Source organism: Lissotriton helveticus, chromosome 12 (assembly GCF_964261635.1).
Source record: "Lissotriton helveticus chromosome 12, aLisHel1.1, whole genome shotgun sequence".
Taxonomy (NCBI): domain Eukaryota; kingdom Metazoa; phylum Chordata; class Amphibia; order Caudata; family Salamandridae; genus Lissotriton; species Lissotriton helveticus.
In genome coordinates, this window is record NC_136073.1 from 111,432,825 (window position 1) to 111,504,913 (window position 72,089).

Sequence of the window (72,089 nt, forward strand, 5' to 3'; positions counted from 1 at the left end):
CGACCTGTCAAGCCAGCGGGAAGAGCGGGGGAAAAGTCAAGGCCCCGCTCCAACCCTTTCCCGTGGTGACAACCCCCTTCGAGCGAGTGGGGATCGATATCGTGGGGCCCCTGGACCCCCGCACCTCACAGGGACACCGCTTCATCCTCGTCCTGGTGGACCACGCCACCCGCTACCCAGAAGCCATCCCCCTCCGGACCATAACGGCCCCGGTGGTGGGCCGAGTGCTAATGGGGATCTTCTCCAGAGTCGGCTTCCCCCGAGAAGTCGTGAGTGATCGGGGCACAAACTTTATATCAAAATATATGAGGTCCCTGTGGCAACAATGCGGGGTCACATATAAGTTCACCACCCCGTATCACCCCCAAGGGAATGGACTTGTGGAGCGGTTTAACAGAACACTCAATGGGATGATCAAAGGCCTGGAAGAACCCCTCCGCCGCAAATGGGACATCCTGCTGCCATGCTTCCTGTTCGCCTATCGGGAGGTACCTCAGAAGTCCCTGGGGTTCAGCCCCTTCGAACTATTGTATGGACACCCTGTCCGAGGTCCCCTCAGCCTAGTCAAAGAAGTCTGGGAGAATACAGTCCGAGATGCCCCCCCAGATGTCTACCGGTACCTCCTGACCCTCCGGAACCAGACTCGGAAATTCCGGGAACTTGCTGAGGCCAATCTGGAGGTCAGTCAGGAGGAGATGAAATGCTGGTATGACCAGAACGCCTCGTCCATCGAGTTCGAGCCGGGCCAACAAGTCTGGGTCATGTCCCCGGTCGAACCCTGTGCCCTCCAGGACAAATGGACGGGGCCCTTCAAAGTGGTGGAGTGCAAGAGCCCCGTCACCTATCTGGTGGACATGGAGTCCCCCAGGAACCCCGTCCGGGTCCTGCACGCCAACCGGCTCAAGCCTCACTTTGCCCGCACGGACCTGAGCCTGCTGCTAGCTACGGATGACGGGGCCGAAGACGACTCCGAGCCCCTGCCCAACCTCCTGAAGTACTCTGAAAAAGATGGCTCCGTCGAGGGAGTCCCCCTCTCCTCCGCCCTGACCCCCGAACAGTGCCAGGACTGCCAAGAGCTGTTGGGGCAGTTTGCGGACCTGTTTTCCCTCACTCCCGGGGTCACGCAGTGGTGTGTCCACGATGTCGACAACGGGGACAGCCCGCCCGTGCGACACCGGGTCTACCGAGTTCCCGACCGAGTCCAGGCCTGCATCCAGTCTGAAGTTGCCAAGATGCTAGCCCTGGGAGTGGTCGAGCCCTCAGACAGTCCCTGGCCTAGTCCAGCCGACCTGGTCCCGAAAGCCACCAACCCCGGCGCCCCTCCAGAGCTCCGGTTTTGTGTCGACTACCGGGGACTGAATGCCGTTACCAGGACCGACGCCCATCCCATCCTCCGGGCGGATGAACTGATCGATCGCCTGGGGGCCGCCCGATACCTCAGCACCTTCGACCTCACGGCCGGATACTGGCAGATCGGCCTCACCCCTGGTGCCCAAGAATGATCCGCCTTCTTGACCCCCGATGGCCACTTCCAATTCAAGGTGATGCCCTTCGGCATGAAAAACGCCCCGCTACCTTCCAGAGACTGGTGAATAGGGTGCTAGCGGGGTTAGAAGAGTTCAGTGCCGCATACCTGGATGATATTGCGGTGTACAGCCTCCACTGGAACAAACACTTGAGACACCTGTGGGAGGTCCTGACGGCCCTCCGACGGGCCAGGCTAACAGTGAAAGCAAGCAAGTGCCAGATAGGCCAAGGGTCCGTGACCTACCTGGGGAACCAAGTGGGGAGCGGCCAGGTGGCTCCTCTCCAACCCAAGATTGATGCCATCGTGGCCTGGGAGCCCCCGGTCACCCAGACAGCAGTCCGAGCCTTCCTAGGGCTCACGGGATATTATCGGCGCTTTATAAAGGACTACGGGAGCCTGGTGGGGCCCCTCACTGAACTGACCTCCAAAAGGCAACCACAGAAAGTACATTGGACCCCCGAGTGTCAGACGGCCTTCGAGACTCTAAAGGTTGCCATGTGCACCGCCCCTGTGCTCCAGGCCCCTGACTACAGCCGAGAGTTTGTGGTCCAAACCGACGCCTCGGAGCACGGCATCGGGGCGGTCCTGTCGCAAGTTAACCCCGAGGGGGTTGACCAACCGGTGGCCTTCATCAACCGACGGCTGCTGGCGCGAGAACAACGGTGGAGCACCATCGAAAGAGAAGCCTTCACCGTCGTGTGGACCTTAAAGAAACTCCGGCCCTACCTCTTCGGCACCCACTTCCGGGTACAGACCGACCACCGGCCCCTGCGGTGGCTGATGCAGATGCGTGGCGAGAACCCGAAGCTGCTGCGATGGTCCATCTCCCTGCAAGGGATGGACTTCACTGTGGAACATCGCCCTGGCAACGACCACGCCAACGCTGACGGCCTGTCCCGCTTCTTCCGCCTCGACGAGGAGAATCCCCAAGAAGATGGGTGACTCTCCCCGCCTTCAGCTGGAGGGGACGTGTGTTGGACCCTGCCTCGTGGCGTTGTTCTACCCCTCCCGCATGGCGGGCCCAGGACGACATCGGCCCTCCATCGACCCGCTGTCGACCCCCTGAACACTACCCTGAACGAACTATCAACGAGAGCAGCCCCTGGCAACCCACGGCTCTCCCCCCCTGGGAACCGGCGACTCTGCTCGCCCCAACCCGACAGGTCCGACTACCAGCCCGAGCCACCATTTCAGGCCCAACTCCATCTTGGGCCCATCGCGTCTCGGCCCGACCCCGGACGCGGCCCCAGCGAAGCCCCGACATCATGGCACCAAGAACAACCCAAGTGGTAAAGTGGCCACTTGGCGGATCCCGGAGGAGAGGGCTTTCGATGGCCCTCCAGCCGTCCCCGGACGCCTGGTATCGATCGCCCCCCCTGCCTCCCTGGGCGCTGGCTCCACCCCCGTGCTGAGTGTCTGGACACCTTCATCCCGGCCCCTCTGCCCCCAAGCGCGAGCGTCCGGACATCAAAGGACTCCAGTCCTATATCTGGGCCAGCCCTGGGTCAGGAAGGCAGTTGTATCTGGGAGTCGAAGCCCCTCTGACCTCGTCGCGGCTGATCCTGATAAGAACTCTTGAACCTGGAACCTGGAACCTCTGAGCCCTGCTGACGCTGTCGCGGCTCTACCAAGTTGAACCATCCGCCGAGCCCTGCTGACGCTTTCGCGGCTCTACCAAGCTGAACCATCCGCCGAGCCCTGCTGACGCTGTCGCGGCTCTACCAAGCTGAACCATCCGCCGAGCCCTGCTGAGGCTGTCGCGGCTCTACCAAGCTGAACCATCCACCGAGCCCTGCTGACGCTGTCGCGGCTCTACCAAGCTGAACCATCCGCCGAGCTCTGCTGACGCTGTCGCGGCTCTACCAAGCTGAACCATCCGCCGAACCCTGCTGACGCTGTCGCGGCTCTATCAAAGCTGAACCATCCGCCGAGCCCTGCTGATGCTGTCGCGGCTCCACTAAGCTGAACCAACCTCCGAGCCCTGCTGACGCTGTCGCGGCTCCCCCAAGCTGAACCATCTCCGGAGCCCTGCTGACGCTGTCGCGGCTCCCGGCACCCCCTCAGCTCAAGGATTGAGAGCTGTGCGTAGGGTCTCCTACTACCAGCTGGTACCAAGACTGTCCCGCTACCCCCTTCCCCGGACATTGAGTGTTGGACTCGACCTCACGGCGTGGTCCTACCCCTCCCGCATGGAGGGCCCAGGATGACATCGGCCCTCCATCGAGCCACGGTCACTTCCTTGGCACGACCCTACCCGAACTACCGACGAGAGCAACCACCCTGGCAAACCACGGCTCTTCCCCCTGGAACACGGCGAACCCTGCACGCCCCAACGCTGCCGGTCTGGCTACCACTCCGGACCACCCTTCAGGCCCGACTCCATCTTGGGCCCATCACGTTACGAGCACAAGGCCTCGCCCGACTCCATCTTGGGTCCATCACGTCCCGAGCACGTGGCCTCGGCCCCGGCCAAGGCCCCAGCGAAGCCCCGACATCGAGGCACCAAGATCCCCCCGGGTGGCAGAGTGGCCACTCAACGGATCCAAGAGGAGGGAAGTTTCGATGGCCCTCCAGCCGTCCCCGGACACCTGGTATCGATCACCCCCCGGCCTCCCTGGGCGCTGGCTCCACCCCCCTGCGGGGTGTCTGGACACCACCATCCCGGCCCCTCTGACCCCCAGGCGCGAGGGTCTGGACATCAAAGGACTCCAGTCCTATATCTGGGCCAGCCCTGGAGTAGGACGGCAGTTGTATCCTGGAGTCGAGAGCCCTGCTGACGTTGTCGCCGCTGACCCCGAGACAAACTCATTTCCCCAAATCCTGGAACCATCTTTGGAGTCTGCTGGCGCTGCCGCGGTCCATCTTCGCTGAAACCATCTTTGGAGCCTGCTGGCGCTGCCGCGGTCCATCTTCACTGAACCATCTTTGGAGCCTGCTGGCGCTGCCACGGTCCTTCTTCACTGAACCATCTTTGGAGCCTGCTGGCGCTGCCGCGGTCCATCTTCACTGAACCATCTTTGGAGCCTGCTGGCGCTGCCGCGGTCCATCTTCGCTAAACCATCCTTGGAGCCTGCTGGCGCTGCCGCGGCCCATCCTCGCGGAACCACCTGTCGAGCCCTGCTGGCGCTGCCGCGGCTCGACCTCTCGGAACCCCCCCGGCTCGAGGATTGAGAGCTGAGCGCAGGGTATCCCTTCCTGCATTAAGACTGTCCCGCTACCCTACTCCCCAGATACGAGACATTCCAGATCCCTCGATCTGCCTGTATATATTGCTGAAGACTAAGTAACCTTCATTCTTGATAAAGTCTAAGAACTTATCTACTTGTGTGGTGTCCATTTGTAGTGGTGGTATTACTCTACTGTATGATCCTAGGAGAGGCCCTCACTTCGGAGGCCTCTCGATCACGCTCAGCTACTTCTCAACGGAGGGGGGGACCTAGGGGTGGTCAGTCAGACATCTTCTGCCTCCCCCGGGACCGCCTTTCTAACATTGGTGGGAGGCGGTGCGATCCGAGCCAACGCAAAATCGTACAGAGAGTGACTCAACCACTACCAAGAAAAACACACCGCGACCATGACGACGCAAGAAACCAGACCAACTGCAGAATTCCAGAAAGAGAAAATGGAAGATTACAGTCATAAGGAGTTGAAACAGTTCTGCAAAGACCTGGGCATCGCTACCACGGGTCTAAGCACCAAGGAAGACTTTAAATTGGCCCTGCAAACATGGGTGGAATCCGGAGACGCACCAACCCAGAATGAAGATAACCCGGGCCCGAACGGACTCCCGGAGACCGACGTAACTCCAGTGGGGGAAAGACCCGTGAACCTAGACACGGGCCTCTCCCACGCAGACGCCCGAGAACGAGAGAGGAACCGGCTCCACGAATTGGAGCTCGCCCGACTCCGGCTAGACGGAGAACTACAGCTGGCAGAAAAGAAATTAGCCCTCGAGCAACTCCGACTGGAAGGAGACCTGGAGGAAAAACGAAGACAAAGAGACCTCGAAGAAAAGAAACTCACGTTCAAGCATGAGCGTGGCTTAAAGGAACTGGAAATCAAGGCCAAAACAGGAGAGGCCATTGCCTCTGGGGGCAAGACCTCGCCCCCGCCTGTGGACACGAAGGTGCACATACCCAAGGATGTCGTCAAAGAATACCATAAGAACGACGACATCCAACAATGGTTCAAAGCCTATGAAGTAGCCATGACCGCCCATCGAGTACCCCTCAAGGACTGGGGCACCGGTCTATGGGGGAAGTTCATCAACGAGGGGAGAGCTGCCCTGCTAGAGCTCCCCGAGGCCGAGATGACCTCCTACGAACACATGAAAGCTGCCCTCCTCACGCGCTACGGACTCACCCCCGAAATGTACCGGCATCGATTCAGAGACTGTAAAAAAATCCCCGGTACCACCTGGGTGGAGTACGTAAACTTTTTTAGCCGAGCCTTCGAGGGGTGGATCAAAGGCAGTCGGGTCACCACCTACCAGCAGCTGGTCGACCTCATTATATGGGAACACCTTTCCAATAACTGCTTCATCGAACTCCGGCAGCACCTCCTCGACAGCAAACTGACAGAGCCCCGAAAACTCGCTGTTGAGGCTGATAGGTGGATGAGCACCCGAGTCCCCCGGAGCCCGATGGGAGACTACGGCCGGGGGTCCCCGGGGAACCACCGACCACGGGGCGGCGGAGGAGGCCAGGGCAGGGGCCGAGACACCCCCACAGGGTCCTCCCCTACCGCCACTTCGCCATCCCTGACCAGAAGGGGGGCCCCCCCAGCACGACCGGGGCCCCGCCCAAACGTTACCTGCCACAGATGCCAGCGACCCGGTCATTATGCTAATGACCCCCTCTGCCCGATGAACCAGCGACCCGGCACCACCGGCCCTCCAAACCGCCAGATCGTGGCCGCCGCCCTGGGTGAAGAAAGAGGCGAGGAAGAAGACGACGACCCCGAGCCGGCCGAGTGGGAGCCCGCCGCTATGTCCTTGGTGTGCCTGGGCGAAAGGGACATGATCCCTCGAACCCCGATCCCAGGCAACACACAGAAGTACCGCCAATGGGTCACCATCAACGGACACCGGGCCGAAGCCCTCCGTGACACTGGAGCCAGCGTGACGGCGTTCCGCTGCCATTTGGTGACCCCTGAACAAATCCTACCCAACGTCCTGTGCCCCGTACGGTCGGCAGATAACTCCGAAAGCTTGTGCCAGATGGCACATATCCCCTTCGAGTGGGGAGGGGTGTCGGGCATGCTAAAGGTGACAGTCCGGGACGATGCCCCCGTGGACTGCCTCCTCGGGAATGACCTGGAAAGTTCACCCTGGGACCACGTTGAACGGAGAGAGCATCTGGGGATGCTAGGCCTTTCTGAGTGGGTCTGTGCGACCACTCGATCCATGACCGCCCGGGCCTCTGCCCCGAACGAAGACAACCCGCCTGAAGAACTGGAGTGGCCCGCACTTCCGCCGCCCGCCGTCCCCGAGGGCGCTGACCCTGAACCCGGACCCCAGGGGCCCAATCCCGAAGAACTCACCGAGCTCTGCCACCTTCCCGAACTAGCTCAATGGCGCCAGGAAGGTGGCCCCATCTGCGAACAGTTCCGGCAGGAACAGAAAACCTGTCCCTCCCTCGAGGGGCTCCGGCAACAAGCCGCCACTCAAGCCGCCAGAGATTCCTCAGGGTCCCACTGGGTCTATTGGGAACACGACCTCCTCTACAGCGAGCAGAAGATTGCCGAGCTGGGAGCCAGCCGGGTGTTGGTCGTCCCCCTCCGATTCAGAGACTTCCTCTTGAACTTGGCACATGACGTGCCACTCGCCAGGCACCTTGGGCAGGACAAAACCTACAGCCGCCTGGTGACCCATTTTTACTGGCCAAGAATGCGCAACGATGTAAGCAACCACTGCCGGACCTGCCCGACGTGCCAAGCCAGTGGGAAGAGCGGGGGGAAAACCAAAGCCTCCACCAACCTTTCCCCGTGGTAACCACCCCCTTCGAGCGAGTGGGGATGGACATCGTGGGGCCCTTGGACCCGCGCACCTCTCAGGGACACCGCTTCATCCTCGTTCTGGTGGACCATGCCAACCGCTATCCAGAAGCCATCCCCGTCCGAACCATCACGGCCCCCGTGGTGGGTCGAGCGCTAATGGGGATCTTCTCCAGAGTCTGCTTCCCCCGATAGGTCGTGAGTGATCGGGGCACAAACTTTATCTCAAAATATATGCGGTCCCTGTGGCAACAATGCGGGGTCACATATAAGTTCACCACCCCGTATCACCCCCAAGGAAATGGACTTGTAGAGCGGTTTAACCGGACACTGAAGGGGATGATCAAGGGCCTCGAAGAGCCTCTCCGACGCAAATGGGATGTCCTGCTGCCCTGCCTCCTGTTCGTCTATCGAGAGGTGCCCCAGAAGTCCCTGGGGTTCAGCCCCTTCGAACTATTATATGGGCATCCTGTCCGAGGTCCCCTCAGCCTGGTCAAGGAGGGCTGGGAGACGGCTGCCCGAGATGCGCCACCGGATGTCTACCGGTACCTCCTGACCCTCCGCAACCAAACTCGGAAGTTCCGGGAACTTGCCGAGGCCAACCTCGAGGCCAGCCAGGAGGAGATGAAACGCTGGTATGACCAAAACGCCTCGTCCATCGAGTTTGAGCGGGCCAGCAGGTCTGGGTCATGTCCCCGGTCGAACCTTGTGCCCTCCAGGACAAATGGACGGGGCCCTTCAAAGTGATAGAGGGCAAGAGCCCCGTCACTTACTTGGTGGACATGGAGTCCCCCTGGAACCCCCTCCGGGTTCTACACACTAATCGGCTCAAGCCGCACTTTGCCCGCACTGAACTGAGCCTGCTGCTAGCTACCGACGACGGAGCTGAAGACGACTCTGAGCCTCTACCAGATCTCCTGAGCACCACCGAGAGGGACGGCTCCGTCGACGGAGTCACGCTCTCCTCTACCCTGACCCCAGAACAGCACCAAGACTGCCGGAAGCTGCTGGGGTAATTTGCAGACCTATTTTCCCTCACTCCCGGGGTCACCCGGTGGTGTGTACACTATGTGGACACCGGGGATAGCCCGCCTGTACGACACCGGGCTTTTCGAGTTCCTGACCGAGTTCGGGCCTGCATTCAATCCGAAGTGGCCAAGATGCTAGCTCTGGGGGTAGTCGAACCCTCCAACAGCCCCTGGGCCAGTCCTGTTGTCCTGGTCCCTAAAGCCGCCGCCCCCGGCACACCCCCGGCACACCCCCGGAGCTCCGATTCTGTGTCGACTACCGGGGACTGAATGCCGTCACCAGGACCGACGCCCACCCCATCCCCCGGGCGGATGAATTGGTCGATCGCCTGGGAGCCGCCACGTATCTCAGCACCTTCGACCTCACGGCCGGGTATTGGCAGATCGGCCTCACCCCTGGCGCACAAGAACGATCTGCCTTCTCAACCCCCGACGGCCACTTCCACTTCAAGGTGATGCCCTTTGGCATGAAAAACTCCCCGGCCACCTTCCAGAGACTGGTGAATAAAGTGCTGGCGGGGCTAGAAGAGTTCAGTGCCGCCTATCTGGACGATATTGCGGTATACAGCCGCCACTGGGACGAGCACCTGACCCACCTCCGGGAGGTTTTGACGGCACTCCGACGGGCCGGACTGACAATAAAAGCCAGCAAGTGCCAGGTGGGCCAAGGGTCCGTGACCTATCTGGGGCACCAAGTAGGAAGCGGCCAGGTGGCTCCCCTCCAACCAAAGATTGACGCCATCCGGGCCTGGGAGCCCCCGGTCACCCAGACCGCAGTCCGAGCCTTCTTGGGGCTCACGGGATATTACCGGCGCTTTATAAAAAACTATGGGAGCATTGTGGGGCCCCTCACAGAATCGACCTCAAAAAAACTACCGCAGAAGGTACACTGGACCCCCGAGTGCCAAGCTGCCTTCGAGACACTAAAGACTGCCATGTGCACCGCCCCTGTGCTCCAAGCCCCCGACTACAGCCGAGAGTTTGTGGTCCAGACAGACGCCTCGGAGCACGGCATTGGGGCAGTCCTATCCCAAGTAACCGCAGAGGGAGTGGACCTTCCCGTGGCCTTCATCAGCCGGCGACTGCTGGCTAGGGAGCAACGATGGAGCACCATCGAGAGGGAAGCCTTTGCCGTCGTGTGGGCCCTCAAGAAACTCAGGCCCTACCTCTTCGGCACCCACTTCCGGGTACAGACCGACCACCGGCCCCTGCCGTGGCTGATGCAGATGCGGGGAGAGAACCCGAAGCTACTGCGATGGTCCATCTCCCTCCAAGGGATGGACTTCACTGTGGAGCATCGCCCTGGCAACGACCACGCCAACGCTGATGGCCTGTCCAGGTTCTTCCGCCTCGGCGAGGAGAACCCCCAAGAAGATGGGTGACTCTCCCCTGCCTTCAGCTGGAGGGGACGTGTGTTGGACCCGGCCTCATGGCGTGGTCCTACCCCTCCCGCATGGAGGGCCCAGGACGACATCGGCCCTCCATCGAGCCACGGTCACCCCCTTGGCACGACCCTACCCGAACTACCGACGAGAGCAACCACCCTGGCAAATTACGGCTCTTCCCCCTGGAACATGGCGAACCCTGCACGCCCCAACCCTGCCGGGCCAGCTACCACTCCGGACCACCCCTTCAGGCCCGACTCCATCTTGGGCCCATCACGTTACGAGCACGAGGCCTCGTCCGACTCCATCTTGGGTCCATCACGTCCCGAGCACGTGGCCTCGGCCCCGGCCAAGGCCCCAGCGAAGCCCCGACATCGACGCACCAAGATCCCCCCGGGTGGTAGAGTGGCCACTCAACGGATCCAAGAGGAGGGAAGTTTCGATGGCCCTCCAGCCGTCCCCGGACGCCTGGTATCGATCTCCCCCCGGCCTCCCTGGGCACTGGCTCTACCCCCCTGCGGGGTGTCTGGACACCACCATCCCGGCCCCTCTGACCCCCAGGCGCGAGGGTCCGGACATCAATGGACTCCAGTCCTATATCTGGGCCAGCCCTGGAGTAGGACGGCAGTTGTATCCTGGAGTCGAGAGCCCTGCTGACGCTGTCGCGGCTGACCCCGAGACGAACTCATTTCCCCGAATCCTGGAACCATCTTTGGAGCCTGCTGGCGCTGCCGCGGTCCATCTTCGCTGAAACCATCTTTGGAGCCTGCTGGCGCTGCCGCGGTCCATCTTCACTGAACCATCTTTGGAGCCTGCTGGCGCTGCCGCTGTCCATCTTCACTGAACCATCTTTGGAGCCTGCTGGCGCTGCCGCGGTCCATCTTCACTGAACCATCTTTGGAGCCTGCTGGCGCTGCCGCGGTCCATCTTCGCTAAACCATCCTTGGAGCCTGCTGGCGCTGCCGCGGCCCATCCTCGCGGAACCACCTGTCGAGCCCTGCTGGCGCTGCCGCGGCTCGACCTCTCGGAACCCCCCCGGCTCGAGGATTGAGAGCTGAGCGCAGGGTATCCCTTCCTGCATTAAGACTGCCCCGCTACCCTACTCCCCAGATACGAGACATTCCAGATCCCTCGATCTGCCTGTATATATTGCTGAAGACTAAGTAACCTTCATTCTTGATAAAGCCTAAGAACTTATCTACTTGTGTGGTGTCCATTTGTAGTGGTGGGATTACTCTACTCTACGATCCTAGGAGAGGCCCTCACTTCGGAGGCCTCTCGATCACGCTCGGCTACTTCTCAACGGAGGGGGGGGGGGCTAGGGGTGGTCAGTCAGACATCTTCTGCCTCCCCTGGGACCGCCTTTCTAACATTGAGACTTTGCTGGGATCTCACGATCCCCCTGTACATAGTGCTGCGGAACCTTGCCTTTATTCTCTATATAAAGACTCTTAAATCTACTCTCGTGTGGTGTCTCTCTGTGGTAGTGTGATTGCTCGGCTGTTACGATAGTAGGAGAGGAGCCTCGCCCAAGAGGCCTCTCGACGGTGCTCGGCCAATTCCATACGGAGAGGTGGGTTTCGGGGGGAAGTCAGACATCTTCTGTCTCCCCTGGAATCGCCTTTCTAACAACCACACACACAACCACACACACACACAACCACACACACAACCACAAACACACCACACACACAACCACACACACAACCACACACACACAAACACACATACAACCACACACACAACCCCACACACACACAACCACACCCAACAACACACGCAACCACACGCACACATAACCACACCCAAGCAGACATGCAAGCACACACACAACCATACCCACACGCTCAACCACAAACACAACACACACAACCACATACACAACCACATACACACAACCACACAAACAACCACACGCACACACAACCACACACACAACTACGCACACAACCACACACACACACAACCACACACACAACCACACAAGCACAACCACACACAACCACACACATACACACAACCACACACACAACTACACACACACAACCACACATGCACACAACCACACACACACACACAAACACACACACAACCTCAACCAGCCACAACCATGCACACCACCACACACAACACCATACACACCACTACATATACAACCACACACACAACCACACACACAACCACACACACAGCCCCACACACACAGCCCCCCACACTGAACCACATACAAACAATCACATACACACAACCACACACAAACCACACACCCACACCCACAACTGCACCCACACACAACCACAACCACACACACACAGAACCACACACACAGAACCACACACAGAACCACACACAGAACCACACACAGCACCACACACACAACCACACATACACCCACACACAACCACACAGAAAACAACCCAACCACACACACAACCACACATACAACCACAGACACACAGCCACAAACACAGCCACACACAGCCACACACACACACACAGCCACACACACACAGCCACACACACACAGCCACACACACAACCACACACACAACCACACACACAACCGCACACAACCACACACACAGCCACACACACACAACCACACACATACAACCACATACAAACAGCCACACACACAACCACAACCACACACACAACCACAACCACACAAAAGTAAAGTAAAGTCCACATTTGTAAAGCGCACAATCACCCGTAAGGGTCTCTAGGCGCTGGGGGCCGTCGGGAAGATTAAGCGAGCTATTGCCCAGAGTCACATGGTGCTGGGCTAACCTGCCGCCGGAGCCGGGGATCGAACCGTGGTCCCCAGATTCCAGCGTCAGTCGCCCTGGCCGCGGCGCCACACCTCTCCACACAACACAACCACAACCACACACAACCACAACCACACACACTACCACACATATACCCATATACACAACCACACACACTACCACACACACAACTACACAAACACAAGCACACACACACAACCACACACAACCACACATACAACTACACACCCACATAACCACAACCACTCGCATAACACATACGACCACACACACAGCCCCACACACACAGCCCCCCACACACAACCACATACAAAAAATCACATCCACACATCCACACACAAACCACACCCACAACTGCACCCACACAACCACAACCACACACACACATAACCACACACACAGAAACACACACACAACCACACACACAACCACACATACAACCACACCCCCACACAACCACACACAAAACAACCCAACCACACATACAACCATGCACACAACAACACACACACACAACCACACACAACCACACACAACCACACACAACCACACACAACCACACACACAACCACACACACAACCACACACACAACCACAACCACACACACAACCACACACAACCACACACACTACCACACATACACCCACACACACTACCACACATACACCCACACACCCAACCACACATACAACCACACACACAACTACACAAACACAAGCACCCACACACAACACCATATACACAACCATACACACAACCATACACACAACCACACACACAACCACACACAACCACACACAACCACACACACACAACCACACACACACAACCACACACACAACCACCACCATACACACAACAACCACACACACAATCCCCCACACACACAACCACACACACACACAAACACACACTCAACCACACACACAACCACACACAACCATGCACACAACCACACACACAACCACACGCACAACCACACACAACAATCACACCCAACCACACACTCTCAACCGCACCTGCCCCCACAACCACAACCACACCCACACACAACCACATCCACACATAACCACACAAACACAACACAAACAACCACATCCACAACCACGTACACACAACCACACAAACAACCACACACACACACAACCACACGTAACCACACACACAACTATGCACTCAACCACACACACACACACAACCACACACACAACCACACACACCCACACATATACACACAACCACACACACCCACACACATACACACAACCACACACAACCACACCCACACACATACACACAACCACACACACAACCACACACACAACCACACATACAACCACATACACAACTACACACACAACCACACACGCACACAACCACACACACACAAAAGCACACACACAACCTCAACCAGCCACAACCACACACACCACCACACACAACACCATACACACCACTACACATACAACCACACACACAGACCCACACGCACAGCCCCCCAAACACAACCACATACAATCATATACACACAACCATACACAAACCACCCACCCGCACCCACAACTGCACCCACCCACAACCACACACACAGAACCACACACAGAACCACACACACAACCACACATACAACCACACCCACACACAACCACACACAAAACAACCCAACCACACACACAACCACACATACAACCACACACACAACAACACACACACACAACCACACACAACCACACACACAACCACACACACAACCACACGCACAACCACACGCACAACCACACACACAACCACACGCACAACCACACGCACAACCACACGCACAACCACACGCACAACCACACGCACAACCACACACACAACCACACACACACAACCACAACCACACACGCTACCACACATACACCCACACACACAACCACACAAACACAAGCACACACAAGCACACAACCACACATACAACTACACACCCACATAACCACAACCACTCGCATAACCCATACAACCACGTACACCACACACACAACCATCCACACAACCATACACACAACCATACACACAATCCCCCACATGCACACAACCACACACACACACACACAACCACACACTCAACCACACACCCACCCACATGCACAACCACACACAACAATCGCACCCAACCACACACGCTCAACTGCACCTGCACCCACAACTACACCCACACCCACACACAACCACATCCACACATAACCACACAAACACAACACAAAAAACAACATCCACAACCACATAAACAACCAAACACACACACACAACCACACATAACCACACACACAACTACGCACACAACCACACACACACACAACCACACACAAGCACAACCACACACAACCACACACATACACACAACCACACACAACCACACTCACAACTACACACACAACCACACACGCACACAACCACACACACACACAAAAACACACACACAACCTCAACCAGCCACAACCACACACACCACCACACACAACACTATACACACCACTACACATACAACCACACACAGCCCCACACACACAGCCCCCCACACACAACCACATACAAACAATCACATACACACAACCACACACAAACCACACACCCACACCCACAACTGCACCCACACACAACCACACACAACCACACACAACCACACACACAACCACACATACAACCACACCCACACACAACCACACACAAAAAGAAACAACCACACACACAACCACACATACAACCACACGTACAACCACACACACAACCACACGTACAACCACACACACAACCACACACACAGCCACACACACACAACCACACACAACCACACACAACCACACACATACAATGACATACAAACAACCACACACACAACCACAACTACACACACACACACAAACCACACACACACAACCACAACCACACACAACCACAACCACACACACAACCACAACCACACACAACCACAACCACACACACACAACCACAACCACACACACTACCACACATACACAACCACACATACAACCACACACACAATTACACAAACACAAGCACACACTCAACCACACACACAACCACACACAACCACACACATACAACGACATACAAACAACCACACACACAACCACAACCACACACACACACAACCACACACACACAACCACAACCACACACAACCACAACCACACACACAACCACAACCACACACAACCACAACCACACACACACAACCACACACACTACCACACATACACAACCACACATACAACCACACACACAACTACACAAACACAAGCACACACACAACCACACACACAACCACACACAACCACACATACAACTACATGCCCTCATAACCACAAGCACTCACATAACACATACAACCACACACACAACACCATACACACAACCACACACACAACCACACACGACACACACATGACCACACACACACAACCACACACACACACACACACAACCACCACCATACACACAACCACAACCACACACACATTCCCCCCATACACACAACCACACCCAACCACGCACACAAGCACACACACATCCACACGCACAACCACACACAACAATCACACCCAACCACACACCCTCAACCGCACCTGCACCCACAACCGCACCCACACACAACCACATCCACACATAACCACACAATCACACACAACCACACACACAACCACACTCACACACAACCACACACACACATAACCCTACACACAACCACACACAACCACACACAACCACACACAACCACACACAACCACACACACAACCACACTCAACCACACCAAGCATTGGCATAGCCAATAGGTCTCGCCTTTGGGACCTTATAAGTGTTTAGCCACGCAACAGTTGATGTGGTTGCACCAAGGATATTGTGCTGCATAACTAAATACTTAGAAGGTCCCAAAAGCGAGACATATTGGCAATGCCAATGCTTGTTTTGAGTTATAGTTAGGACCTATTTTCCATAGGAAATCTTAAACAATCTATTTGGAATAACTTTGGCGCCGGTTGATGAATCTTCGCAAAATTTTCCAAACTAATTATCAGCTCTGGTCCGCTCCTATCCTGAAAGTTTTGGGATGATTTGTGTAGCAGGGGCCGAGAAAAAAGGGGGGTTCCAAAACGTGTTTTCCCCATGCAGTTTTCCATAGGACCTTGTCACGTAGCTACAGCCCGAACTGCTGAACGGATTTACACCAAATTTGGCTAAGAGGTAGTCCTCTGTTCAGACTCGTGCCTTTTGCCCAAATGGTGTCAATCTGTTCAGTAGTTCCTGAGAAAATGACAGTTAAAATCATTTAAATATCTATGGCCGCGGTGGATCCGCGCACCCTGAGCGAACCATGAGCGCACCCTTCCAATCACACGATAAATGCTAATTGGCTGTCAAGTGGTTGTCAACATTCGAAATCAGGAACTGTTGGCAGCCATTTTGTGCCTCCGTAGAAGCGAGGCTGAAGAAGTCAATGGAACAAGTGTGCAAAACGTATAAAGGGGCAGGGTAGAAATATCCTGATTCTCTAGACCTGTTTAGGGGATCCCCAGGGCACAATTTTTTTTTATACCCGGCAAGTGAGCGCAGGGTGCGCAGATCCTGCCGTAAAAAAATAAATATATATATATATATAAAGGGGCATTTTTTATAAATAGCCCCCAGGGGGGCAAATCCTGGGACGCCACCACCCGGGGCTATAAAATAAATGGTTGGGGGGGCTCCAAGGCCCCCTTGCAAAATACGTGGTGGGGGGTCTCAATGACCCCCCATGCTCTGGGGACCAACACCCCATGTGGCTTTCTTCCTCCTGGAGCCCTCAAGTCCCATGGGGACCCCCACCCCTCAGGGCTGGCTCCTGCAGTGTCCCGGGGTACCTACCCCCGGGACACTGCTGTTTGCTATGAGAAGGCGGGAGTCTCGCGACTCTCCTCCTCCCATAGCAAACTTCGTTTGGATTTTGAAAGAGAGAGCAGGGAAATCTGTTCTCTCTTTCAAAATCCAAACCATATTGCTTTTTCACATGGTGAGATGCATGTTAGCAGCTCCCCATGTGGAAAAGCAATGCCGGCTCTCAAACGCGTAGAAGTTGTGCGCCAAACGCGCTGGAGTCACGCACCCTACAGATTATGAGTCATGCCTCCAATACGTGCACACCAGGGGGCCGCACTGAGCGCCGTTCTGTTGTGCGCGACTACTAATTTTACCATAAAAAAGCCACTATCATTAATTTCTAATATCCCCGGGGATCCCATCCCCCGGGGCTTATAAAAAACGTTGGGGACCATGGGGGGAGCCCCAATGCCCCCACGTCCTTTGGGAGCCGGGCATTGCTTTTCCACATGAGGAGCTGCTAACATGCATGTGGTAAGCAATCTGGTTTGGATTTTGAAAGGGAGAACAGATTTCCCTGCTCTCTCTTTCAAAATCCAAACCAAGTTTGCTATGGGAGGGCGGGAGTAGTGAGACTCCCGCCCTCTCATATCAAACTGAAAAACCAAAAACAAGCACCAGTATTGCCACTTATTTTTAAAGGGGGTTGGAAATCACCACTCGGTCTACTGAATTTAAACAGTACACCTCAGGATACTTTTTGTATCCAGAATGAATAAATTTTAATTCACAAAATTCAATGAACATATATTTCAACACGTTTTATAAAATACAAAAATATTGCCTAAATCACTCTGAACTCTCTCATACAACACCACAGTCATTCACTACAACATACTATCTAAGACACAACCAACAAACATGAAAAAAGCTGTACATTAGTTCATACAAAATATTTACAATTCACAATTTGCAAAAATAAACAGCAAAGGAATGAATTTAGGAGAATTTTTCTTTTTTCTAAATAGAAATCCTAATACTGTAGAACAAAGGTCTACGCGTTTCGATGACCCATGGTTTAAGGGAAATCTCGTCAGGACCACGTAGCTGCGAATGCAAAAGGAGAGGAGTGAGTCACTCTGCTAGAAGACCCTCCCTCTAACTCTTCTCATATTGAAAAAGGGTTTAGCTCCTACCTCAAAGATGCTCGTTTTTCTTGGGGATTGGAATCTGAAACCAGAACAATAACAAACTCTACTTAGTCTCTATAGCAACCTAAGCAAACATCTAGTAAAGACCCACTGAAATGAAAAAAATACACTGAAATGAAAAAATACTCACAGGCTTCTCATTCAACTCAGCCTATTTATCGAGGAGAGAGAAAAAATCTGTGGGGGGGGAATAATTAATGTGTGTCAGAATCCCATAGTCGTATTTTTGGAAAAAAGACGTATGAACGGAACTAGAACAGAATTGTTCTTACTTGTGAGGACAGCGGAATCCACAACCTGGGGTTTTGGTTGTTTAAGGCGCGCGTGGGTAACGCCTGTCAGGGATAAAGAGAGACAAGGTCAGTCAGCCATCCCCGCGGGCTCAGCGTCTGACGCTGCTATTTTGTGCTCAATATCCGAGCTTACCTGACTTGCCCGATCAATGCAGCAGAACGGAGGACACCGCCATCTATCTCGATCTCATGTTGGTCGAGACTGCTTGCCGCCACGCTTGGCTGTCAATTTGACGTTGTGCGTGTCCTGCCGCTTCCTGGTTGCAGGGAGTTGTGGGATTCGTATTTGTTAGACTTCCTTCCCCTCTGTGAAAATTCTAGATTCGTTTTTTTGGGGGGGGGGGGTTTGGGATTTGAAGTTTTTTGTTTTGTGAAAACTAAATTAGTCATGTCCTTTCGGAAGAAGATGCTCATTGAAGTTTGCCTCGATCGGAATTTCATAAAAGGATAGATAAGTGCCGCCGTTTGTGATTACGTATTCCATGAATTCTCATGGAACACCTCTCCAATTTAGAAGCCGCACTTTTCTTATAGCCGGTAGATTTCTGACATTTCGTTTAATCCGTCAATGGCTGTATTGAATTTTAAAATTAGTAGAGCCTCATGCCGTGCCAATTTTTCTTCAATGTCGCCACCACGTTGGTCTTTCTCAATTTTAGCTATGACTGTCCATTTTAATTCGTCTATCGTGTGATTGTTAGACATCCAATGGTTTACCAATGGCGCAGTATTTACATTATTTTTAATACGTGATTTATGTTGACTTATTCTGCTACGGATCTCTTGGCTTGTTTTACCAATATGTAATTTATTGCAAGGACATTTTATCCCATACACAACAAAACGTGTTTTACAATTGGTAAATTTTTCATGTTTCCAGGGGATCGAATTATGTGAGAAGAGGGTCCCCTCTTCTGTGCTTGCACAACAAGTACAGGTGCCGCATTTGTGATGTCCTTGTACAGGTGGTAATCCTAAGAGGGAGCAGACTGTTGGTTGTTCTTTTTTCTTCATGGCTGCTCTCACTAGATGATTTGCCACGCTTTGGTCTTTCTTAAAGGCGAATAAGGGCTTCTCTTTTAGAGAGTCATCAACATTTTCCACCAAATGCCAATTTTGAAGTATCGTTTTTTTTAATTGGTTGGAGTTTGCACAAAATGTTGAGACGCAGACTATTCTTTCAAGTGCAGGTTTTTCTCTTTTTTCCAAGAGAGTATCTCTTGGTACCCACCATGCCCTTTTCATCGTTCTTTTAAGGAGCTTTTTGGGATAGCCCCTTGCTGCTAGGTTATCAGTGAGGTTGTTTGCGTGGAACAAATATTCATCCTTGAAATGACAATTCCGTTTGATCCGAAGATATTGTCCGAATGGCAGATTTTCTTTTAAATTGCGAGGGTGATTACTTTTAAAATGTAGTCCCTTGTTGCGATCTGTTTTCTTTTTGTATAATGTAGTCACTAGCCCTTCTTCTGTTGGATAAACCTCGACGTCGAGGAAAGCCATTTTAATTTTAGAGTAACTGAGACTAAATTTGATTTCTTGAGTTCTTGAATTTAACCATTCATGGAATTGTTTAAGATCCTCTATGTTTCCTTTCCATGTCATGAAGATATCGTCGATATATCGACTCCAGCTAGTGATCTGTTCCGAGTACGGGTTGTTTTGGTAAATGAATTGCTCTTCATATAGTGCCATAAATAGAACAGCCAGTTCTGGAGCAAATGGGCAGCCCATGGCTACTCCACTTGTTTGGTAGAAAAACTCGCCATTGAAATTAAAATAATTTTTCTTTAATGCAAAACTTGCTAGTTGCATTATAAATTCAGTGGGTACCCTAGTTGGTTTTTCTCTTTCTTCCAAAAAGTATTGTATGGCATCTAGTCCATCATTTTGAGGAATCTGGGTATATAGTGAGGTGACGTCTAGTGTGACTAATAGATCTTGGTTGTCTTCAAATTGAATTGGGGGCAGTTTGTTAATAAAATCTGATGTGTCTCTTAGGAATGATTTTACTTTGGGGAGGAAGGGTTTTAGGAAAAAGTCAACAAATTTAGATATGGGTTCTAGTAATGAATCACAACCAGAGGCAATATTTTTGTAGTTTATAAAACGTGTTGAAATATATGTTCATTGAATTTTGTGAATTAAAATTGATTCATTCTGGATAAAAAAAGTATCCTGAGGTGTATTGTTTAAATTCAGTAGACCGAGTGGTGATTTCCAACCCCCTTTAAAAATAAGTGGCAATACTGGTGCTTGTTTTTGGTTTTTCAGTTTAGTGAGGCTTGTCCTTATTGCCCGTGAGCCCAGACCCAGTTCTTGGTTATGGTATTTTTGCAGAGGATTCTGCGAGGTCTTCTTTGAGCCCCATAGTGGAGCTAGGGAAGTTGTTAGGTTGTGAAGTAAGTTCGATTGTGAAGAGTGTTGATTGAGTGTTAATTTGTTAAAAGAATGTCAGAGGATCAAACATTTGCCTATAGTGAAGAACACATTAAAAAGCTGCTAGACAAACCACCCTTGTTCTCTTCTGTCACGTTAAGTGCATCCGCAAGGAATCAAAACGAAACAGACAAACTATTAAGACTACGGAAAAAACAAATCCGGACAGACCTACATGGTCATTTTCTACTCCAGCACCTAAGAGCCGGTACGATACCGGCTGGCCTACAAATCAAAAATATCCCAGTCACTGAAGACCCGATCTACAAAAAGGGATATAGTTTCATCGAGACAAAGTGCAGCCGTGACCTGATGGTCTTAACGGTGGAAACAGCTCAACGCATCTCCCTACAACAGTTGGATGAGATCAAAACACTACAAGCCGAAATAGAACAAAATCAATTGATTACAGATGCAAAAACTCTACTGGACAAGGTAGAAAAGGACATACAGGAATTCAAAGACTTCACCATTAATCAGAAAGAAAATCAATTCCAAAAGGATAAAAAAACCTTTAATGTAGAAAGAGTGTACCCTTATCTGCAACCAGAATTTTACTCAAGACCTGATCCAAGAAAATATCTAGGGGAATATCAAGGTAGATCTAATAACAAATTTATCACGTTCTCCGACACCTCATCTTCTTCAAGTGGCAGTGAAAACGAGGGAGGACACCAGGGAAGAAATACAAACAAAAGAGGATCTTTCCAGCAACAACCAGGCCCGTCATCGGCGCCTTTTTTAGGGAGAGGCCAACAACAAAACCGAGCTCGGCCCCGATACAATCAACCATGGGAGATGTCGACGCGGAGGCAAAATTACAAAAATTGGTAGACTCACCAATTTTCAATCTTTCAAATAAGACTCTTACTCCGGCGGAAACAAGTATCCTAGAAAAAGGACTTTCTTTTGTCCCAGTGAGATATACCAATTACGTGAGATTAAAAACAGAGGCACTAGAGTTCTGTAGAAAACTCAAACTTAAATCATTTTTTTCACAAACTAACTACAACCCACCAATTGAGGTAACAGGGCTAAAAAAGAAGTCATCTTTTTGCCCACCAGCAAACAAAGTGGCAAAAGAAATCATCACTTTTGAAAGAACAATTTTATCTGCCATCACCCAAATGGAACAAAAAAAGCAATGGACCAAATTTAATATCTCACAATCAGAAAAAAAGGCTCTGGAAGACCTAAAAAACGATACATCGATTACAATAAAACAGGCCGACAAAGGCGGATCGATTGTGATATGGGACACAGAAAAATATACAACAGAAGTAAAGAGTCAATTGAATAATCCTAGATGCTACAGAAAAATCCGAAAAGATCCAACAACAGAATTACAAAATGAACTGAATCACATCCTGGGAAAAGGGTTTGAGGACGGAATTATTGGGAAAAAAGAGTACGAATATTTAAAATCAAAAAATCCACGAACTCCGCTCTTCTACGTCCTGCCGAAAGTCCATAAGGATGCCACTGCACCGCCTGGAAGACCAATAGTCTCTGGTTGTGATTCATTACTAGAACCCATATCTAAATTTGTTGACTTTTTCCTAAAACCCTTCCTCCCCAAAGTAAAATCATTCCTAAGAGACACATCAGATTTTATTAACAAACTGCCCCCAATTCAATTTGAAGACAACCAAGATCTATTAGTCACACTAGACGTCACCTCACTATATACCCAGATTCCTCAAAATAACGGACTAGATGCCATACAATACTTTTTGGAAGAAAGAGAAAAACCAACTAGGGTACCCACTGAATTTATAATGCAACTAGCAAGTTTTGCATTAAAGAAAAATTATTTTAATTTCAATGGCGAGTTTTTCTACCAAACAAGTGGAGTAGCCATGGGCTGCCCATTTGCTCCAGAACTGGCTGTTCTATTTATGGCACTATATGAAGAGCAATTCATTTACCAAAACAACCCGTACTCGGAACAGATCACTAGCTGGAGTCGATATATCGATGATATCTTCATGAAATGGAAAGGAAACATAGAGGATCTTAAACAATTCCATGAATGGTTAAATTCAAGAACTCAAGAAATCAAATTTAGTCTCAGTTACTCTAAAATTAAAATGGCTTTCCTCGACGTCGAGGTTTATCCAACAGAAGAAGGGCTAGTGACTACATTATACAAAAAGAAAACAGATCGCAACAAGGGACTACATTTTAAAAGTAATCACCCTCGCAATTTAAAAGAAAATCTGCCATTCGGACAATATCTTCGGATCAAACGGAATTGTCATTTCAAGGATGAATATTTGTTCCACGCAAACAACCTCACTGATAACCTAGCAGCAAGGGGCTATCCCAAAAAGCTTGGTGGGTACCAAGAGATACTCTCTTGGAAAAAAGAGAAAAACCTGCACTTGAAAGAATAGTCTGCGTCTCAACATTTTGTGCAAACTCCAACCAATTAAAAAAAACGATACTTCAAAATTGGCATTTGGTGGAAAATGTTGATGACTCTCTAAAAGAGAAGCCCTTATTCGCCTTTAAGAAAGACCAAAGCGTGGCAAATCATCTAGTGAGAGCAGCCATGAAGAAAAAAGAACAACCAACAGTCTGCTCCCTCTTAGGATTACCACCTGTACAAGGACATCACAAATGCGGCACCTGTACTTGTTGTGCAAGCACAGAAGAGGGGACCCTCTTCTCACATAATTCGATCCACTGGAAACATGAAAAATTTACCAATTGTAAAACACGTTTTGTTGTGTATGGGATAAAATGTCCTTGCAATAAATTATATATTGGTAAAACAAGCCAAGAGATCCGTAGCAGAATAAGTCAACATAAATCACGTATTAAAAATAATGTAAATACTGCGCCATTGGTAAACCATTGGATGTCTAACAATCACACGATAGACGAATTAAAATGGACAGTCATAGCTAAAATTGAGAAAGACCAACGTGGTGGCGACATTGAAGAAAAATTGGCACGGCATGAGGCTCTACTAAATTTAAAATTCAATACAGCCATTGACGGATTAAACGAAATGTCAGAAATCTACCGGCTATAAGAAAAGTGCGGCTTCTAAATTGGAGAGGTGTTCCATGAGAATTCATGGAATACGTAATCACAAACGGCGGCACTTATCTATCCTTTTATGAAATTCCGATCGAGGCAAACTTCAATGAGCATCTTCTTCCGAAAGGACATGACTAATTTCGTTTTAATTACGTTTTCACAAAACAAAAAACTTCAAATCCCAAACCCCCCCCCCCCAAAAAAACGAATCTAGAATTTACACAGAGGGGAAGGAAGTCTAACAACTACGAATCCCACAACTCCCTGCAACCAGGAAGCGGCAGGACACGCACAACGTCAAATTGACAGCCAAGCGTGGCGGCAAGCAGTCTCGACCAACATGAGATCGAGATAGATGGCGGTGTCCTCCGTTCTGCTGCATTGATCGGGCAAGTCAGGTAAGCTCGGATATTGAGCACAGAATAGCAGCGTCAGACGCTGAGCCCGCGGGGATGGCTGACTGACCTTGTCTCTCTTTATCCCTGACAGGCGTTACCCACGCGCGCCTTAAACAACCAAAACCCCAGGTTGTGGATTCCGCTGTCCTCACAAGTAAGAACAATTCTGTTCTAGTTCCGTTCATACGTCTTTTTTCAAAAAATACGACTATGGGATTCTGACACACATTAATTATTCCCCCCCACAGATTTTTTCTCTCTCCTCGATAAATAGGCTGAGTTGAATGAGAAGCCTGTGAGTATTTTTTCATTTCAGTGTATTTTTTCATTTCAGTGGGTCTTTACTAGATGTTTGCTTAGGTTGCTATAGAGACTAAGTAGAGTTTGTTATTGTTCTGGTTTCAGATTCCAATCCCCAAGAAAAACGAGCACCTTTGAGGTAGGAGCTAAACCCTTTTTCAATATGAGAAGAGTTAGAGGGAGGGTCTTCTAGCAGAGTGACTCACTCCTCTCCTTTTGCATTCGCAGCTACGTGGTCCTGACGAGATTTCCCTTAAACCATGGGTCATCGAAACGCGTAGACCTTTGTTCTACAGTATTAGGATTTCTATTTAGAAAAAAGAAAAATTCTCCTAAATTCATTCCTTTGCTGTTTATTTTTGCTAATTGTGAATTGTAAATATTTTGTATGAACTAATGTACAGCTTTTTTCATGTTTGTTGGTTGTGTCTTAGATAGTATGGTGTAGTGAATGACTGTGGTGTTGTATGAGAGAGTTCAGAGTGATTTAGGCAATATTTTTGTATTTTATAAAACGTGTTGAAATATATGTTCATTGAATTTTGTGAATTAAAATTGATTCATTCTGGATAAAAAAAGTATCCTGAGGTGTACTGTTTAAATTCAGTAGACCGAGTGGTGATTTCCAACCCCCTTTAAAAATAAGTGGCAATACTGGTGCTTGTTTTTGGTTTTTCAGTTTAGTGAGGCTTGTCCTTATTGCCCATGAGCCCAGACCCAGTTCTTGGTTATGGCTCTCATATCAAACAGCAGTGTCCCAGGGGTCGTCACCCCGGGACACTGCAGGAGCTGGCTTTGAGGGGTGGCGGTCCCCAGGGCCCTCGAGGGCTCCTGGCGGTGGGCCACGCAGCCCCCCTCCCACAATACAGAAAGCCCTGGGGGTGGTGGTCCCCAGGGCTTGGGGGGTCATTGAGGCACCCCACCTCTAATTTTGCGGGGGGGGCCTTAGAGCCCCCCCAACCATTTATTTTATAGTCCCAGGGGGTGGCTCTCACTCTTGCATAGCAAACAGCAATGTTGAAAAAATCTTCCGGTAGGATAACAAAGGATTTTGAAGTCCATTTTCACTGTTTTTCTTGTAGTGTGCTGCCATTAAAGCAGCGACAATTTTAGCGCGTCTTTGTAAATATACCCCTAAGTTTTGTAATGTCGACAATCCCTTCTCCCATTTAAATAGACATGAAGTATTTATTGAAGTGCATTGTGAATCGTGAAGCAACACTGTCTAATTGTGATTGATTAAGAATTGAAAGAGTTTTGTACTTCTTTTGCTCGTAATGTGCATAGGGGCAGGGCAAGTTCATTGCGTTACTATTGCATCACTTTTAAGATGGGGAAAGTGACGTGAAAGTCGCGCAAGGGGCTTGTAAATCTGCTATACAGTGTTCTGACTTACTTAGCTTTCCTTTATGTTCTGTAGAGGATCCTGGGTAAATATAACGGTTTATGTAAGCCAGTACCTTTCAACCCTATCCCCAAACTACTTAGTGCCTGTTACCATAGTAACAGTTCATGGTACACTTAAGTGAGCACAGAGGTTAGAAGTTCACCACACAATGTTGCTAATCGATACAGTTACAGTGCTGGAGTTTTAAAAGTTTTCCTTAGGAACAGTTAGTCGTAGCTATAGACTCTGGTAAAGAGCTGGTAAAGAGTTAGCCTCAGTATTATACTTCTAGTTATAAATATCATTTCTAGTTTTTAAATGTTTTCTAAGTATATGATTATCTCACTAAATAATAGTGAAACGTTGTCAGAAAAAGAAGACGTGTATATACTTTTTTTAAATTAACTTTTATTAAAACAACAATAAATAACTAGAACCGTAACTTTAAGATAACAATATAATAAATTACTAGAAACATAACTTTAACAAAACAATATAATAAACAAAATGTGATATGGACTCCAATAGAAGTAGGGTAGGTAATCTGTAAAACAAAAATGAAAATTAGTGTTTAAAATTAGATCAATGTGCCTGAAGGAGGTCAAAGATTACAAGTTAAGGCAGTGGTTCCCAAAGTGTGAGCAGCTGCATCCCAGTGCATTGTGATGAGAAGCCAGGTGTGCCTCGCAGGTTGTGGGGGGCGTGAAAGAAATGCCACCATCAACACGCATCGCACGTGCTTCAAGACATTGGCGCAGAGAGCCCTCTCTCCACCTCCCGCCCCAAATCCTGCTATCACAGGCTGTGACAAGCTCACCCCACCACACACACTCTTCAAGAGCGCCCGACTGGACAGGGCAGCTCTACCCCCCCCCCTTCCAGCTCCAAACACATCTCCTCCGTCACCGGCTGCAGTTCCAGCAAATCCCAACACATGCAACATGTCCTGCTTTCCCATGCTATAAAATAGACTCTTCTGCCGAACCAAACGAACCCCCTCGCCACAATCGGGGCCTCCGTGGTGCCTGCAAATCAATCGCCACAGGCCAAAGCCAGTCTCTCCAAGGCGCCCGACCCCGATAACACGCACTCCTGTGCTACGACCATGCCTGCCCAAAACATCTAGTCGACAGAACCTTCGCCGCCCCAGTAGACACAGAAACCCCGGGTCCAAGCAGGCCCAAAAAGGATGAGGGTGCAATCTCCAGAAGGGGCGCTGCCAAACAAGTGCAACTGGGAATAATCTCCAAGAGGCGCCGCCTCACCATGCAACCAGAACCACTCCCAAAAAATCGACAGCATACTCCATCACCCTGTCATTTCTACACATACCAATTCTGTCTGGACAAACATTCCACCTCATCACCACCAGCCAAACAGCCAAATACACAAACAAGCCACCGAAAAACCTCTGCTAAGTGTCTCTCCACACGTGGTAACACACATGCCCACATCCCCAGTACCCCATGATCTGTCTGAGCTAGAAAAAAAACCTCCGTAAACATCTGCAGACTATGCAGCAGATGGTGAACCATACAGCTCATCCCCAATCCTACAAAAAAGCATCTTCAGCAAAATCACACCACTCCAGCAGCGCTTTTCAAAACACAAACCCATGCAGATAGTAGCACGACGGGTGAAGCACTCCTACATCCATGAAAATGCAGGGCCCCAAGTGGGATGAAAAACCCCGCTGGGGGGGTCTCAAAGGGGCGTAGCCGATGCAACCAAGGGCGTGGCCTAAAACATTCAAGCCAAAAATTTGTGTCTAGCACAGTGGGCTGCCTGACCCACTGGCAAAAAAAATGGTGGGGCGCCACGGCCAACCCCCAACCCGGTCAAGGGAGCCACGGGTCAAAAGAGTTTGGAAACCACTGAGTTAAGGTAATTCTTGGCAATATTTCTTAATTTGCATGTCTGCAGTGTGCCTGATACATTCCACCTCTCTTACAGGCCCGCGTTCAAGAGGTGTCTGTACGGAAGTGCCTACTGCGTCGGATTTACAGTATGGACCAACAGGTCTTTAAAATTATTCAGAGATGAGATAGAATTAGGTGAGAGATCAAGTCATTATGCAGGACAATATTCTTTGGGGCTCATTTACAAACCCCTTGCGCTACTTTTGCATTACTTTTCCATTGTTAAAACTGACACAAAGGTGGCGCAAGGGGCTTGTAAATAAGCTCCTTTATTTCTAATGCATTTAATCAGAGGCATTGTGTTTCTAGGCCGCTCTGCTTACCTTCTGTAAACACTGTGGCGAACAGAGTTCACAACTTGAATTGAGCTTTGGTTGTACACTGCAGACTGTCTTACATTCAGCCTTGAATTTTTTATCGGCAGAGTGGACAGCAGTGTCCATAACTTTAAAAGAGAAAGAGAAGCGATGTGAGAGAGAGTGAGAGAGAGAAAGAGAGAAAAAACAACATTAAAACTGAGAGAGAGAAAGTTATAGATGGAGCAGTTAATACTGGAGAAAATCTTCGTAGCTCACCTTTTTGCCTCTGTTGTGTGTCCAAGCCTGTGCCGGTTCATAGTGCACTCTCTAGTTTAGTGATCTGAAAGATAGTATAGAGTTAGTGTTAGAAAGGCGATCCCAGGGGGAGGCAGAATCTGTCTGACTGACCACCCCGAGACCCACCTCTCCTTCTGGAGTTGGCCGAGCGCCGTCGAGAGGCCTCCTGGGTGAGGTTCCTCTCCTAGAATCGTTACAGCCGAGCAATCACACCACTACAAATGGACACCACACAAGAGGATAGATTCTTAGAGTCTTTATCAACAATCAAGGCAGGTTCTCTCAGCAATATATATATACAAACGTATCGAGGATCCTTAATGTCTCGGTAACTGTGGGAATAGGGTAGCGGGACAGTCTTAGTACCAGCCTGGCACAGGGATACCCTACGCTCAGCTCTCAATCCTCGAGCTGGGGGGTTCCGCAAGGTCGAGCCACGACGTCGTCAGCAGGGCTCCGAATATGGTTCGGCGAGGTCGGGCCGCGGCAGCGCCAGCAGGGCGCCGAAGATGGTTTCAGCGAGGTCGGGCCGCGGCAGCCCCAACAGGGCTCCGAAGATGGTTTCAGCGAGGTCGAGCCGCGGCAGCGCCAGCAGGGCTCCGAAGATGGTTTCAGCGAGGTCAGGCCGCGGCAGCGCCAGCAGGGCTCCGAAGATGGTTTCAGTGAGGTCGAGCCGCGGCAGCGCCAGCAGGACTCCAAAGATGGTTTCAGCGAGGTCGGGCCGCGGCAGCGCCAGCAGGGCTCCGAAGATGGTTTCAGCGAGGTCGGGCCGCGGCAGCGCCAGCAGGCTCCGAAGTTCCAGGGTTCAAAGTAGCGAGTTCTTCTCAGGGTCAGCCGCGATTCAGTCTGCAGGGCTCTCGACTCCAGGATACAACTACTGACCCATTCCAGAGCTGTCCCAGATATAGGTCTGGAGTCCTTTGATGTCCGGACCCTCGTGCCTGGGGGTCAGAGGGGCTGGGATGAGAGTATCCAGACACCCAGCAGGGGGGTGGAGCCAGCGCCCAGGGAGGCCGGAGGGCGATCGAAACCAGGCGTCCGGGGACGGCTGGAGGGCCATCGAAACTCTCCTCCTCCTTGATCCGTCAAGTGGTCGCTTTACCACCTGGTCGGATCTTGGTGCCTCGATGTCGGGGCTTCGCTGGGGCCGCGGCCGAGGTCGGGCCAAGGCCACTTGGTCCGGGCGTGGAGGGTCCAAGATGGCGTCGGGGCCTGAGATGGCGGCCCGGGATAGGGGTCGGACCAGCAGAGTGGGGCGAGTAGGGGTCGCCGTGTTCCTGAGGGGGAAACCGGGGGTCGCCAGGAGTGGCGGCTCTTGTTGAAGGTTGGGGAGGGTAGTTCCGCCGTCCAGGGCCCGCCATGTGGGAGGAGTGGGACCACGCAACGAGGCCGGGTCCAACACACGTCCCCCCCAGCTGAAGGCAGGGAGAGTCACCCATCTTCTTGGCGGTTCTCCTTGCCGAGGCGGAAGAAGCGGGACAGGCCGTCGGCGTTGGCGTGGTCGCTGCCGGGGCGATGTTCCACAGTGAAGTCCATCCCTTGTAGGGAGATGGACCATCGCAGCAACTTTAGGTTCTCTCCTCGCATCTGCATGAACCACCGCAAAGGCCGGTGGTCAGTTTGCACCCGGAAGTGGGTCCCGAAGAGATAGGGTCGGAGTTTCTTAAGGGCCCACACCACGGCGAAGGCCTCTCGTTCAATGGTGCTCCAGCGTTGCTCTCGGGCCAGCAGACGTCGGCTGATGAAGGCCACAGGTTGATCAACTCCTTCGGCGTTGATTTGGGAAAGGACCGCCCGACACCGTGCTCCGAGGCATCGGTTTGGACTAAGAATTCCCGGCTGTAGTCGGGGGCTTGGAGCACCGGGGCGGAACACATCGCTGTCTTCAGAGTCTCAAAGGCGGTCTGACGCTCGGGTGTCCAGTGCACCTTCTGTGGCTGCTTCTTGGAAGTGAGTTCGGTGAGGGGGCCCACAATGCTCCCATAGTTCTTCACGAAGCGCCGGTAATACCCAGTGAGCCCCAGGAAGGCTCTGACTGCTGTCTGGGTGACCAGGGGCTCCCAGGCCATGATTGGGTCGATCTTGGGTTGGAGGGGAGCCACATGGCCGCTCCCCACTTGGTGTCCCAGATAGGTCACAGAACCTTGGCCTATCTGGCATTTGCTTGCTTTGATGGTCAGTCCGGCCCGCCTGAGGGCCGCCAGGACCTCCCAGAGGTGCTTGAGGTGCTCGGCCCAGTGGAGGCTGTACACCGCAATATCGTCCAGATATGCGGCGCTGAACTCTTCTAGCCCCGCCAACAACTTACTTACCAGCCTTTGGAACGTTGCGGGGGCGTTTTTCATCCCGAAGGGCATCACCCTGAAGTGGTAGTGGCCATCGGGGGTTGAGAAAGCGGAGCACTCTTGGGCGCCCGGGGTGAGTCTGATCTGCCAGTAGCCGGAGGTTAAGTCGAATGTGCTCAGGTAGCGGGCCGCCCCCAGGCGGTCGATCAGTTCATCGGCCCGGGGAATGGGGTGAGCATCGGTCCGGGTGACGGCGTGCAACCCCCGGTAGTCTACACAAAATAACAGTTCGGGAGTGGCGCCAGGGGCGGCGGCTTTTGGGACCAGGATGACGGGACTGGCCCATGGACTGTCAGAGGGTTCGACTACCCCCACGGCCAGCATCTTGGAGACCTCCGATTGAATGCAGGTCCGAACTCGGTCGGGAACTTTGTAGGCCCGGTGTCGTACAGGCGGGCTGTCCCCGGTGTCGACATCGTGGACGCACCACTGGGTGACTCCGGGGGTGAGAGAAAACAAGTCTGCAAATTGACCCAACAGCTTTTGGCAGTCTTGGCGTTGTTCTGGAGTCAGGGTGGCGGAAAGGGTGACTCCCTCCACGGAGCCGTCTTTCTCGGAGGTGCTCAGGAGGTCCGGTAGGGGCTCGGAGTCGTCTTCGGCCCCGCCATCAGTAGCCATCAGTAGGCTAAGTTCCGTTCGGACAAAGTGAGGGTTGAGCCTGTTGGTGTGGAGGACCCGGAGGGGGTTTCTGGGGGACTCCATGTCCACCAGGTAGGTGACAGGGCTCTTGCCCTCCACCACTTTGAACGGCCCAGTCCACTTGTCCTGGAGGGCACATGGTTCGACCGGGGACATGACCCAGACCAGCAGGGCTCCGAAGATGGTTTCAGCGAGGTCGAGCCGCGGCAGCGCCAGCAGGGCTCCGAAGATGGTTTCAGCGAGGTCGGGCCGCGGCAGCGACAGCAGGGCTCCGAAGATGGTTTCAGCGAGGTCGGGCCGCGGCAGCGCCAGCAGGCTCCGAAGTTCCAGGGTTCAAAGTAGCGAGTTCTTCTCAGGGTCAGCCGCGATTCAGTCTGCAGGGCTCTCGACTCCAGGATACAACTATTGACCCATTCCAGAGCTGTCCCAGATATAGGTCTGGAGTCCTTTGATGTCCGGACCCTCGTGCCTGGGGGTCAGAGGGGCCGGGATGAAAGTGTCCAGACACCCAGCAGGGGGGTGGAGCCAGCACCCAGGGAGGCCGGAGGGCAATCGAAACCAGGCGTCCGGGGATGGCTGGAGGGCCATCGAAACTCTCCTCCTCCTTGATCCGTCAAGTGGTCGCTTTAACACCTGGTCGGATCTTGGTGCCTCGATGTCGGGGCTTCGCTGGGGCCGCGGCCGAGGTCGGGCCAAGGCCACTTGGTCCGGGCGTGGAGGGTCCAAGATGGCGTCGGGGCCTGAGATGGCGGCCCGGGATAGGGGTCGGACCAGCAGAGTGGGGCGAGTAGGGGTCGCCGTGTTCCTGAGGGGGAAACCGGGGGTCGCCAGGAGTGGCGGCTCTTGTTGAAGGTTGGGGAGGGTAGTTCCGCCGTCCAGGGCCCGCCATGTGGGAGGAGTGGGACCACGCAACGAGGCCGGGTCCAACACACGTCCCCCCCAGCTGAAGGCAGGGAGAGTCACCCATCTTCTTGGCGGTTCTCCTTGCCGAGGCGGAAGAAGCGGGACAGGCCGTCGGCGTTGGCGTGGTCGCTGCCGGGGCGATGTTCCACAGTGAAGTCCATCCCTTGTAGGGAGATGGACCATCGCAGCAACTTTAGGTTCTCTCCTCGCATCTGCATGAACCACCGCAAAGGCCGGTGGTCAGTTTGCACCCGGAAGTGGGTCCCGAAGAGATAGGGTCGGAGTTTCTTAAGGGCCCACACCACGGCGAAGGCCTCTCGTTCAATGGTGCTCCAGCGTTGCTCTCGGGCCAGCAGACGTCGGCTGATGAAGGCCACAGGTTGATCAACTCCTTCGGCGTTGATTTGGGAAAGGACCGCCCGACACCGTGCTCCGAGGCATCGGTTTGGACTAAGAATTCCCGGCTGTAGTCGGGGGCTTGGAGCACCGGGGCGGAACACATCGCTGTCTTCAGAGTCTCAAAGGCGGTCTGACGCTCGGGTGTCCAGTGCACCTTCTGTGGCTGCTTCTTGGAAGTGAGTTCGGTGAGGGGGCCCACAATGCTCCCATAGTTCTTCACGAAGCGCCGGTAATACCCAGTGAGCCCCAGGAAGGCTCTGACTGCTGTCTGGGTGACCAGGGGCTCCCAGGCCATGATTGGGTCGATCTTGGGTTGGAGGGGAGCCACATGGCCGCTCCCCACTTGGTGTCCCAGATAGGTCACAGAACCTTGGCCTATCTGGCATTTGCTTGCTTTGATGGTCAGTCCGGCCCGCCTGAGGGCCGCCAGGACCTCCCAGAGGTGCTTGAGGTGCTCGGCCCAGTGGAGGCTGTACACCGCAATATCGTCCAGATATGCGGCGCTGAACTCTTCTAGCCCCGCCAACAACTTACTTACCAGCCTTTGGAACGTTGCGGGGGCGTTTTTCATCCCGAAGGGCATCACCCTGAAGTGGTAGTGGCCATCGGGGGTTGAGAAAGCGGAGCACTCTTGGGCGCCCGGGGTGAGTCTGATCTGCCAGTAGCCGGAGGTTAAGTCGAATGTGCTCAGGTAGCGGGCCGCCCCCAGGCGGTCGATCAGTTCATCGGCCCGGGGAATGGGGTGAGCATCGGTCCGGGTGACGGCGTGCAACCCCCGGTAGTCTACACAAAATAACAGTTCGGGAGTGGCGCCAGGGGCGGCGGCTTTTGGGACCAGGATGACGGGACTGGCCCATGGACTGTCAGAGGGTTCGACTACCCCCACGGCCAGCATCTTGGAGACCTCCGATTGAATGCAGGTCCGAACTCGGTCGGGAACTTTGTAGGCCCGGTGTCGTACAGGCGGGCTGTCCCCGGTGTCGACATCGTGGACGCACCACTGGGTGACTCCGGGGGTGAGAGAAAACAAGTCTGCAAATTGACCCAACAGCTTTTGGCAGTCTTGGCGTTGTTCTGGAGTCAGGGTGGCGGAAAGGGTGACTCCCTCCACGGAGCCGTCTTTCTCGGAGGTGCTCAGGAGGTCCGGTAGGGGCTCGGAGTCGTCTTCGGCCCCGCCATCAGTAGCCATCAGTAGGCTAAGTTCCGTTCGGACAAAGTGAGGGTTGAGCCTGTTGGTGTGGAGGACCCGGAGGGGGTTTCTGGGGGACTCCATGTCCACCAGGTAGGTGACAGGGCTCTTGCCCTCCACCACTTTGAACGGCCCAGTCCACTTGTCCTGGAGGGCACATGGTTCGACCGGGGACATGACCCAGACCAGCAGGGCTCCGAAGATGGTTTCAGCGAGGTCGAGCCGCGGCAGCGCCAGCAGGGCTCCGAAGATGGTTTCAGCGAGGTCGGGCCGCGGCAGCGACAGCAGGGCTCCGAAGATGGTTTCAGCGAGGTCGGGCCGCGGCAGCGCCAGCAGGCTCCGAAGTTCCAGGGTTCAAAGTAGCGAGTTCTTCTCAGGGTCAGCCGCGATTCAGTCTGCAGGGCTCTCGACTCCAGGATACAACTATTGACCCATTCCAGAGCTGTCCCAGATATAGGTCTGGAGTCCTTTGATGTCCGGACCCTCGTGCCTGGGGGTCAGAGGGGCCGGGATGAAAGTGTCCAGACACCCAGCAGGGGGGTGGAGCCAGCACCCAGGGAGGCCGGAGGGCAATCGAAACCAGGCGTCCGGGGATGGCTGGAGGGCCATCGAAACTCTCCTCCTCCTTGATCCGTCAAGTGGTCGCTTTAACACCTGGTCGGATCTTGGTGCCTCGATGTCTGGGGCCGCGGCCGAGGTCGTGCCGAGGCCACGTGGTCCGGGGCGTGGAGGGTCCAAGATGGCGTCGGGGCCTGAGATGGCGGCCCGGGATAGGGGTCGGACCAGCAGAGTGGGGCGAGTAAGGGTCGCCGTGTTCCTGAGGGGGAGAGCCGGGGGTCGCCAGGAGTGGCGGCTCTCGTTGAAGGTTGGAGAGGGTAGTTCCACCGTCCAGGGCCCGCCATGTGGGAGGAGTGGGACCACGCCACGAGGCCGGGTCCAACAGTTAGTAATAGCAGAGTATATACAATTGCACATTTTTACTTTATGTCTTTGTAAAGATAGGATACTGTATTTCATCAACTTCCACTGTAAGGAGGTGTCTGTACGCTGTTTTTTTTCTCCAAAGTACTGTATCCCACGCACTCCCACTGCATAGCGGTGAGTTCTCAATATTGCGTACCCAGACTGTTGCACCCCATTGACTCCCAGAGTCGGGAGGTGAGTGCTTTTTTTTGTGCACTCAAGGGCTGATTTACAAGCTCCTTTCGCCACTTTTCCCATGTTAAAAGTGACACAAAATTGGCGGAAGGGGCTTGTAAATCTGCCCCTCAGACTGTTATAACATTTCTATTCTCACTGCTCGGAGGTAATTGTACATTCCTACGCAGTGAAGCTGCTGCACACTACCCACTCTCTCGGTCCACAGATCACTTGTCTTTATTTCGGAAACAAGCTTCTTTGCTCACCTTGTGCCATTGGCGTGATTCAAAGAGGGTGCACCACGTGTCAAAGCAGCCTTCTCAGACGTTGTTACAATGGCCACGAATCATCGCAGAATGAACAAAACTTGGGCTTTGAAGGTGTTTGGGGGGGACGCCAATTTGTGAAACACAACCTGTAAGATAAAAAGGAAGTTAACATTGTGTGTCCTTTCTTTATCAAAGGAGAGAGGATGTGAGAGCGTGACTGAAAAGAATATTCGCAGCTCACCTTTCTGTCACTGGTGTGTTTTTCACCACGTGCCGGGACATAATGCACCCTGAAGCTCTACATCTAAAAGATAGTAAAAAAGGATATTTTGATTGGTGATTGTTACTATCTTTATGTGGAGTAGAATTACATCGCCATTTCATACACCTTCCCTCCCGCATTTAAAAACAACTATTTGTACGGTCCCAACTTGTTTAATAGGCTTCGATTTTTGAAAAATTACTATAGTAGTAATGTTTTTATCCGGTTGTGAAAGCAAGTGGTGCGAAGTGATACACGTGGTTTCGATCATCACGAACTTCGGACATTTGACCGATTATAAAAACGTTCCTGCTATTGGAAAAAATATATAAACGCAATAAGATACGGAATATAGGTCTGCGTACGCCTAAATCGCTGCATCGTCTTTTTGTATCCAGTCTGCCGCACCCCATCGACTCCCTCCGATGCACACCGAGGCCACATTGCTCACCTTTTCATGGACAGGACACCTTCTATCTACATCATGCAGTCCAGCTCTGCCACCAAGAAGTCTGACATATGGTGACATAACGTTATGGGAAAGGACATACTCATGCACCCATCTTCATCGCAGGTTCCTCACCCGCTCAGTCCTTGAGGTACTACTAACTCAGTGACCAAAGAGGCCATGCACGTAGTGATGGGCCCTTGTACTTGGCGGTTCGGGCCTACACGAGGCGTCCGAACCACTAGGTCGGGCCATCACAGTGCTTGCGATGGGAGCAACTCTAAAATGGCGTAGAGCACGTGTGCCCCATCTTTTTTATTGGTAGGGTCACGTGTGTAGTGACGCATGTGCTGGATGCGTGTGGTGTGGCTGTATACCAGGCATGAGGGAGTGTGTGTGTGCCGTTCTGACGACTAGACCTGGACCTAAGAAATCAGTACAAAGGAAATTTGGGCAATGTTGCGTTTTTGTTTTTTCTTGGAAGCGTAAGCGGAGTGGGCTGGCCTGACATATGCCAGTGCTGCGCGGGGCTCTAAACCAAGATTCCGGAGCTATGGGCGTGGTTCCATCATTAGCTATATGAGAAATCAAGTGATTTTGGTGTCCGTTTTGTAGTGCTGACGTCACCCGGGTCTTAAACGCAAATGTGTCATTATATCTGTAAAGTTCCACAACATGGCCAACATGGAAGGTACAGGGTATCACTGACTCTATATTCATTCATAGTTGCATACAGAAAAGATGGTGGACATGATGCATTTCTGTGGTTATGAATGTTTTTTGTGCAGTGCGGGCGCCCGCGCATGCGCATTTGTCTGGAAGAAGTCGGCGCAACACCAGGAAGAGGGAGCCACGGGACGCCGCATCTCAGGTAAGTCCTTTTTAATAACTTTTACAATGTTTAACATTATATTGGGCATTTAGAAGAGGGCGGGAGGGAGGCGGGTGGCACGTAGTGGGGCTACACGAAGTGTGTGGGTGGGTGTACATTTCCCTCCACTTTGTGGTGCTTCTTATAGCCCCACTACGCACACTACGCCCACCCCTATTGTACATTCTGTGGAGTGTTGTAGCTGGAGTAATACAGGGCTGTGAAAGGTTTAAGTTTCAGTTTTTGGTACATGAAAGGCAGATAATATATATACGTATGTGGTCATTCAGGTATACTCTTGAACTTGGTGCTGGAAATCAGTGTCTGAGGCTCAGAGTTGCGTCCACATCCTGTTATTGTAGAGAAGTGACGTAATCTGCGCATGCCTGAAAATGTACTGTAAATACAGTGCTCATGTAAATTGCCGATATAGAATTGGTTTGATTTTGCGCAAACGCAAATGTGTCATTATATCTGTAAAGTTACACAACATGGCTGACATGGAAGGTACGGGGTATCACTAACTCTATATTCATTCATAACTGCATACATAAAAGTTGGTGGACATGACGCATTTCTGCGATTATAATGCTTGTTCTACATTCAGTGGAGTGTTGTAGCTGTAGTAACACAGGGCTGTGAAAGGTTTAAGTTGCAGTTTTTGGCAGATGAAAGGCAGATAATATATATACGTATGTGGTCATTCAGGTATACTGTTGAACTTGGTGCTGGAAACCAGTGTTCGAGGCTCGGAGTTGCATCCACATCCTGTTATTGTAGAGTAATGGCATAATCTACGCGTGTCTGAAAATGTACTGTATATACGGTGCTCATGTAAATTGCTGATATTTGTTTTGGGTTGCTTTTACGATATATAAACATGCTTAAAAAAAGGAGGAATAGCCCACACTTACTGTCAGAGGTAAGATGATTGTATACGATATTTATATCGCAATATAATGTGGTAGGGCGCAGGAGCAGCATTTTACAAACATAATAAATACACAGACACAAATAGACAGTGGTAGTGTGTACGGGCACGTGTGCTCGACTCCATTTTATTATGTTGCTGTTGGTAACAAGTAGAATAGTAACTATGATATCATTCATAGATATTTAATCGTAAATGGTTTATGACTTCTGCTGTACAAAGGTAGGAGCACTACATGTGAAATAATACGCAGAAGATTCTATCGTAAAGGGTTCATGAGTTGTGGTGCACTAAGGTAGGGTCGGTTTGTGTGGAACCTGTGATGATGTGTGGTTAAGGCAGACCGCACTGCTAAGAATGTCTTTTGGCTACTGGATTTTGCCTTACTAAGGCCACTTGGCGATTATTTATGGTGCACTGAGTTAGTGGTACGTCTGATAGTCAGCGTGTTGCCTACTGGACTGCATAATCTGTAATCACGATTGAAATAAAAGATGAAACATGTATGGAATACATTGTCAAAATGTGTATGTTTCAGGGACATTATAGTTCAAGTTGTGACCTGTGCTGTCCGCAGTGTAGACTGCCATTGAGTGTGCCTTTGCACTTGCAGCGTGAATTTTGTTTTTCAACTAAACCTAGAACTGATATAAAAGAAGTTTTTGAAGGAAGGCTACTAAAAGGATATTGTATAGGGATTGAGGAACATTTTATTTAGTTTGGTACTGCCACGTGGCGATGAATTATGGTGCACTGAGTTAGTAGTACCTTTGGGACTGAGCGTGTACGTAACCTGCCATGATGCATGGTCCGGAGAGGCTGCACTGGGGGTAATGTTTTTGACAACTGAATTTCCCCTTAATAAAGCCTTGCGCGATTATTTATGGTGTACTAAGTTAGTGGTACATCTGGTGTTTAGCGTGTGCTCACCCTGCGATGATGCGTGGTCCGAACGGGCTGCACTCAAAGCATTGAAAGTTGCATACTGGACTGCATGTACTATGAGGGGAAAAAAAACTACTATTGATGGTTATCAATTGTTCTGCAAACTAGGTCTACTGATTGCTCCCCGTAGCAAATTAAAAGATTGCACTTCTTGCAGTGAATTCTAACTTTCTCAAAATGGGTACGTATGTCTGGTAGCAATGTTGCAGATTGGGAGAATATGGTTTTCTTAACCGGTTACAGTCTCTTACACAATTTGCATTGGCACTAATTTGAATTTTAATAAGTTTATAGAGCGCACTGTTACCGGGGCGGTTTCCTGGCGCTAGGTAGCGGAGAACCAGAGGGAGTAGGGAACAAAACTAAACTGCTGGGGGGCTGGGAAACAGAAAAGTTTTGAGGAGTTTACGGAATTCTACATATGAAGTAGAGGCTCTGAGGGCGTAAGGGAGGGAGTTCCAGAAAGAAGGGGCTAAAACGGCAAATCTCGTCCCCCCAGACCTCTTCTTCTTGAAGCGTGGAACTGTCAGAAGAGCCCGGTGAGAGGAGCGAAGCTCTCTGGCCGGAAGATAGGGAGATATAATCTCACAGAGAAAGGCAGGGGCGGTCCCAGATCTGGCCTGGTAGGTCATACAGCCCAGCTTGAAAAGAGCCCTCTCCTTCACCGGGAGCCAATGCAAGGAATGCAACAGAGGAGAGGCATGATGAAACTTGGGGAGTCCATAGATCAGGCGGGCAGCCTGATTTTGTATCTGCTGCAGTCGGTGGATAAGGTAGTCAGGGGCACCGTTGTAGACCACATTCCCATAGTCAAGGCGCGATAGCACCATGGCCATGAGAATGAGCTTCAGGGCAGGAACAGAAAAAAAACGGGAAACCCTGCGGATAGTGCGGAGGGAAAAGAAACAAGAGGACACCACCGAAAGAACCTGAGTGTGAAGCGAAAGCTGGGAATTAATAAAGATGCCTAGGGTTTTGACCTTGGGAACCGGGGAGGGAGGGGAACCCAGTGAATCAGGCCAGAAGGACGGGGACCAAGGACTGCAACCACCCCCGGTCAAAACCAACTCGGTTTTGTCGGGATTTAACTTGAGGTGGTTGCAGTTCATCCAGTTTTGGATGAAAAGCATCACCCTCTGAAAATTACGGGCAGAAGAAGGGGAATGGGAAAGATTGAAGATTAATTGGAGGTCATCGGCGTAGTTAAACACCGAGACCTCCATCTGCTGTAAAGAAAAAATGAGGGGCGAGATGTATAAATTAAAAAGTAAAGGGGACAGGGAAGAGCCCTGGGGGACGCCGCATGTCACTCTACGTGGAGGGGCGGCAAAGCCTGCCAGGTGGACAGCCTGCTCCCTGTCAGTTAGGAAAGACCGGAGCCAAGCGTGGGCCGTACCCCCAATGCCCGCCGCCTCGACACGGGACAGTAAGATGTCATGGTCTACCGTGTCGAAAGTGGCGGACAAATCGAGGAGGACCAGGGCCTGGGGGAGGCAGGTGTCAATGCCCTCCCTCAGTTTGTCCATCACTGACACTACCACCTTCTCAGTTGAGTGCAGCGGACGGAAGCCCGCCTGACAAGAGGAAAGGCGGCCAGTGGACTCCACAAAGGAACTCAGAGTCCGGGTGACATGAGCCTCTGAGACCTTCGCCAAGTAAGGAAGCAGGGAGATGGGGCGATAATTGGCAGGCAGAGATGGATCAGCGCCTGCCTTTTTTAGGATAGGAATAACGACTGCAGATTTGTGGGCAGTAGGGACGATGCCAGAGGTAAGGGAGTGATTGATGAGTGTAAGTGGAGGGGAGTAACAGCTGGAATCTTGAATTATGATCCCTACTGTTCGCAGTATAGACCGGAGGCAGTCGTCAGGAAGGACCCACAGCCATGTTGCATTGACTTGAGCTGTATAGAGTTAGTGGTAGGTGTGGCTCTCAGCGTTTCCGCAGCCAGCGATGATGTTTTTTGCCTAGTGAATTCTGTCTTAATAAGGCCACTGGGAGATGACTTGTGGTCCTGTGAGTTATTGGTACCTGAAGAACTCAGCATGTACACACCCTGCGATGATTCGTGGTTCGGGCGGGTCGCACTGGTACAATGTGTCTTGCCTATTGGAATGCGTCATGTGCAATCGCTATTCAACCTGAATCGTGAGCCCTCACAATGTAGATCGAAGGCAGTAGTCATCACAAACATCAATAAATTCTTTTTGTCATATCCTTTAACAAAATCCGAGGACATAAAGTACAATTATCTCTACCTTAAAAAAATCAAGGCTACATTTCATGCTGTCCGTAGTATAGATTCAAATCTGAATTGAAGTTGTGAACCCTGCTGTCCGCACTATAGAATGAAGATAGTACTGAGCACAGATATGGACGAAGGATTTTTGTCTCTTATTTTAACAAAAGCTGAACACATACAGTACGATTGTCTCTGCATTAAATAAATCAAGGGTGAATTCCCTACTGTCCGTAGTGTAGATGCAAATTTGAATTCAAGTTGTGAACCCTGCTGTCTGCAGTGTAGATCGAAGACAGTACTCGACACAAACATCGATGAATGCATTTTTGTCACAGTTAACAAAATCTGAGGACACAGTACAATAGTATCTGCCTTAAATACATTGAGAATGAATTTAATGTTGTCTGTAGTGCTTATGCGCTTCTGGTATCAAGTGGTGAACTCTGTTGATCGCAGTGTACATTTGAAGGCTATGATGTGTGGTTAAGGCAGACCGCACTGCTAAGAATGTCTTTTGGCTACTGAATTTTGCCTTAATAAGGCCACGTGGTGATTATTTATGGTGCACTGAGTTCATGGTACGTCTGTGTGAGGGAGACCCCGCGCCCAAACGCAATAATGCCACAAAAACCCTGCATCCTACTTTGTGGAAACCCTACCTTAAGCCCGAAGACATCCTTGCAGCGAAGCCGCTAATGGTAGCTTCTCCCCTCCTTCCGTGGTACGCCGACAATAACCCGGAAGTGGCCAAATCGGTGGAAGGCGGGACGGGAAGTCAAACGGACCAATCAGGATTACCGGAAGAAGGTCAAGAGAGATAGAAAAGGCGAGAGAAACTCCCAGAGATTGCGTCAGCCAGGAAGATACTGGAAAGAGTGAAGGATTTGCCGAGGGACAACGCGGTCGCCACAGGAGCCGAGACTGAAGACTTCGGAAGGAGAAACGAGGACGACGGAGCGGAAGAACCAGAAGACGACGGTCCAGAGACCTGGTCTGAAGATTGGTGGGTCCCGGAAGACATACGAGCAGCCACAACTCCGGAGAGATGTGTCTCTTAGCGGTACGTTGGGGGACAAGGGTTTTAGGGAAGGGTACTTACTGCAACTCTCTTTATGTGGAGTCCAACAAGAGCCTTATCCATCGATTGCAAACTGTAAAGAACGCCGCAGCGCGCTTCGTTCTGGCCCTTCCCATAGTATCATCTGCCAACTCTGCTAGAAGAGATCTCCACTGGCTCCCTGTCCAGTTTAGAATTTCCTTTAAGCTCTTATGTCTCACATATAGAGCACTTGCGGCTGGCTCTGTAGAAGCACTTGGTACACTGCTCACCCGTTATGTACCCAAGCGTTGCCTACGATCTGCCGGGTTACATCATTTGGTAGTGCCTCGGGTTAGATTGACCAGATGGGGAGCAAGAGCTTTCTCTGTCGTCGCTCCTCAGCTCTGGAATTCCCTTCCGATGGAAATAAAAATCTTACCCTCTATCGATTTGTTTAAAAAAGCCTAGAAAACCTGGTATTTCACCAGAGCTTACCAATGAGATACTGCTGTCTGACCTGGTTTGTTTCTTTATTTGCTTTAGGCGCCTTGACGCCCATTGGGCTAAGTTAGCGCTATACAAGATACAATTCATTCATTCATTCATTCATGGGCGGCGGGTAGTAAAGGGAAAAACATGGCACTAACAGTTATAATACCCCGTGCTCCCTTACCTACCACCTGTATTCCCGTGCACTCCGCAGGAAACCCCCCCCCCCCCTGCCTTAAGCCTCGCGGGCATACCTTTTTATGCAAGAAAACACTTCACTACTAAAAAGCCCCGCCAGAAAGCACTTCACTTTACCAATAAAGTCCCTCACATGGGTTGGTGACGGTAACCCTTAGAGCAAGACTCGTGTTTTAACTGCTGCTTTTCTTTTGTTTTTATTTTTGAGCTGCTCCGAGACCTGGGAAGCCTACGGAACCTGTAACAGGTTCCTTAACCCCTGTGTGGACCAACTAACCATCCAGCACCAGATAGACGCCGAGAAAGTTTCTACAACCTATTGGAGTTAATCAAATTGTTTAGCTTTGGACTTCCTAGACTGTCAATTTTCCCACTTTGTATCACAATACAAAAATAAACCTCTCACTATTGACCCCATACGGCCTCCTAGATTCTGCTTCCGACCATCCCTCCGACCGTCTGGTAGTCAGCGTGTTGCCTACTGGACTGCATAATCTGTAATCACTGTGGTAAATAAATAAATTATTACCGGATCTATTTTTGACTATAATCAATAAACAGGTAGCTCAATAAATAAGAGTCAAGATTCGAGGTAGCTGAAGTTGACAGGCTTTAATCAAGCATAAAGGACAGGAACAGGACAGCCTGTACGGGAGTAGGATGGCAGGGCCCGACAGCTGTCGGGCAGGATCTGGGAATGATGCGTATATGGGGATGGGAATGGGGTAACATTTAATAACAGAGCACAATATTTATATCAAAACAATTGCATTACATTCAATACAGTAGGCGTAGCAGTAGGCGTGGTTCGTAACAGTCGCGAAAGATAAGGGCAAAACTGATGCAACAAGAAGGCGTGTACAGGGCGTATACATAGACATGTGATACAACGTAACAGAATATGTCATAAACGGGGCGGAAACATGGAGGGGGCTACCTGAGCAGCTGGGAGCAGCTGGGAGTAGCTGGGACCTCTAACCTAGTGGTGCGCGCAAACTGGCAATGACGTGTTACTAGGAAGAACTGGGGCTATGACTTCTGCGCTAGAAGAGGAGACTAAAGTCTGGAGTGTCAGAGCGACATGTACCCAGGCATATCTAGTATCTGGTGTTTAGAGTGCATGTTGATAGAATACAAGAGTTATCAGAGTAAAGGCTAACAGACATTAAGATTGGTGCATACATTATTCTACATGTAGTGCGTGTGTGAGGAATATTCTATGAATATTATACAGTATTTCTCTTACATGGAGACATAAAGGCTAGACCATGACGGGAACTATTGATGCGATTCAGTAACTTAGGAATGCAGAGAAGGAGGGCTGAACTGATAACTAGAAACATAACATACTCTTGGCAGACTGGGAGACAGAGCCAGGCCGAGCCGGGCACTGCGAGGCATGAAAGTAAGCTAAGGGTCAGGGATACAGGTGGGGGCTGTATCGCTCCTCGGAGAGGGTTCAGGAAACAGGAGCTGAATATGAGTCCGGGCCCTTTTGAGGCCTAGAAACGGGGATAATTCAATGAATTAACGTGCACACTGTAAAACGTGGCAACGTAGCTTTACATAGGCCTAATATTCGTTGTATTCACGAGGACTGGAAACTGACATACTAGAGATGGACACAACTGTAATTGCGTCTTTAATCGATCAGAGGGGAATGCATGCATATCGATCATGCACATATAACATAAGATGGGGAACACGTAGGCACATACAACATGGCAAAATTTACTTTTCCACATTCCCTCCTTGTGCCCTACGTTTCCATCAGGAAACATCAATATTCATGATACCATCTATCATTTCATATAGCATCATTTGCTCGTCTCGAATTGTCTTGGAACGGGACTTAGGACTAGGAATACAAGAGGTAGCGCACATGCCGCAAATCGCAGGGCCACATTGTATACAGAGGCAGCAACTGAATATGATCATTACTGCAATACCTAGGAATGACAATACTTTCCATCCCCAGGCAGATATGATACCCCAGAGCCAACCGGACCATGTCCAGGTGCCTGGATTCTGGTGTAACTGATGGGCAATTTTATGAAGTCTGGTTATAGCTGAATAAACAGACGGCGCGTTATTAGGAATGAAAATGCAACAACTAGATCCGATGACTCTACATGCTCCTCCTCTATCGGCCAGTATGACGTCAAGAACGAGACGATTTTGGAGCACGACAAATCTCATAGCAGATTGCTCTTCGGTTAAGTTACCTAGAGCAGAAGTAGTCTCATTCACTACTGCTTCAAGGGTTCTGGTTAACCTACGTATTAACTTACTATTCTGGATAGGTCCTATAAAGAAGAAGAAACCTTTATTAAAATCTGTATACTGTTCTAGAGCAGTTTCAGTTTGATCGACAATTGGGGACTCGATCTCCCTTCTAGGTCTGACGTGTACTAGATGTGTGTTTCTGTGATAATCAGATGGGGCTAGAAAAACTGGTGGCAGTAGGAAGGCAATGTAACAGGTTCCATCCCAATCGAGGGGCAGACGAACATATGCGGTCTGACCACAAACAAAATAAGAATGACGTGAGGCTTTGAAAATAGATTTCCCACTGTCACTATACTCGACAATAGTAGTACAATCACTATGTCCTACATGTGCGGAACCATTCTTTCTGACACATAATTCGCCTTTGACTGGTAGTACTGAAATAGCAGGCAAGTCTGGAGTAGTATCAGACTGAACATTCAGGACCATAAAATTTGAAGAATAATTACCTAAATTGTATACTTCATTTTCTAGATCTAACCCTGTTCTATGGGGGAGACCTTGCTTGTCTGGAAAACATGTTCTATTCAGAAGGGACATATCATTTGAGGATGACGTTAACGTGGACCATGCTCCACACGAACCATTATGTGAAAATGGATAAGGAAAAAGTGGCAGAACTCCCTTCGGTGTCTGGAAAGGGGGGAGTCGACCACACACCCAACAATTAGTAGCATTGCTGGTCTGGTGTGAATAGTGTAACATTCTTATAAATGTATTATTTCGCATAGCAAGACGATAGGATAACTCGTGAGGAGGCAGATCACTAAATGTGTGCTCTACTGTAGCATTAGAAAACTTATTTACATGAGAAATTGGAAAACATAAATGTAATGCATAACTTGTGCAGGTAACCATCAAACTTAGAAACAATAAGAAACTTAGAAAAACGATACATCTTATAGAGTTTTGACTAACTCTCTCACTATGGGGGTCTATCTCATACATGTCAGATACCTGTCTAACCGTTTCACCCGAGAGGGACTTAGACAATTAAACTGGCTGACTTATTTTACTAGACCGGAGCTTTAACTTATACTCCTGTTGCGGAGTTTTCTCTAACAGAGTAACTTTCAGTTCAGGATTCAGATCAGAGTCTGGTTTCAGGCAGTCTTTAAAAATGTCCTTTGAAAATGTTTTTTCTCGAACTCCATGGAACTTCTTTATATGGCTCAGATGGACCCACCCCTTGCGGCCTTCCAACTTCACGGCCGTGCGGGTGGTCAGGAGGACAAGTCGCGGCTCTTTCCAACGAGGCTCCAGTGGACTTGAACGATCAAAGTTCCTTACAAGGACGAGGTCGCCTGGAATGACCTCATGCGGTTTCACTTCAGTATTGTCTGGAAATGCAGCGGCAACCTGGGAACGACAAGAGTGTAGGGCAGACATCAAGGAAGCTAGGTAATCTGTCAACATATTACTGGAAACATCTGTAATACTGCGGGGTCTAGGTGTACCCCACATGTTTGGGGGGCGGCCGAATATGACCTCATAAGGCGACAGACCTGATCTGGAATGTGCAACCATCCTCATGAAGAATAAAGCAACTGGCAGGGCAACTAGCCAGTCTACACCTTTCTCTTTACATGTCTTGGCAATACGGATTTTCAAGGTCTGATTATGTCTCTCTACGAGACCGGCTGCTTCAGGATGGCGCACACAATGGAACTTCCACTGGTACCCTAACAAAAGGGAAACATGTTTCATTAACTCGGATGAGAATGGCTGGCCGTTATCAGAATACACGACCCTAGGGAGTCCATAACGGGGAAAGAATTCACGAACCAACTGCCTGGCAGTGGTCGCTGCTGTGTAATCTGGAACTGGATATGCTTCTGTCCACCTGGACAAAGCGCATACAACTACAAGGACATACTTGAAACCTCGACATCGCTCCATCTGAATGTAATCCATCTGGAGGACTTCAAAAGGGTGGTCAGGAGGTTGGAATCCACCTTGTTCCACCGGGACACTTTTACCTGGATTGAATTGACAATATATCATACAAGTACGGACTTTCTGCTTGGCTGCAGCTCGTAAGTGCTTGTTGAACCAAAGGTTCTGAATACTGTCTAACATAGCTTTTTCTCCTAGATGTGCTGGACTATGTGCGGTATTGATAATGACTTGAACCATAGAGTCGGGGAGAAACCATGTGGCTTTTCCCTTCGTCACCCATCCCTGATCTGTCTGGACCCCTCCTTGTTCGGACCATTTCTTGATTTCCTCAGGAGTAGCATGTAACTGTATGTCTATGACATCTTGTGTAGGGTCCTTAACTGTCATACAAGTAGTCTGTTCTGGGGTGGATGTCTGTGTCTTGTTAACTGGAATGTCTGCTGTTCGATCTGCTAGATCGTTACCTTGGGAAATGATATCAGTAACCTTCGTATGTGCCTTGCACTTCATGATCGCGATAGCTGTCGGTAAATGTATTGCATCTAACAGAGCTTGAATGAGGAGACCATGCTGAATCTTGGTTCCATGAGAAGTCATGAAACCTCTCTCCTGCCAGAGTACTCCGAAGTCGTGTACAACTCCGAATGCGTAACGTGAATCTGTATATATGTTTACTTTCAGGTTCTTGGCACGTATGCAGGCTTGGGTCAGAGCAACTAGCTCTGCTGCTTGAGCAGACAGGGTGTCAATACGGTGTGTTTCAATAACTTCAGTTTCAGTAGTCACTGCATACGCGGCTACTAGTTCTCCTGAACTAAGTGTATGTTCAGATGTCCAAGGGAGGACAGTCGATACGGCTGCCTCGTGTGTCGTTAACTGTATCAGTGGCTTGGCTAGAAATGCATACTGAGGAATCCATTGTCTGCAGTAAGAAGTGAGGCCAATAAAAGCTCGTACCTCCTTCTGTGTCTTGGGCTGTGGAAGACTCGCTATCAACTGGATACGGTCTGGTGTCAACTGCCTACCCCACTTGGACAGTAAGTGGCCTAAGTAGATCACTTGCTGGACACAGAACTGGAGCTTCGAAGGGGACACCTTGTGCCCCATCTCGGCTAGGAAATACAGAACTGTAAGTGTCGCACGCTCGCAGTCATGTTCAGAACGGGCTGTGATCAGTAGATCATCGACATACTGGAGCAGGGCAGTGTCAGTTGGCATGTGAATATTGTCTAGTTGTCTTTTAAGTGCTTGACTGTAAATACTAGGACTTTCTGTGAAACCTTGAGGAGCTCGTGTGAATTTATAGCTCCTTCCATTTAAACAAAAACCGAAAAGGTACTGGCTGTCTGGATGAATGGGAACACTGAAAAATGCATTCTTGAGGTCTATAACAGTGAAAAATGTAGCTTCACAATCAATAGCTGTCAATAGGGATGAAATATCTGGGACTACTGGATACTGGGGTATGATACATTTATTAAGTTCTCGAAGGTCAATCACTAATCGATATACTGGAGGTGCATTTGGATCGGTACGTTTCATGACTGGAATGATAGGAGAATTACATACATTGGAGTCAGTTTCTACAACCACTCCTTGAGCAATAAGCTCGTCAATAATTTTGGATAAGGCTGCTACAGCCTCAGGTGGCAATCTGTACTGTCTAATTCTTGGCAAGACTATACCTTGTTTGAGGGTCACACGATGGGGTGTGATTTGCATAAAACCTACATCAGTTGGACCTTGCGCCCATAAATGCTGCGGTACATTTGATAGTCTCGGATCAAAATCACGTAATACATAGTGACCTTTAAAGTCACGCAAAAACAATCGGATTCCTTCTGGGGAGCAGCAAATAACTGCACCTAATTCTTTCAATGTTTTAATGCCTAACAAATTTTCTGGACATGATTTCGTAAGTAACAAATCAGTAGTTCGGGACAATGGACCTACTTCTAGAGAAACTGGTTTTGAAATTTCGTTAACAATAGGCTTTCCTGAAAATCCAAGGGAAACATTTTTAGAGCCTGAGAGCGGAGCCCCTGGAACCTCGTCATGACTGATAGTAGTCCTACTTGCCCCTGTATCAATCAAAAACTTTCTGTCTTTCCCTAATACTTGACTGTGCACATAGGGACCCTCTTGATCTACAGGTATCTCGATGAGAGGCAAGCCTACCTCCCTCTCTAGGCTGTTTCATGAATACTGTTGATACTCTGGATACTCTGTCTGGGCATACTGGTACATCTGCTGTGTAACATGCTGTGTTGCAGCGATAGGCTGCGGTGCTGGAACTGTCTGTTATGCATTCTGTGGTGCCTGAGAAGTCTGTGAAACTTGTTCTTGTCTAGGCGGACGTGGTCTTTCTTTAGTCTTACCAGTTGCTATGTTGTGTTTCAGAACTGCACACTCGTTTATAAAATGACCTGGCGGTTACAGTAATTGCAAGTCCCTTTAACGGGAGCTGCAGGATGACTGACTTGATTCGGACCCCTCTTCTGACTGTCTTGTGGAACAGATTGTGCAACTAATACTTTCATTTTCGTGTCTTTCATACGTCTCCTTTCGTGTTCTTGCTCTTCCCTGATTCTGTTCTGGTGATACTGGAGCATCTGGAGCATTTGTGACGGGGTACTAGCTTGCCAGGTACTTTCGACTTTCAAAACTCGATTTTTAACTTGTGGACTTGAATTCTCGACTAGTTTAGAAACAAAAAGATGAGGGTATGACTCGCTACTTGTCTTCAAACCACTGTTAATAATAAAACATTTCTCAAATCTAGAATAGAAATCACTAGTATCTTCATCCTGTTTCTGTTTGCATGCTGAGATTGCATCCCAATCTTCCTTTTTCGTGGCTAGTAACCTTGGCAAAACTTGTATCAATAACTCGGGCAATTCTTTACATTTGTCCCCAAGACCGGTACCTGGTACTCGTATATTATCTTCAGCTTCTAGAGCTGTCCAATCAATCTTTTTCTCTCCCACCTCCCATTCTTTTTCCTTGAGTTTTTCATATACCCCTGCGGGCAACAGGACCTTTAGCATTTTAATAATATCTGGATACGTGTATTCTCCCATTCGGAGCATGTCTTTTAATTCTCGATGGAACCCTGCTGGATCTTTATCGTGACAAGGAATTAATTTCTTCATCTCTAAGAGTTCCATCTTTGTGACAGGGGTGTAAACAAATACTCGTTGCATTTCACCACCCGCTGTCCTTACTGGGTGTACTTCTCGTAACGGATGCTGTCTATCTATGTAAAATGGTTTACTTTCTGGAGGTGAGACGTGAACAAAATGCGGATTCAGAAACGTTCTATATTTGTGGCGCTGTTCTAGAATGACACTAATTAAATCGGTACCTAGACCTTTCCATTTATACTGGAGTAACTCGTTCAGAACATCATGTAACGGACCTGGATCAGAATGTTGTCCCTCATACAGTGTAATGAGGTGCTGGATCATATACATACCCACCAGTCGCTGTTCGGCTGGGGGCAGTTTCAGAAACATTTGTGCCACTATTTCGTCTGGAAAAGTGGTAGAATCAGTAATCCATCGGACTGCTGATCGGGCAAGTTCTTGTTCATGCATGGTACTAAGTTCACTATAACCGAATCGTGATTTCAGAATGTGATCGGTAGCTTGAAATACTTGCTCAAGAGAACCTTGTTCTGGTGCTGGAAGATGAAAAACTTTCTTGTGTTCTAGACGTGAATGTCGGTCGGGAAGTCTAGATTTACCTACATACGCTATTCTGGCGGTATTCTCGTCGTCTACCTCTTCGGTAGGAGAGTCGTCTTCTTTCTCGGACACTTGTGCTGCTTTACGTTTCTCATGTAACCTTATTATTTCCTTACGAATTTTCTTGTACATACTCTCTATACAACTGAGTGTCTTGTGTCTTCCCTCGGCTATATGATCACTCCACTTTGTCAGAACTCTCATTTCGATCGGATCTTTAGTCGGATAATCTTGTTCCCTTATTAAACAATTGATTAAAAACTTTAATAGCATGAGCTGAGTCTCGGCTTTCCTTTGAGACATGGCTTCGCCTATACTTCCTGGATCATCTCCTGTACGGATGAAACGATATATTCTGTCTAGATTTTCTTTCATATTCGGTAGGGTGTCCAAATACTCGGTCACCCGTCTTACGCGCAATGAATATATAACCATATTATCATCGCCTGGGACTGAATCATAACGGCATTCGGTGAGAGCTCGTCTGATATCTGCAACGGACTGCTGTTTGGGCGTACGCTGTAACGCACGTTCATGTAACTCGACTAACGTTACACGTTTGTGTGGCGGCGGGGTACCAGGAGGACCTCCCCCCGCGGCTCCTAAACTAGAATCGTCGACTGATACTCTTCGTGCTGGCAGAGTGACCGATGTAGCGGGAACTTGTACTATGGGCTGGACCGGGGGTACCGTAACAGGTGCTGTAACAGGTGCCCCGGTGGCTGGAGGAACAGGAATTACATTATTTACAGAAGCTGGCGGAGCAGGATTCGCATATTCTGGGACTGTGTCGTCCAAATAGGACGAGAGAAAAATATCAGCTGCGGTCGGTTTGTGACGTAGCTTAATCGGAACCAATGGCGGCGGAAAATTACATGGTGCTTCCGGGGTTGCTTTTGGCAAGCCCTCAGCAAGAAGAGGATACATACCCTTAATAAGGGCATTTCTCTGTCTGTCTGACTGTTCAGCTTTAACTCGTTCACCTACTTCTATTAGTTCCCTTTCTTGGGCTCTTTCTGAGGATTCTCTACTTAATTCTGACTTTCTGATTTCTTTCTCGGTTCTTTTATGAGATTCTTTGCGCCATAACTCGATGGCATCTTTCTGGGACTGTCTGGCTTTCTTTTTCCATAATACTTCTTCTACTCGCATGATGCACTCGGCATCCCACGTACCTGATACGGGCCATCTATACTTTTCTTCTAATTCTTTGGTGTACTCCACCAATAAGTCTAGATATAATATGGCACTTATGCCATGCTTATGATACATAAAATGACCTGGACTGTCCCTAGGCGGGACAGGAACTGCTTCCTCGAGCAGACCTTTTCTGGTTTTTAACCGACGTAACTTCGTGAACAGAGGAATAACTAAGGCTGGACACAATACAATACACGATAAACACAATATTAACTTTAAGAAAACAAATCACTCATACCACGAGATTGAAAACACATGGAATAACATTTAAAATGACAGTTCGGACAGAATATTACCTGGAATACTGAAACACATGAATTTCTCGAGAACAGAACTTACTAGAACAGAAACTTTACTAGAATGACTGGATGCACTGCTAAAACAGCACGAAACTTACCGGTCCCATAAAGAGACACGTCAGGACCCGCGCCCACCTAGTGAACACTTCGTGTTGGATTTGCGTACCCAAACCCACGGACCAGAGACAAATTAATTGACCCTGTCTAGATACTACCCCAGCAACGGTACTCACCAGGCAGCAAGAACGGAAGTCCTCGGACTGGACTGGACTGCTACAACGACGGACGGACGAACTTCGGACTTCAGTTACGGGTGGGCCTCCAGATACCTCGGACCTTGAACTCTCGGCTTGGGCTCTGGTCGGGACTCGCCGCGTTCCTCCACGGCCTCGTCTGGACGCTGGACCGCAACCTCCGTCTCCTCCGTGGGCCTGAGGGATACTTGAAACAGAAATATCTGCACGTGCACGGTATGGTTCCGTCACGGCTGCAGAGGATCAGGGGGCCTGCGTGGCTTCTCCGGCGCGTGGGGAAAGGGCAGTCCCTATTCGGGCGCCATTATGTGGTAAATAAATAAATTATTACCGGATCTATTTTTGACTATAATCAATAAACAGGTAGCTCAATAAATAAGAGTCAAGATTCGAGGTAGCTGAAGTTGACAGGCTTTAATCAAGCATAAAGGACAGGAACAGGACAGCCTGTACGGGAGTAGGATGGCAGGGCCCGACAGCTGTCGGGCAGGATCTGGGAATGATGCGTATATGGGGATGGGAATGGGGTAACATTTAATAACAGAGCACAATATTTATATCAAAACAATTGCATTACATTCAATACAGTAGGCGTAGCAGTAGGCGTGGTTCGTAACAGTCGCGAAAGATAAGGGCAAAACTGATGCAACAAGAAGGCGTGTACAGGGCGTATACATAGACATGTGATACAACGTAACAGAATATGTCATAAACGGGGCGGAAACATGGAGGGGGCTACCTGAGCAGCTGGGAGCAGCTGGGAGCAGCTGGGACCTCTAACCTAGTGGTGCGCGCAAACTGGCAATGACGTGTTACTAGGAAGAACTGGGGCTATGACTTCTGCGCTAGAAGAGGAGACTAAAGTCTGGAGTGTCAGAGCGACATGTACCCAGGCATATCTAGTATCTGGTGTTTAGAGTACATGTTGATAGAATACAAGAGTTATCAGAGTAAAGGCTAACAGACATTAAGATTGGTGCATACATTATTCTACATGTAGTGCGTGTGTGAGGAATATTCTATGAATATTATACAGTATTTCTCTTACATGGAGACATAAAGGCTAGACCATGACGGGAACTATTGATGCGATTCAGTAACTTAGGAATGCAGAGAAGGAGGGCTGAACTGATAACTAGAAACATAACATACTCTTGGCAGACTGGGAGACAGAGCCAGGCCGAGCCGGGCACTGCGAGGCATGAAAGTAAGCTAAGGGTCAGGGATACAGGTGGGGGCTGTATCGCTCCTCGGAGAGGGTTCAGGAAACAGGAGCTGAATCTGAGTCCGGGCCCTTTTGAGGCCTAGAAACGGGGATAATTCAATGAATTAACGTGCACACTGTAAAACGTGGCAACGTAGCTTTACATAGGCCTAATATTCGTTGTATTCACGAGGACTGGAAACTGACATACTAGAGATGGACACAACTGTAATTGCGTCTTTAATCGATCAGAGGGGAATGCATGCATATCGATCATGCACATATAACATAAGATGGGGAACACGTAGGCACATACAACATGGCAAAATTTACTTTTCCACATCACGATTGAAATAAAAGATGAAACATGTATGGAATACATTGTCGAAATGTGTATATTTCAGGAACATTATAGTTCAAGTTGTGACCTGTGCTGTCCGTAGTGTAGACTGCCATTGAGTGTGCCTTTGCACTTGCAGCGTGAACTTTATTTTTCAACTAAACCAAGAGCTGATACAAAAAAAGTTTTTGAAGGAAGGCTACTAAAGGGATATTGTATAGGATTTGATAGACATTTTATTCAGTTTGGTACTGCACTCTGAAAATATTGAATGAAGAGACAGTTGAATTCTGCCTGAATACGGCCACGTGGCGATGAATTATGGTGCACTGAGTTAGTAGTACCTTTGAGACTGAGTGTGTACGTAACCTGCGATTTATGCATGGTCCGGACAGGCTGCACTGGGGGTAATGTTTTTTTACTACTGAATTTTCCCTTAATAAAGCCTCGCACGATTATTTATGGTGTACTGAGTTAGTGGTACATCTGGTGTTTAGTGTGTTCTCACCCTGCGATGATGCGTAGTCTGAACGGGCTGCACTCAAAGCATTGAATGTTGCATAATGGATTGCATGTACTTTGAGGGGAAAAAATATAAAGTACCATCGATGGTTATAAATTGTTCTGCAAACTAGGTCTACTGATTGCTCCCCATAACAAATTAAATAATTGCACTTCATGCAGTGCAGTCTAACTTTCTCAAAATGGGTATGTATGTATGGTGGCGATGTTGCAGATTGGGAGCATTTGGTTTACTTAACCGATTATAGTCCCTTACACAATTTGCATTGGTACTAATCTTGAATTGTGAGCCCTACTGTTCACAGTATAGACCAGAGGCAGTCGTCAGGAAGGCCCACAGCCATGTGGCATTGACTTGAGCTGTATAGAGTTAGTGGTACTTGTGGCTCTCAGTGTACTACGCAGCCAGCGATGATGTGTGGTGTGGGCCAGCTGCACTGGGAGCAATGTTTTTTGCCTAGTGAATTTTGTCTAAATAAGGCCACGGGGAGATGACTTGTGGTGCAGTGAGTTCGTGGTACCTGAAGAACTCAGCGTGTGCACACCCTGCTATGATTCGTGGTTTGGGCGGGTCGCACTGGTACAATGTCTCTTGCCTACTGGAATGCGTCATGTGCAATCGTCATTTGACCTGAATCGTGAGCCCTCACAATGTAGAACGAAGGCAGTAATCATTACAAACATCAATAAATTATTTTTGTCATATCCTTTTAACAAAATCTGAGGACATAAAGTACAATTATCTCTACCTTACATAAATCAAGGCTAAATTTCATGCTGTCCTTAGTATAGATTCAAAGCTGAATTGAAGTTGTGAACCCTGCTGTCCGCACTGTAGATCAAAGGCAGTACTGAGCACAGATATGGACAAATAATTTTTGTCTCTTATTTTAACAAAAGCTGAACACATACAGTACAATTGTCTTTGCACTAAATAAATCAAGGGTGAATTCCCTACTGTCCGTAGTGTAGATGCAAAGTTGAATTCAAGTTGTGAACCCTGCTGTCTGCAGTGTAAATCGAAGACAGTACTCGACACTAACATCGATGAATGCATTTTTGTCACAGTTAACAAAATCTGAGGACACAGTACAATAGTATCTGCCTTAAATAAATTGAGAATGAATTTAATGTTGTCTGTAGTGCTTATGCGCTTCTGGTATCAAGTAGTCAACTCTGTTGATCGCAGTGTACATTTAAAGGCAGTACTCAGTACAGACATTGAGGAATGTTTTTGGTTGCATCATTTAACAAAATTGTCTCTGCCTTATATAAATCAAGGCTAACTTCAATGATGTCCGTACTGTAGATGCAAAGCTGGATTCAAGTTGTGAACCCTGCTGTCCACAGTGTAGATCGAAGGCAGTAGTTGACACAGATATCGAGGAATGCTTTTTTGTCACATACTTTAATAAAATCTGAGGACATAGTATAGTTGTCGGTACCTTAAATAAATCGAGACTGAATTCAATGTTGTCTGTAGTGCTTATCCGAAACTGGTATCAAGTTGTAAACTCTACTGACCGCACTGTAGATCGAAGGTATCATTCAGCACAGATCTCGACAAAGAATTTTTGTCATTTATTTTATCAAAGTCTTAGGACCTAGAGTCCAATTGTCTCTGCCTTACATAAATCAAGGCTAACTTCAATGCTGTTGGTAGTGTACATGGAAAGCTGAATTCAAGTTGTGAACCTTGCTGTCCGCAGTGTAGATCAAATGCAGTAGTTGACACAGTTATCGAGGAATACTTTTTAGTCACATACATTAACAAAATCTTACAACATAGTACAATTATCCCTGCCTTAAATAAATCGAGACTGAATTCAATGTTGTCTCTAGTGCTTATCCGCAACTGGTACCAAGTTGTAAACTCGACTGACCACACTGCAGATCGAAGGCAGTAGTGACCACAGATATCGACTAAGAATTTTTGTCACTTATTTTAACAAAGTCTGAGGACATACAGTACAATTGTCTCTGCCTTACAGAAATCAAGGCTAACTTCAATGCTGTCCGTAGTGTAGATCCAAAGCTGAATTTAAGTTGTGAACCCTGCTGTCCGCACTGTAGATCGAAGGCAGTAGTCGATACAAACATAAGTCTGTGGTGGTGTGGTGTAGTGTAGTTCCTTTTTTCCCAATAGGCTCTGCGTATTGGAATAACATAAACAGCAGTGTAGACGTAGGACTGAGGTCATCTAGGTCTCTACTGACTATGTTAGACTTAATTTAGGTTTGCACCAGCTAGCTCAGAGGTCACTGGAAACTTTCTTGAATGAATATGGAGGGACAAGCTCCCCTGGCTCAGACAAGAAGAGATTCAGTTTCCGACAACCACATAAACATGACAACTTTGCTCCCCCAGAATAAGAGTATATCTCTAGAGTCGTATGAAAACAATAGACAGCTATTTCACTCAGTCAGCAGTGCAAACTTAGTTTCACCAGAATGCAGAGAAATAGAGAGACGGGCGTTTTCAATAAAAGGTGTCATATATTGACAGTCTTCTTTCTCATGCAAGAGAAATGAATTGCCACAATTGCAATACACATTATAAAGTAAAGTGCGTACAGTAAAAGTAGTATTATGAAATAATACTGTAAAAGCATTGATATGGTTTCTTAGCCATATGATACTTTAACATGGATAAAATATATACATACATAAATACATTGACTAACGTACTCAACTGGTGCTTCTAACTAAGCCTACCCCGGTGTACCTGACCTAAGCCTAATACTTGGGAAGGGATGAGTAAGTAGCAGTTTAAGTTAAGTTGATTAAGATTATTTTTCCAAGAATCTGCATCAAGAATTCTCTTAAGGGGTTAGTCAACTCCGTACCTTGGTAATAGAATATGGGAGGTCTGGTATCTCTTTCCTCAGGACTCGATATCCCAGCAACCCGCAAGGGTAGACTGGAAACACCGGAGCTGGATTTTCTCGGCTGGAGAAAAAGACAGTGTCTCTCTCAGTGCGTCAAACGGGAGGGGCGGCTTCCGTGGGCTCTCCCATCAGCTGGGCTCTCGGGCAAGTAGATGGCCGCTCTGCTCCAAACCACCGTGTGTTTGCTTAAGGCAACTGTTGGTATTTTATACCTGAAAGGTGCCGGGTTTGACGTAAGGCTGGAAATAAGACGTCACTAAGAACTAACAGTTCTTGCTGGACTCCAGGAGTTCTTGTTCAAATCAAAACAAAAGCAGGGGGGATTTCCCGGGCTGCTGGAGGCTTGGTTTGTTTAAAGAACGCGTTGTGCTTTCTAGGAGCCGATGGGAGTAGCCGTGCTGTGCTTTGGATTGCATGGGCTATTACTGAATATGGATCAGATTCTTATGCCTTTATCAGGATATTATTGATTATAACCTCACAAGGGCATAAATCGGGAATATCGAACTAGGGTCCTAGATATAAATACAACAGTGGCACTGCGTTCGCAATGGGCCTGTATCGAGGAGGCACGTGGTCATGGCGGCATCCACGTGGCAGGGTGAGGACCTTTGCTGTGGTGAAGTCTTTTCTCTTTGCAGAAGTGAACCACACCCAAGGCGTAGCCTAATTATTAATAGTCTTACGCTGATGTGTACGTTGGACCAGCCCACTCCGCTTCTGCTTCAAAGGGGGGCGGGACACAACTACATGACCAAAATATTCCCCAGTGTCTGAGATAATAGGGTTGCGTCCACCATGCAGTACACTACACGTATCAATGGAAAAGTTTTTGGTTTGTATAGTGAATTGTGTATAACATTTCACCGGTAGTCTTGGCGTTTTGTACATTATTGTTGATATGCGAGTTATTTCCCTTATACATACTTGGTTGACACACTTTGAACATTGAGCTAGTGTGCTGTTGAGGGATATATTATTTTGGGAAGGTTTGTTGTCCTGTTTTGCGCAGTCTGTGAAGTAGTAGAGGGGGAGGGGTTAGGAGGGGTGGTTGTAGTGGTGGTGGCGCTGGGTATTGTGATTTTGTTTGGTGTCGGAAGTGTATCATTAGAACTTCTATCACATATTGCTCTTTAAATATGGGTGAGAGTTGGGTGTAATTCACGCAGTACATAGTCGACGTCCTTACATTAGTTAAATGTTGATGTTGATTTGTTAGTGGTAAGTGGAACTATTACCTGTTTTTTTAGGTAGCATTGCAAATTTAGTTTCTTGTTGAAAATATTGGGAAGTGGTTAACATTATAATTAGGAATTGTCTTTTCAAAAACCTTTGAAACTCACAGAAAAAAACATAGGTTTCAGGCAGGTTATAGTTAGGAATTATCATTTAAAAAACCTTAGAAATTCATTGAAAAAACCATAGGCTTCAGGGGTGTTATAGTTAGCTGGACATTTGACTCCTACATAACCATTGAAATTCCTCAGTCATAGTTAGTTGTACTAACTGTAACTCTCGCGCCCGCAATCCACTGGTAATGATGTCACATATTACATCATTCATGACATGGTCAGTGACATCACTGAGGGCATTATGGTAGTTGTAGTGTATACATTCAAATTCATGTTTGTACACCTTTTCTTAGTCACACATTATAAACATTGCCTACTGACAATTAATTTTCTTTAGTTTCAAACAGAAAGTGTTTACCTCCAGTTGTGAAAGTATATTGAACATTCACATACTTATTATTACTTTTTTTTTAATTATATTTCTTTTTATTAAAACTTTTAACAACATAAACAAGAAAAAACAACAAGGCAGTACAATCAATCGAATGGCGTAGCGTCCTGCGGGGGGCAAGCATGAGAACATTATACAAACAGTGACATTGCAGGATGGGAGGAAAGAGGAACATAGCGAGTCCGAAGACAATCCAAGCAACACAATAGGAGGAATGTCGCGTCAAGGGGAAGGAGGATCTGCCACTAAGTGTGTGAAGGGAGGTGTGCAGATGTCACCCCGATAGGAATTCCATCGACCCCAGATCTTGCCCCACTTGTGGGGCCTTCCCCGTGCAACATAAACCGTCTTCTCTCTGAACATGCACCAGTCCATATTTTCCTTCCAGGCCAAGACTGTAGGCGGCCTCTGAGAACCCCACAACTGGGCGATATCCCTCTTTGCGACCATATTACCTAGGGTCACCCACTGAGTCTGGGCCAAATCATAGTCATTGGGTTCCCACACATTCAACAAACATCGTCTAGCTTCAGGCAACAACGCAACACCCGTAACCTCTTCCATCACCGCATGCACTCGATTCCAGAAACGAACAACCACCGGGCACTCCCAGAGTATATGGAGGAAGGTGCCCGATAGGCAACAACCACGCCTGCACAGCCCATCCGAAGCATAACCCATACTGACCAAACGTGGATCGGTAACATAGATCCTATGGAGAATCTTAAGCTGTACAAACCGGAGGCGGGCGGGAATTGCAACCTCCTTCGGCGAGGATATGGCCGACTGCCAATCCTCGTCATCCAACTCCAAGCCATCACCGGTCCAAGCCACCCTGAGGCGCTGTAGAAGGTCGATCCTATTGTTTATCAGTTTCTTATAAATAAGCGAGATCATACTGTCGGGAACGTGTCCGTCCAGCACCCGATCCTCAAGCGGCAAAGCCTCCGGAACAGTAGTGCCCGGGGGAAGAACCGCCATCAAAGCGTGTCGGATCTGGGCATACCTAAAAAACTCCTTATCACTCAGGTCATACTCCATTCTCAATTCCTCAAAGGTTTTGACCCGATCCTTAGTCCATACATCATTCACCCTGCTTATACCGATAAGATCCCACCTATCAAAATCTTTCGTCTTCAACAGGGAGCCTAGACTCTCGGAGGCGTAAAGAGGGGTTGCGCGTGTGAGTCTGTCCTTCCATCCCATTGCGTCATTGGCACGATGCCATACCTTCACTGCTATCTTGGTAGGGCCAGTGAGCCTCCTCCCTGCTGATTTCATATATAGCGCCCTATTGTAGTCCCCACCCGGCAGCAACCATCTGTCCATTGCGAACGCGGGGTTAGACGTGGGGTCATACATGCCGTGGTTAATCGCCCCCAGCTGGGAGGCCCAGTAATAACGCTTAATATCCGGGAGAGCTATGCCACCGTCGTACCAAGGAAGTGTTAACTTGGCAAGGGCTATGCGGGACCGCCCACCCCATATCAACCGTCTCTGCAAACTTTCAACCTCTTGAAAGTAACTAGCCGGGATGGTATCAAAAGTATTCTGGAGGGCATAGAGAAATCGGGGCAGTGACATCATCTTAAATAATGCCGCCCATCCGAGCGGGGACAATGGAAGTCTACTCCATGCCTCAACATCGGACCGCAGGCGCCGAAGCGGTGGCAACAGGTTTCGTTCGAAGCGGACAGCGGGATCCAAGGTAATAAATACCCCCAAGTATTTGAAACCCGCGTGTACCACCTGTATCGGGCACCCATGCGGCAAAGGAGGAGAATCTCTCGAAAGAACGTACACGCAGGACTTTGACTAGTTGATCACAAGGCCAGAGTTTTTACCGAAGGAGGTCAATACGTCGAATAGCACTATGAGCGACTTTCGAGGAGAGGTAAGGTATAGCAGGATGTCATCCGCGTATAGCGACACTTTATCCTCGAAACCGGGAGTCCAACGTATACCCTTCATTGATGGCTCCCACCTCAGCCAAGCCGCCAAGGGTTCCAATGCAAGGGCAAAAAGAAGCGGGGATAGCGGGCACCACTGGCGAGTACCCCTCCCGAGCGAAAACGAGCCGGAAACACGACCATTAACGACCACCTGGGCCAGGGGGTCCCGGCATAGTAGCTTCACCCAACTGATGAAAACCGGGCCAAAACCAAACTTGGTGAGGGCAGCCCAAAGATACGGCCATTCCAGCGTATCAAACGCCATTGTGGCATCCAAAGAGGCCAAAACGGCCGATTCACGCAGCGAGGACGCTCTCGCAAGGGCGCCATATAGACGCCGAAGGTTAAGTGCCGTGTTTCGGTGCGGGATGAACCCGGACTGATCCGGATGGATCAGGTCGCAGACAACAGTTACCAGGCGATTGGCAAGCACTTTTGCGAGGATCTTAGGCTCGGGGTTCAGGAGGGAGATGGGCCTGTACAACGCACAGAGATCCCGTGGCTTCCCCTCCTTATGGATCACAACGATGGATGCAAGCCGTTGGCCGTAAGGGAGGGTACTAGCTTCCAGCGATTCCAAAAACATAGAGCGAAGATGTGGTGCTATTTTATCTGGACGCAGTTTATAAAGTTTGATGGGAAGTCATTTCGGACCCGTGGCCTTCCCGGACCTCACAGAGCGAATCGCAGCCGCGACCTCCTCAACGGAGAGCGTCGCGTGCATCAGCTCCCTATCCAATTCCGACAAGCGGGGCAAAGCGATATCCCTGAGGAGCAGGTGCGAGTCCTGTTCCGGTCTATCCAACACTGGGGAGTACACGGTTTGGAAATACTCGGAGAAACACTCTACAATCTCGACTGGGTCAGTCACACTCACACCATCCGCCGTCTCAATCAAAGGAACCACACGACTAGCCCTCTCCCTCTTATCCAGCCAGGCAATCAACTTTCCGGCCTTGTCACCCACGTCATACAAACGGCCCGCTGCTCCCTGCTCAGCACCTTTGCGGCATCAGTGACCAATGCTCTATAGTTGGTTTGTTTGAGGCTGAGAAGGTGCAGCCTGTCCTGAGTAACACCAGATTCCAAGTCCCTTTCTATATCCGCTATCTCAGTCTCAAGCCGGACCACTGCCTCGCACTTACGCTTCTTGGCGCTATTAATTAACGATAAGGCATGACCGCGGATAATGGTCTTATAAGCTTCCCATAGCAAGACAGACGAGGACACAGACCCCACATTATCCATGAACTATTGGTCAAGCGATTTGATCAGTTCCGTTCGGATCTTAGGCCACCCGACCCTCAGCTCCCGCTCCGGCCTCCATCACAAGCCACAAGGGGGAGTGATCTGATATACCCCTAACCAAGTGCCTAATTTCTTTAACAAACGGGGCCTTTGATGCCGGCATCAGGATGTAGTCCAGTCTCGAAAGGCTACCGTGTGCACCGGAGTGAAAGATGTATTGCAGTTGTCCAGGGTGTAGCAGCCTCCAGCAGTCTATCAATCCCAGAGTGACGAGAAAGCCACCCAACCAAGAGCGGGACCTCCCAAGATCCCTAGGTGGGTAGCGATCGCTATCACCGGAGACCACTGAGTTAAAGTCACCTCCCAAAACAAGAATGCCCTCTGGAAGCCCCAATAACACCCTCCCCAGATCAGCAAAGGTTGTAGCCTGAAGACCAGGTGGGACATAAACGGAGAGCAAAGAAATGACTTTCCCCAACCCATCTACCAATAATGGCGGCGTAACGCCCCCTGTCATCAAGAGTGACGGCGTCACTCTCAAGGGGGAGGGAGGCCCTAACAAGGATACCCGCCCCCTAGAGCCAGCGGTGAAGCCGGAGTGTGCAAGGAGACGGTAGCCCCTACGATTCATAGCGTGACATGTATTCCCTATCAAGTGTGTCTCTTGCAACAGTACAATATCAGGGGAGAGACGTCTCAGGAGTTGTAATACCACACCACGTTTTATCCTGTCCCCCAACATTCCAACATAGCAGTTTTAGCCCCCTACCCCCCATCCCAAACATGGTAACAGCATCCACCCCACATTAGTCGTGACAGCCAATTCCAAAAGTCCATCAATATAGCGCCTTGAAACGAACCACACAAGAAACCACTTCCCACCCCCGCCCCCCAGGCAACCCCAGAAACAATACCCCCCACCCTGCACCACTGCGGTAGACTCAAAGGCCCCCCCAACTTGCAGTGTGCCTGTCGCCCTAGCTAATAACTAATCTACAAAAAGAACCCCCCCGAGGAGGAGAGACCCACGTTCCCCGCCACCCCCGGAGACCAGTTCAATTTAAGCGAAGGAAAGAAACCGCAAACCACAGCTGAAAGGTCTATATGAAGTCCATCGGATCAAGTCCCATTACTATTCCTGCTCCATCGGACCACCTTCGGCTCCTCCAGAATGTCCAGAATGTTCCTGCCGCCCGGGCAGCGTGTCAAGCCAGTCACTTGCAGCCTCAGGGTGATCAAAGAAGAAAGTTCGATCTCCATGCACCACACGTAGCCGGGCTGGAAATAGCATTGCATATTTCATGTCCCTGTCTCTCAATCGTCTCTTCACTCCCTGAAACCCCATCCTCTGTTTCTGCACCAACTGAGAAAAGTCTGGGTAGAAACTCACCGTCGTGTTCTCAAATTTCGTGGGGCCACCCAAACGCGACGCCTGCAGGATAGCGTCCCGATCACGGAAATTGAATATCCTTGCGATTATGGGCCGCGGGGCAGAACCCAACTTGGGTTTACCACCCGGCACTCTGTGGGCCCGCTCCACCGCAAAGAATTTACTGAGGTTTTTGGGTGCCAGATGGTTGACGATGAGGTCCTCCACGATGAGGTCGGCATTTAAGTTTCAGGATTTTCAGGGACACCCACAATACGGACGTTGTTGCGCCTAGAACTACTTTCAAAATCCTCCAGGCAACGGGAGAAGAAGTCATTAGAGGTCCGTAGGTTACGGACCTCCGTCTGTAGGTCGGAGACATCTGTCGTGAGGCTAGAAGTCTTCAAGTCCAGGGATTTAACTTTTTCATTTGTTTTGGCTAAATCCGCCCTGATCAAATTGACCTCGATCGCCACTGTATCTAGTTTTTGTGCCAGGGTTTCATACTGCTCACCAATTGAGGTCTTCATACTCGCAATGGCGCCCATAACATCGTGGAGAGTGAGGTCATCGTCCACCGTAGAATCATCTCCCTTGTCTGCCGGATGCTTGCCCGCTCCAACGGGGGATCCCTTAGGCTGGGTGTATCGATCCATAACGTTAGTTTGTACGGAGCCCCCACGGTGAACAGACTTGGTCTTTCGCTTTTCAACCTCGGGCTTGCCGGCCATCTTGGAAGCGATGTCCCCGAGGGGACCCTGAGATCTGGTGAAAATGGCTACGTCAAAGTCACTCACAGATACTCATCCAAAGGACAGTGTGTTTCACGTCCCACACCGGGCATTGATGCACGGTCCCGGCCCTTGAGTAGGACCACTAAGTAAAGCCGTCCTTAAACTGTGGGGCAAGACCGTGGCCCAGAAGGGTCCAGACCAAAAACGAAACTGAAACTGAAAGCCACGTCCAGGGTCGATAGTCAGATCAGGGCCCGGGGCAGATCCGTGGAACAGGCCAGGAAAGTTCAGATCGTCATAAAATCGGTTGCCATGGACCAAATCAATTTTTAAAAGCAGCTAGCAGATCAGATGGGTTGCATCTTCAATGATCTGTCGTCAGAATCAGGATTATAATCAGGATAAGTGCCGGAGGTGGAGAAGGTCCAGGAGCCCTGTGCTCACGCGACCATCTCGGTTACGCGCGAAGCTCCTCCCCTATTATTCAATTTTAACTTTCTGTTTGAAACTAAAGAAAATTAATTGGCAGTACGCAATGTATATAATGTGTGACTAATAAAAGGTGACCAACCTAACTCGAGTGAATAACACCCGACCAATGTGCACAGTTGCAAACTCTATTGAGTTTATTTCAAGTTTTTCAAATTTTTTAAACCTTATCAAATTTCAATTTGTGTTAACATAACATCTCAGTTATAAACATAGAACATAACATTGTTTGTTTTTAGAACATAACAGTTCTTTTAAAGCTCAGAAAAAACAGCGTTCATAACGTTACACATCACTTTCTCATGAAACAATTAACATTTAAGATACCCGATGCATTTCGAGCCCTATGAGGCTCTTCTTCCGGGGCCTGAAATCTAAACAGAATGTAAGAAAACAGCGTTACATTGGGGGGACCACTGCTGCAGTTAAATTGAGTAAAAAACAATAACAAAAACAAACACAAAATAGTGTGCTCCACCACCATCTCCACGTGTGTGAATTGTGCAGGGCTTACCCTCTTCTTCTATGACTGAATGAAGAAACCTGGGCGGTAAAAAACGCAACATAAACTCTCACAACCTAATACCAAATGACTGTGTAGCGAACAGCTGCTAAATGCGTCTATCTGCCAACTGAACTTACCCTCGTGAAGACACATCGCCGAAAATTGTTTCTACAAAAAAAAGGGGATCATTGTCAGTATTCCGGGCGCCTTTAAATTGTAATGGAAGGAACTATCCAAGACTAATCCTCCAAACTACGTACCTAGTGAACAAACGCTGTCCGTATATAACACTCGGGGCTGCTGCCAGACGGTCAAACGGCTGTAACCAGACCTCCGCTTAAAACAACACATCATGAAAGCGACTCCCAATGAAAGCCTCGCTACTTCCTCATACGTCTCATATTCTTACTAATAAAAGGTGCACAAACATGACTTTAAATATATACACTACAACTACCATAATGCCCTCGCTACCAACAAACAGGAAATGATGTGAAACTCTGTTTAAATCTGTAGAAGTAAATGAGGGCGTTACCGTGAGCAAGGTCTCAGGAGAGACCGAAACGTTGGTGGTTTGTTTTTATGCTAGCAAGTATGCTTGAAATTTAAAAATAGATCGGGGCACAAGCTTTAGAATTATCGAAGTTGGAGTGCAACCTAATTATTTCTGTCGGGAGAGAGTGTGAGGATATATATATATATATATATCTTCACACTCTATATATATATATATTCACTGAAAAAACCATAGGTTTGACACCAGTTATAGTTCGCTGGAAATTTTACTGATATAAAACCAATGAAATTCCACGTTATAGTTAGTTGGACTCACTATAACTTGCGCGTGTAATGCACTGCTGATGACGTCACATATTACATCACTCATGACATCACTGATGACACCATCCAGTGAATGTGTGTTTTTCTGAAAAATAAATATGTGTTATATATGTATATATTATTGAATATCTTAGTGAATACATATATTAGTGAGTAATGCTTAAATATTTAAATATATGTATTAGTGTTTCACTTTGTGTATAAGTGGCTGCATGGGTTGATGAGTAGGTACATGTGTATGTATATAGGTTATTTGATGTTTTTCTTAGTATCAGTATGAGTGTTTGCATGGTTTGGTGGGGGTATTACTTAGTACATAGATGCAAGAATGACTGAGTCTCTGTTTGTATGTGTTTTGAAGACAGCATATGTGCAGGACTGTATGGGTGGATGAGTGTGTATATGTCTGTGTTAGTGAGTGAATGACTGTCTTATTAGGGTCTTTATCAGTAACTACATATGTTTTAATCTAGTATATGTGAATATTGATGTATATAAGTGAGTATATGTGAGAGTGAGGGATTGTAAGAGTTCCTGTTTAAATTAGTATGTGTTTCTATAAGTGATTTTTTAAGAGAGTAAGTATGTGTAAGTTTCCTTAGAAGTAAAGTGGTAGTGTGTGTATAGCTGTTTATGCAAATAAATGGATGTTCAATAGTTTATTTGCATGTGTGAGTATGTGTGTGAATAACTTTTGGATGACTGTCGGTGTGTAACAGGATGTGTAGGTGTATCACTACATATGATTAGTGAATATATGTATGAGTGACTATATAGAACTGTTGGTGAATTAGTGCATGTGTATATAGATGGTGGAATTATTGAATTGATTGTTGTAACTGGTATGGGTATCTCCATTTTTTTTAAAATTTTAGTTTCTATTTTTGAATATGTGTTTTAAGGGTTAGATTACAGTGAAAGGAGGTCTGTCACTGTGTCACAAGGATGGTGTCATCAGTGATGTCATGAGTGATGTAATATGTGACGTCATCAGCAGTGCATTACACGCGCAAGTTATAGTGAGTCCAACTAACTATAACGTGGAATTTCATTGGTTTTATATCAGTAACATTTCCAGCTAACTATAACTGGTGTCAAACCTATGGTTTTTTCAGTGAATTTCATAGGTTTTGTAAATGCTACTTCCTAACTATAACGTGTGTAAAACCTATGGTTTTTTCAGTGAATTTCATAGGTTTTGTAAATGCTACTTCCTAACTATAACGTGTGTAAAACCTATGGTTTTTTTCAGTGGATTTCATTGGATTTAAAATGCAAATTCAGAAATATCGCGTGTATTCAACCTATACTTTTGTCAATAAAGTTCTGGCAATATTTTTTTCGGAAACAAGCCGTTTTCTTCACTGTTCAAGTTGCATAGAGACTCCTTGTAAAGCGATACAGAATTAGAAAGTCTGTACCTTGCCTTTTTTTGAACGCATTAAAATTTGTCTGTAAATAAAAATAGCCTTTCTAAACTTTCGTGCGCGACCCGGTGTGCGCACTCTCGGCAACAGTTCTCAATAAAATGGATAGCGCATTTCCAGGCTTTCGTGCGCGACCGAGTGCGCGCACCCGCCTATATATTTCGTGAAAACTTTGCAATCTGAACTTATTGAATTTCTTCATAGACCCATTAAAAAACTTATAGTACGTCAAAGAGACTAAACCTAGGCTTTTATTTTTTTATTATGAAAATTTTCATTAAATGGAGCCGAATGTCTTTTTAAACTTTTGTGCGTGACCGAATGTACACACCTTGGTATTTTAAAAAAAAATAAAAGATTTTATAGTTTAACAATTGTATGCTTGAATCGAGCTCAGGAGATATATCAAATCCGGATGTGTTTGGATTTACTCCTTTTCACGTTTTGAAACTTCGCTGAATTAGACCGCTACTTCCAAATGACGTACATGACCAGATACTATCACCGCGTACACGTCCTGAGACGCGCATGTGAAGTCATGTGACTTGAAAACAACACTTCCAATTGGTTCTTAGTAGTTTCTATTCTGCAATTTACACGGAGCACTCCACCCACTTCCCTCACTATGTTTTCTACTCTCAAAAGAGAACAACGTTCAACATCTTTTGGAAGACTTTCTTTTCACGCGATAATGTGAAATACTGAGATTGTTACAGGATTTTCTATCAGATATGTGTTCCCATTGCTGTTGAAGCACTAACACCGTGGAAAATTCCACCGATAGCAGTGATATTTTTAACGCCGAGCACCGGCGATTTTTATCACTTAGAAGCCTTCCTATTATGAAGGTTTATCTCCTAAGTCTCTGATTCTCAAACTGTGCAACGTGGCTCCCCTGTGTGCCGTAATGAGGTGCTAGGGGCGCCGCGCACACTCTAGTGTGACTAACCATCCATAAATTCCACGGATATCTCTACCCTGTTATCTGCAATTGTGAACATCAAAAGGAGCTGCGCTACGCCCCTGTGAGAGGCCTCACTCCCACTGCTGCAATGGCTTGGCAGTCCTCCAGATGCACAGGAACAGCCCCTCCGATCCATTGAAGTTCTGTGTCGTGAGAGGCCTCACTCCCACTGCTGCAATGGCTTGGCAGTCCTCCAGATGCACAGGAACAGCCCCTCCGATCCATTGAAGTTCTGTGTCGGTCTCAATACCACTTACGAAATTAAAATAAGCACTGAAGAATATTCAAGCATGTAGTACTCCTCCTGCTACAGCATACAGAATGCATTCTATTACCTATAAAAAAGTGAAACACCCACGCTACAATCATATAGAATACTATCTCTAAAGAAGCCTGTGAATAACTTTAAAACATCAGGTTAACCTTTTTTTACTCTCTCATTATTGTTAAAGATAAGTATTTACAATACTATATTAAACAATGCCATGGTTGTTGCTTTTTAATTTTAAAAATCTTGCAATCTTTCACAAACCCAATACTCATGGCTTCTTTTTCGTGACAAAAATCTTGCAATATTATATACCTACATAGAATAACAGAAAAAACATAACACTACAAAGGCCGAACACTCTACTAAACGCGGATTTGTAACCTATGGGGCAGATTTATGTTAACTACTTCATACCCAGATATGCACCAGTTAATGTGCACCACAGTATGCTAGTGCTCCGTTACCCATGGTGTGCCACATTTGAAATGTGGCGCACCATGGTACAAAAACACCATACATGCGTAACACATCTGTGCTGAAAAAGTAATACATTGCTAGAGTTGCATCGCAAGTGTGATGCAGCTCCAGCAAGGCTCACCAATGCACTATATTCACAATGCTGCGTCAATACCTACGCCTGCTTCAAGCACATGCACAGTTTTGAAACAGCATGGGCCTGAAAGTCACTGAGTGAAATATCATGCATTACAGTCAGCCACTTTCAAGACGCATTCCTTCAGAGGAACACTTACCGTTTATTAGAGGTAGATCGTCCGACTCCACCGGAGGACACCCCTAATAAAAAGGACATATATATAAAATGCGGACTAGCCGCTATATTGTGCTAGCAAACTTTAACTTAAAAATCGTTAGAAAAAACAAAAGGAATCGAGCAAAATCAGTAGGCCACTGATAGGATCTCTTTTTGACCTCGCTAAAATAGAAACATTAGGAACAACCCCTCATGAGAAATATGAAACTAGTGAGAGAAACCGAGCTCGACGCCATGACGGCTGCAAGACAACTCGGCTCCGCCGCCCACCCCGCCCAAAATAACGACAAACCCTATGCAAATATTATAAATATATACAACACACAAGCAAAGTAACAGGGTAAAACGTTTTATTAAATAACTATTTACATGGCAGCCTGCTGCAACATGAAAACAACACTTCCAATTGGTTCTTACTAGTTTCTATTCTGGAATTTACAAGCAGCACTCCACCCACTTCCCTCACTATCTTTTGTACTCTCAAGAGAGAACAACGTCCTACTTTTTTCGGAAGACTTTGGTGAAATGGCTACCGTATCTCATTCATCTTCCGAATCTGAACAAAATGATTAACTACCTTTAAGAAGAAAAAAAGAATCTTTCATCTGGCAATTTTCCACTTATCCTGAATATCAAAAGAAAGTAAATGCACCAAAAGTAACCTGCACGATATGTGACTCGTTTCTCTCAAGAGGAAATCCAACAAAAAAATATTCATTTTCCATACATACCATGGTGCGGCATGTCAAACAAGTGCACCCTGTGCAATTTGCAGAGGCATCGACAAAAGCCCTGGCCACGCTATTACCATTAGAGGTGGCCAGCACATCTTCTGATCGACGACCTGTATCTCCATCGAGTGCAGAGATGGACTTGAGATATTTAACTATATATGGTCTATAACCTATGGTTTTTTCAGTGCATTTTCAAGGTTTTGTAAATGCTAATTCCTAACTATATATGGTCTATAACCTATGGTTTTTTCAGTGAATTTCAATGGTTTTTTAATAGAAAATATCAAAAGCTTTTTTGTGGAAAATGACTAAAATTAGGTATACATAAGCGGCGTTCATTTATGTTCACCACAGCCACTGTTGAAAGTAAAGTGAAAGTCGCGAAACAGTGGCCACGCCATCTAGTCCCTTTTAGGCCCCATCATGCATGTAAGTAACAGCCATTTTGTGTCATGCCCTCTCTGCCCACTGCCAATAGCCTATGATTGTTCGAAATTGGTTCTCTTTGGGTGATTCCCTATTCACAAATAAGCACAGAGTCGCAATACTCTGTTTAGTTTTTGCAGATAGTGAAGGATAGGTAGTGCAGACTTTTGTCCCCTTTGTAACCCGTCATGCCTATCTCTGCCCCGTTTGTTGGTAGTTGGTTCAACCCGGACCGTTTATTAGAGGTAGATCGTCCGACTCCACCGGAGGACACCCCTAATAAAAAGGACATATATATAAAATGCGGACTAGCCGCTGTATCGTGCTAGCAAACTATAACATAAAAATCGTTAGAAAAAACAAAAGGAATCGAGCAAAATTAGTAGGCCACTGAGGGGATCTCTTTTTGACCTCGCTAAAATAGAAACATTAGGAATAACCCCTCATGAGAAATATGAAACTAGTGAGAGGAACCGAGCTCGACGCCAT